This window comes from Cibotium barometz, chromosome 27, assembly GCF_041138505.1.
Source record: "Cibotium barometz isolate CiBa-2024 chromosome 27, ASM4113850v1, whole genome shotgun sequence".
In the NCBI taxonomy this organism is placed as follows: Eukaryota; Viridiplantae; Streptophyta; class Polypodiopsida; order Cyatheales; family Cibotiaceae; genus Cibotium; species Cibotium barometz.
The window spans coordinates 50,481,472-50,553,560 of record NC_141072.1 but is presented as its reverse complement, the minus strand read 5'-3'; the positions used below and the strand labels follow the sequence as shown (position 1 = coordinate 50,553,560).

Genomic DNA, 72,089 nt, shown 5'->3' with positions numbered 1-72,089 from the left:
AATGCTACCTTGACCTCTGAATCTGAGTTGGGCCTATATGAACCTCTCAGCCAAGTATGATAAGCCTTGAGCCATGTTAGTGTTGGTGAGCCTTTGAACCTGTTGAGGCCAAGCCCACCAGCTGTTGAGGTAAGTTTACCAGCCTCTGAGAAAAGTTACAAAAGCCTCTAAGCCTGCACAACTAGAACCTACCAAGTGTAGACCAAAGTTGGAGCATGTGTATTCCTACCTACTGAAAGTTCCCCATCACACTTCACCTTCGCTTCTCCGAAGGGGTTGTGCGCTTTTGCCGCAGCTGGGGACTTGCCAAACACCGTATGCGAGCCACGAATGGCTACAAGCATACAACCAGGAAGGCAAGCTCAAACAAAATGCAAAAGGTGTGTCACTCATCGCTCAACCGCCGCCTTGAAGGATTCCCACGTCGCAGTGAAGAAGGAGCCGCCGTCACCGCTCTACCGCCTCTCTGCCGCCGCCGTGCCGCTACACAGTGCTCGATCGCTCTCTCACTCTCTCTCTCTCTCTCTCTCTCTCTCACGCAGGAGAAGGAAACCAAGGAGATAAGGCAAGAGCACTCTTGTATTCACAACACATGAGAATGAGGGTTTTAGGGTTACATTTGACTCTTATAGGTGACTTGGCCGTTCACACATGGGTGCCCATACATGGCCGGCCGATCCTAACCCTTACCTTGCAGATATTCAAGGTGCGCCTCTCATCGGCGATCACCCAATCCTTTTATCCTTAACATATGGTGCCGACAAGCTCGGCCCATGACTCAGAATATTTAAATTAATGACGTAAAACATAGTACGTCTCAATGTCCGTCATAGGTTAACATGCCCCCCTTCCTGATGTAGATTCCGTCCTCGGAAGCTATGGTATGGTAAGCTCGATAGGGTGGTTGTGGTGGACCGTCTGTAAAACAGGGAAGTAGAGTGAAAGTATGCTGGAATTCAAAAGATATAAAGTATATAAATTCAAGTATGTTAGACCACAATGGATGTTGCCCTATGAGAACTTAGTTTAAGGGTCACATGAATGAGCTAGTGTAGCAAATTAACAGGAGTTTAAAATTATTGAAAGTAAATCAAGAGTTAGCAAGGTGTCAAAGGTTAATCAAGGTTTATAACTGGCCTAAGTCAAGGAAAATAACCAAGCTTAATAAATAAACAGATGACCACACTGTGTCTACTCTAAGAACAAGTTAATACCACGAGCCTAGGGACACAAGAAACATCAGAGTTACAGGAACCTTTTGCCATTATTTCTTTATGCATGTGACAATTTTTACACACAATGGCGACCTTCCTAAGGCAAAACTAACATCGATCCTGGTACCATGTTTAACCCTATCCAGAAATTGCTAGATTTTTCCTTACCCTTTGAGGTAGTGAGACAGATTCCAGTGGTTTTGCCCTAGGAGGTGCAGTTATGCAGCAGGAAGGTCATGCAGTAGCCTATGAATCCAGAAAACTTAGAACGTATGAGAGGAATTATGGTGTCCATGACTTGGAGTTACTCTCAGTAGTTTATGCTCTAAAGTTGTGGAGACATTATCTCTTGGGACAGAGATTCACCTTGATGACCGATCATCAAAGTCTGAAGTGGATCTTCACCCAAAGGGATCTCAACATGCATCAAAGAAGGTGGATGCAGATCCTGCACGAATTTGACTTTGAGATAAAGTACCAACCAGGGAAGAAAATGTGGTAGCCGATGTGCTCAGTAGGAAAGCCTCCTTGCTTGCAATAACATTAGTGTCAAATCTATTAATTAGTGAAGCAAGAGAGAAGATCATGTAGGATAGATTCTTTGCCCCTATTGCTACCCTACTGATGCAGGAAAGTAAGACTCCTTAGGAAATGAGTGGAGTTTTTGGGTACAAATTGGACGAAGGACGCATGTATTACAATAATCGAATATGCATTCCTAAATGATGAGAAAACAAAGAAAAAAATTCTGAAAGAAATCCATGATAGCCCGATAGCTAGACATCCAAGGTTCATAAAGACCTACATGTCTGTAAAGAAGAGCTTCTTCTGGCCAGGACTCAAAAGGGATGTACTCAATCATGTACGTCAGTGCTTAACATGTCAAAGAGTCTAAGGCAGAAAGGGTGAAGATACCAGGAAAGCTGCATCCCTTAGACATTCCACACATGAAGTGGGAATGTATCAGTATGGATTACCATCAGTGCAATCAAGTTACAACTCCATTTTTGTGGTAGTTGACTGATTAACCAAGGTTGCCCATTTGACTCCAGTAAAAGAAACCTACTCTGTAGTGGATGCTGCCATAGTCTTCCTTAAGGAGATTTTTAAGCTGCATGGCTTACCCAGAAGAATAGTGAGCGACAGAGATTCTAAGTTCACATCAAGGTTCTGGACTTCATTCTTCGAAGCAGTGGGAACTTTCTTAGATCTCAGTACAGTTTATCATCCCGAGACAGATGGCCAGACTGAAAGAGTAAACCAAGAAATTCAAGATATTCTTTAGTCATGCTGACAGAGAACCCAAGAAATGTCTAAGCTACTTACATCTAGTGGAGTTTTCTTATAATGCCTCTTATCACCAAAGTATTGGAATGAGCCCATTCAAAGCTCTATACGGACAAGATTGCCTCACACTATTAACTTGGTCTGACCCATTGATCAGGATCGAGATGTCCAGACAGACGCTTGATGATATGGAGCAGCAAATTAAGGCAATCCACAAAGATATTAATGTTGCCTAGGACAGAAAAAAGTAGTATGCAGACAAGAAAAGAACGGAGAGAGTGGTCGAAGAATCAGATATGGTATTCATTCGTGTACGACCCAAGAGAAGTTCTTTATCTCTAGGGAAGTACAAAAAGCTGTCTCTAAGATATTGCGAGCCGTACGCCATTACTAAGAAAGTAGGAGATCTAGCTTATGAACTTCTTCTGCCTCCCCATCTCAAAGTACATAATGTATTCCATGTCAGCTTACTTAAAAGGTATGTACCTAGCCCGAGTCATGTGCTGGATAATGAACAGTTGACTTCTCAGACTCAAGGCTAGATGGAACTTCAACCCGAAGAAATCCTTGATGTTCGGGAGAAGGCTCTCAGGAGTAGAGTCCTTAGAGAGTATCTGGTCAAGTGTATTTCTAACCGTTAGAGGACACCACTTGGGAGAAAGAAGAAGAACTGATAAAGGACTACTCCCACTTTGTGAGATGAGGACATCTCGCACTTTTCAAGTGGGAGAGGATGTAAGGTTCCTATGTATAAGGTTCCTCCTCAGCCCTAAAATATGTATAGGCTCTCCTCTCAGTCCCCTGTAATCATCCCCTACTTCAGAATGCAAGAAAACATTATTTTTCCTTGTTTTTTTACCTAGAGAGAGAAAATGTTCTAGAGAGAGGTAATTCAATTTTGAGATATTTTTTGATACAAAGTTTCTCCTTATATTTAAGATGAATTCCTCTAAAACAGAAGCTCAAAATAAATTTTTCAATGTGCATTAAAAATTAATTGAATATGTGTATTAGAGACCTTAGCCTAAGGGTCCACGTTTTCAAAAAAAATTGATTAAGGTCCAAAGAGTGTTCTAAAGGGACAATAGGATTAATCCAAGTGTTTCAATAAGAAAAATGCAAAGAATAAAAGACAATCCCCCAAAAATGAGTAAATTCTCACATAAGATGAAGAGTTGACTAAGTACTGGGTTTATTAGTAAAAATAAATAAGGTTTATTAGTAAAAAAATAAATCTCTGACACCTCAATAAGGAGGGAGGGTTCTCATGAAGGAGGTGACTAAGTACTGGGTTTATTAGTAAAAACAAATAAGATTTATTAGTAAAAAATAAATCTCTGACACCTCAATAAGGAGAGAGGGTTCTCATGAAGGAGGTGAGTATTTCACATCATTACTCCACATTTTTAATTCAAAAAAATCTAATATTTTATCTCTTCTTCTTCAATAAAAAAAGTGAGGTAAACTGGTCCAAAACTTATCCAAAATGGATCAAACTGAAGCTGGAAGCCTCTAGATCCTAGTTGGACTTGGTTGGTGGACTCCCTCACCTTTAAATAGACCCTCATTCCTTTGTATTTTCATCTTTGTGTATTTACATGCCATTATAATCTTCAAATTAGTGTAATTTTATTATCCCTCTATTTTGCCTCTTCTTGGGAAGCTTTGGAGCTTCACTAATCTTCATCCTCTCTTGGAGATTACCCTCTCCATCTTGGTGGCCAAGCTTTCTCTCGGGGGCTTCACTTCTTTCTAAAGAATCAAGCCAAAAACCAAGGGTAAGCCTAAATCAATGGTGTTTTTCTATCTTTTTCAATGGTAAGCTTCTTCCCGACCTCTCTAATGCTTGGGAAGCATTTTAATCAATGCTTTTTTCTTAAAACCAAGCTTCTAGTGATTCATATTGTTTAAATGGTTTCATGCTAATCTTTTATACTTAAATATAATATTTTTGATTAGTAAATCTCTCTTTTACAAAGATTACTCATCTTTATGGATGAATCCTTCTTGGAGGGATGGATCTTAGTATTAATCTCATTTTCTTAATCAAAACTCTAGGCTGGACAAGCTCGAGATAGAGATTAAGCATTTTTATGATTTTTATTCTAATTAAAATGAGGATTAATTCCTTGAAGCTTGTTTATGATTAAGAAAATTCATATTAATTCATTTTAAGTTGAAAGAGAGTTATGCTAACATTTTTGTAAGTATTTTCATATAGGAATTATAAATGAGTATTTTTTTTAAAAAATAAACAAGAGGTTTAAACGTAATTATGCTTATATTTATACTTATGTATGCATAATAAATTTTTAGTTTAAAAAGAGGAAGTCTCACCATATTTCATAATTATGTATAAATATTTAGAAGTAGAAATTTTGAGAATTCTCAGAAAATGCAATGAAGCTATGGTAAAAAAATAAATAAATTTAATTATATGCATAAAATTGATAATGCAAAAAGAGGAATTCTCATCATATTCTATGCATAAGCATTTTAATGCTAAAAGAAGGATTTTGTTATAATTTTTAAAAATTCTTTTATAATATTTATGTATAAATGTTTAAATAGAGAAAATAAAAATTTTTGTTATATTTATTTTTAGTATGTGCATGCATAAAATTTTAGATACAAAAAGATAAATTTTTACGATATTCTATGCACAAACATTTTAATTATCAAACGAGGAATAATGGTCATATTGCAAAATAAGTATATTCATGGTATGTATATAATGAGTATTTCTATTTATTTATCAAAAAGAGAATTTTTTATCGTACATTTAATTAGAAAAATACATAAATTAAAATTGGTAACAAAATAGAAGGTTTCACCATATTTTACGTAAATAATTTAGGGTATGTCAATGCCGAGGTTCAAATAGAGAAAAGAAAATTTTAGTATAATTCTATATGAACATTTTAAATAAATGATATATATATATATATTCACGAAAAAGATTATTGAAAAAAGAAATATTCTTGTTAAATTCCATTATTTACAAATAGAATTATTTATAAGTCTATTATGTCAAAGAAAGAATGAATTTTCATAATTTTGGATTTTTACCATTATAATTAGAAATCATAGTTATTTTATCAAGTAAATAGGATAAAATAAGGACTATCTTACGCCAGAATGTTGGAGGAAGCATTTGGCTTATGGATTAATCTAAGGAGAGTTATGTTGCAATAACTGGAGGGGGAGTCATCGAAGAACATCTTTCGCGACAAAGTCTGCCAAAGTCTTGACCAGCCTTGGTATGGTTGAAAATGGTGCACTTCCGGTAGTACGGTGGGCGAGGGCCGATGAAGTGGTCCCTGAGTGAAGTACTAGGATACCTAAGGAGGATCCTAGAGGGTTCTGACCAGGCGATGCACGGGCGCGCGGCTGCTACTAGGACACCCATACGTATGTTGAGGAAGATATCATGGATGGCAAGAGAATTATTTAAGTGAACTACAAAACTATGAAATTGGATCTCGTTGGTTGACTAGCTATGGTCTTCAACAGAGAGTCCAGATGAGACTTGCTTGTAAAACAATGAAACTGGAACTTTGAGAATCATGATGGAAACACTATGGTTTTATTGCAATTCTATCTTGAAGATAGTTGAATATGAGAAAAGGCAATTTCATTACGTAAGTGGTGTGTTTGTTTAATGAAACTGCATGACTGCCGACTAGGGGACCTCGGAACTCTTTTCCCTGGTACCCAGGACAAACATAACCTAATTTTTATAAAAAGAGATCCCACCAATACAATGGTTGGGCGGTTGGCTAACTCATGGGCCAATTGGGTGGTTAGGTTGGATCGGTGGATTCCTATAACAAAATTCAGTTCGGTTTAAGTTACGATAGTTAAAGTAAGTCCCAGGAAGATTCTTGTTCTATGGGAAAGAATCAACGGGCGGCTGTGCCTCGCTTAAGGGAAAAAAAGCGATGATTTCTATGAACCAACTGTAAGTTCCTCCTTGATTCGGCCATGTAACCCACCACGGGTTCAGTTGGAATACAAAGGAGAGATAAGGCCCTTGACTACGTTAGAAGATTTTCTTGGAGGAATTGTCTATGCTTTTTGGGCGAGGGAAGTTTTTTCCGGGTTCGGTTTTGGAAGAACTGCTGGATTAGTCTCTTGTCCGGATTAGTCTCTTGTCCGGACATTCGTGGGGAGAAGGCCCTGAGTGGGAAGCTCTGCCTCTGCGCAAGGTTGCTACTTCCGTTGCCAGCACTCAAGAGTTTGATGCACAGAGGGGGTAGGGGTCTCACAAAGAAGAAGAAGAACAGGAGGAGGAGGAACACATTCTCCTTTTTCTTTATCATCTTAACATGTATGTGAACAATAATAAGATGATGATGAATTTTTCACTTTCTCTTTCTTTTATTTCTTCTTCTGATTAGTAAAATGCTCCTTATAGCTACATATAACTCAAACAAAGAGATAAAGAATTAGGGACCATTTACTTTGTTTTTTAAATTTGTAAAAAATTATCTTCATGCTTTGGATATAAATATTCTCTCCTAATGGATTAATCCATGAATCTAATTATTACCAATTTTGAAAAACCAATGTGATACAATAGGTATGCTGCCCAGAAGTTGACAACCTCTCAGAAACTAAAAACATCAACAAATATTATACTGCCCCAAGAAAACTAAGACCTTAAGTTAAATATAAGGTGATATTATATTGATGTTCTACCATTCTATAGTGTAGCATATTCAAACGGCACATTATGGTGACCCTTTTATTTCATACCAGTGTATCTCTTATTTTTCCCATACTTGTAAAGTGAGAAAATTAGTGTATGTAGAAATATGATAAATGTATAGATATGATGGAAATTTATGATATAGATGTATAGATTAATACACATGGTTTGGGTTATTGTGTAAATCCATGAACAATGTGTGTGTGTGTGTGTGTGTGTGAGAGAGAGAGAGAGAGAGAGAGAGAGAGAGAGAGAGAGAGAGAGTAATATCCATCTTTTATTCTTCAAAGTAATTTTGAGGTGCATTATCATATACAAGTTTACACAAACAAGTATTTTGTTAAAACAATTATGTTGGAAATGAGTGGTAAAATAAGTGTTGATTGGTTATCAAATGGACAAACAATTATGTTGGAAATGAGTGGTAAAAGGACCCTTGATTTGGAAACTACAATAAAGTAGCCATTTTAATAGGTTTTGATGCTTCAAATTCCATGGATGTCATAAATTAATAACCATTGAGTGTTGTCTAGATGGTAATATAATAATGGCTATGAGACAATGCTTTATACACATGCATTATTGTGGGTCTTTTGTGATATCACCAAGGCGTAGACAATAAGTGGATCTATGTGAACAAATGAGACAAAGTGTCTTATATTCAAAGGACAAAAATCTATGTAGCAATCTTAGTTAAGATTTTGTGATAATCGAGTCAATGTTTGTGATACACATGTTAGTTTTACTACCCTAAGTTATTAAACATCAACAAATAAGTCTATAAAATTTATCACAATGGAGAACTTTCTATTTGAAAAATTCAGACATGCATTGTTACAAAGCATACAATATATGAAAAGAAAATGTTTATTGCATATAGCCGCAAACTGAAAAAAAACCTATTTGTAAAGGTCATATTAATTGTTATAATATAGTATATCCCTTTTAGGTGGATTTTTATGTATTCCTCCTAATATTTTCTTAGGATCAGAGCTTTTGCGTACAAAGTGCTTACATATTAATAGTCGCACACTCACCTTTTGTTCCCACTTTTTTTTGCATGTTGCTTTCTAGCATTAGGATATAGGGCAATCTAGGAGATCATAGCACTTGAAACTAAGAAAATCAAAGTATATCTTACTGAAGAGGATGCTGATATTTAATGGGTGCACATTTCTGTAGAAGGTCCTCTTGTGATTTTTTAGTTTGTATGTGGTGGCCAAAGGAGGCATTATTACATCACTACACAAGAGCAATCAAGTGTTCCAATACTGGAGTACTATAAGGACTCATATTGTTTGAAATGAAAGTTGCCAGAGACACAAGACTACCTTGTTGGGAGTAGGTTGTCATGTGGAAATTGATTGCAAATGAGAGTTTCTTTAGAATGGTTTTGGTTACTCCATGTAATGAAATTATTTCATTGCTATACTAACACTAGCATGTCTTGAATACATGAAGATCAAATCATAAAACATGCATTGAAATAACGAGAGCTATTTTTCATTGCATACATGGATGATTTGTGACCGGCTAGATTACCCTTCAAAATGGCAAGTTTAAAATATGGTATGAAAACTAACAAACGACAATCGTTCTTGCATACATGTGAACATTACAAATCATGTAGAGGCATATCTTTTATAGGTCCAGAGAAGGTGTTGGTGGGGATGATCTAAATTTGAAAATCAAAGAAGAAATTTTTCAAATTTATTAAGTATGACTGGAATAAGCACTTGTCCGTTACATGCACTAGTGGGCTTACCCGTGCTTCACACGTAGGTAATTCCCAGCTTCATATTTTTCAAATTCCTAGAGTAATAGGAGCGTGCCCCTCCTCGAACCTCCAAACTATACCCGAACCTCCAAATTCTTGCCACGTGGACGTAGCTTCATGAAACTTTTCCTTTATATAATATATATAGAGATGTATAAATAGAATCCCGAAACACTAGTTGTGCGTGAAACAGAAATACATTGACATCCTTTTGCTAACTCGTAGGGGCCTCAAAGTAAAAGATTAATATTACCTATAGTGCCAACATGCCCTTGTGTTTGGGAAAGGGTTGCCTCAGCTTATATGTAAGCTAGATAAAAATTCAAAATGGCAGGATAAGAATTTATCCAACATCGATTCGGAGGATTTAAAAAAGTATCCATGGTGTCTGCGTTTTTTTTTGGGGCAAAATGTCAATCTTTTTTTTTTCTCTGAGTTGCCCAGTTTGGTCAAATGAAGAAGGTGTCTAACATTAAGTATTAAGGTCATGATTGATAAGATCCAATGTTTTTTTTTTCACGAGTAAAGAAGGAGCACACCTTTCTGAAGTGGCCAGAATCGAACCCGGGAGGGAAAAAGGGCCCCAGTTATTGTCACCACCCCTTTTCCAGAGGCACTGGTGTGCATCTTCGGTTGCGCAATAGGTTAATAATTTTTTGCAGTTAATTTAATCGCCGAGACGCGAGCCCCTAGGGCACCGTCGATCAATAGAAGGAGGACCAACACTTCTTTCTGAAGATTCCAAATCGGGGGTGGTTCTGAGTTGTGCTTCTCGACCAGATCGTTCACTGACGAGAGAGCGAGAGAGAGAGAGAGAGCTCTAGAGACTCGAGAGGGAGAGATTGATCATGGGTCAAATCCTGAAATCGTATCTCGTGCCGCGAGCTCTCTCCTTCCCGAGGTGAGCGTGTCCCTCCATCCCAGGAGTGATTAAGAAGAAAAGAAATGTAACCTTAGTTAGTGCCTTCACAAAATCTAGTGTGAGGAGGAGGGAAGACGAGGAGACGCGCAGGGGGGAAGGTGGAGAGGCGGGGGAGAGAAATGATGGGGTTGGGTGGTGCCAGGCGGTCACGGGTGCAACTTGCGAGACATAATATAAAATCATTTTTGCCCAGACGCCGATACGAAAAGGATGGGACCTTAGGTACGGGAAAAATGAACGTCCTGAGAAACGTACAAACCCACACAAGCTCCGCGGAGTGGTCGTCCGGAATGCCATGGAGCCATGTGCACTCTTAAACATGAGTATTTACTCGCTTATCCGCAATTAAGGTCTTACATACCTCCAGTCTACGACTCTGACGACATACCCTTAGGTATTCACTCACTAAAGAAAGAAAGAAAATAAAAGGGGAAAAAAAGCTGAGAAGGAGGAGCTCTCTCCCCCCCATTCTCATGCTCAGGAAGGGCTTAGGATGCATTTCAGCCGTGTACATTTGTCTTATTGACACATGTAGGGGTGAGATCGCTTTAAAAAATGCCCCCTACATATGCCCCCTACTACATGTGGCTTGATCTCACCCTGACACACAACTACATGTGGCTTGATCTCACCCTGACACACATGTCAGGGTGAGATCAAGCCACATGTAGTAGGGGACATGTAGGGGGCATTTTTTAAAGCGATCTCACCCCTACATGTGTGAAAAAAAGACAAAATGAGCCCATTGAAATGTAAATGCTTGGGAAGTCTTGCCCTCCCTCCCCAAAATCTTCGTGTCTATCAAGGAAAAGAGTGAGATCTCTTCCTGCCATTCTCATGGACATGGAGTCTCCGCAAGACAATACGGAGATCTCTTCCTGCCCATTCTCATGGACATGGATCTCCTTGCCCATCCGAGACAAGATGGTGAGCTTGTAAACACCCTTAGTCTACATTGCCGGGAAGGGTGGTGGGCACCTCCTTGGTTGACATGCATGTTGCTAAAGCCACAAATTTCTATCACCTTCTTGATATTTGGGACGGCCAATGTAAAAAGATAGATAGCTCTAGTACATGCCCGAGTCCTCGGCTTGATTATTGCCATAAGAAAGGAGCGAAATCATCTCTAAGAGTGGAGATGACGAAGCTAATGACAAAAGCGTTTCCCTGTTTGAGTCTCAAAACAAGCTTGCTCATTTCTGACCCCAACTCGAAAAAAAAACAAAAAGGTTGCCTTGCTTGTCAAATATGGATTTTTTAAAAGAAAAGAAATGTAAATTTTAGCGTATTATTTTTGTGTGTTTAAAAAACTTGCTTGTACAAAATGTTGGAATTGGGTAAGCATGGGAAAAACAATCTAAAAAACCAACCTTATGTCTGATGCATATCATTCTTTTCACATCTTTGTAGAAAATTACTTTTTAGCTTGCTACGTGGAAATTTTTTTTGAGTGCACCCTTTTGTGAATGTTCCTTACAAGCAAGGTTGCTTTTTTAGAGGCATCATACCTTTTTTTGGGCATTTTGCTAGTAGAATACAGCCTATAGTTTTTGGTCACTGTAAAAAAAAAAAAGCAAAATATGAAAACATAAGCATTGTTGATACCCAACACATCATTATGAAAGGCGATCTAGCCCGTCCTTGCTTTTGCAAGAAGTTGCAACCAAGGTCTACTTTTGACGTATGAGATACCCTAAATTTTGAAAACCTTAAAAAATATTTTTAGATTTGAAAACCTTGAAAAAAAAAATAGGGGCTTTACACACTTCTCTTAGTCACGGTCCACGGAGTTCTCCTTGAAAAGTGCTTTTTGGGGGGACATTTTCTCTGGCCAAGCTCGTGGATGGATCATGGGAGTCTGAGTCATCCATCTCCTAGAATACACGTGAATTTAGGAGTATTGCTGGCCCATTTCGTTTTTTTTGTGCGTACCCAAAAAACGGGCATGATGGCTTCAAAGTTCAAACTTGCTTGCAACGAAAGAAGCCCATCCACCTTGGTCCTTTATCCGCCTCCTACCTATCATCTATGCCGGCAGTGGCGGTGGGCGGACTTCGCGAACCTTAGCATTTACATAGCCAAGTAAATAGTCTGCAGAGTAGTTTCTGGCACTATTATAAGTTTACCTAGCCTTGAATTTAAAGATTCATTTTTTTAAATTTTAGTTACAAAACCGGTTAATTTATAATTTTTCCAAACTGGTTTTTAAAAAAGAAAAAAAGAAAAAAAAATGTTTATTTCCAACACTGGCCCAGACTCCACTACCCAAAAGTCACAAAGGGGCCCACAAAACCCTAATCAGCAAAGCATTGAGAGTTGAAAAACCAGCGGTCTAGCAGCATTCAAAGTTTCAATCCAGCTGCATTTGATAGGCCCAGTCGGTTGGCTTGCTCTCCAATCCCGAGGTCCTCAGTGGCAAGACGAGAGTTACACACACAGAGCGAGCGAGATCACTCACTGAATGCGACCCGCCTAGCCGCCCGCTCCACGCATTCCCCATTCATTGTCTGCTGAGGGCTTGCTCGGTGAGTCGGTGACCTTTCTAGTTGGACTATTTCTCTTAAACTTCTTCATTTACGGTGGTTAATTCAATCTATAGCCAGTCAAACCGCCCTACATGCGCAATTACTCGTATCAGCTGTCCTTTGTACCCGAACCTCTTGGCTGTGTGTGTATACGTGCGATGGTGCGGGTGTGTGTCATCATATTACAAGGCCTTGCGTTGGTAGGGCCATCCCGGCCATGCCATGGCAAGAGAGAGAGAGAGAGAGAGAGATGTGGCAGTGTAGCACATGTTTTAGCATTGGCAGGGCATGGCAAGAGGGAGAGAACCGTACACGTTTATGCAACCTCCACTCAAAGCTTGCTCTGTCAGTGCTTAATCAACCAACGCCACCACCTTAGAGCCTTGCGAATCCCAGTTTATTAGCGCTAGTAACTGCTTCACTCTTCCCCACCACTGCCTGCTGGCCTTCTCGACTTTTTCGTAGAAGTCACACCCTCCCACTATCTGCACGCTATCCATACCCGTTGTCCTCTTACTTTCAAGCACCTGCTGCTCCTTTGTTTGCGACCTTGAGAAATTATACTCTTAGCTTGTCCACTCATGATGGCTTTCCTGCCCACGGCTGCTACTGCACCGAAACCCTACTTTCCTATCGTCTGCCATAGATGCGTTAGATAAACCCTTCTGCCCAGACTTTCTTCAATGCAGTGTTTATCCCCTTCGGTTTATGCAGTGTACACTCTCAGCAACTGCAGCAACCACTTGGCAAATTCAGCGGCTAATGATGATCTACCTCTTAATTGGGCGACGTTAGACGGCAATATTTCGGGTTCACCCTAGGTCATAAAGGTGCAGAGAAAACCTGCATAGTTCATCATCATCCTGTAGTTCCATCATCGCCGACCCATATTGCTTCTGTACATGTTCTGTAAGTAATCTCTCTTGTTTAACTTGACAATAAGCATCCATTTTGTTGTCTGAGTTCTTTGCCAGGCAAATCATTCAAAAATCGGGGCTTGCCCACTGCGAGACGCCAAAGCCCAGTCTAGAAGCATACTAATAACATCGTACTGGTTGTTAGTTGTGAGGCTGCAAAGGGCCACAACTTCGTGAATGATCGACCACGAGCAAGGGGGTGCGATATCTCATGATCGTTCCAGAAGTACATGGAGCTGGGCAAACATCAAGTTCTAGTTAGAATGCAATCAAACTACATGGGCGAGGCTACTGCTCCCTTCGGTTCGATGATGGCACTCATGACTGAAGAGCAAGAAGAAGCAGAGGGAGGAAAGGATCATCAGCAAGGACCAGCCAATTTCATGTATTACAACACACCGCCTTTGCAGGAGTACGTCAATTCAGCCTCTCTTTTCCAAGTTGCTTTTCACGACCATTCACGCATGGCACAGGAACAGTCCTACGATCTAGTGATCCCAGTGCAAGGCCAACAGTACAGACAGCTCGCTCAAGAGATATCTGACCAGGCAGCTTCAATTGCTGACCATGAGGGAAAATGTGAGCTGCACAGCAGCACTATTAAGCCAGAAGTACAGCTCGATCACGTTAGCAGTACTCGAACATACTCGCAACCCTCTTCGTTAACGCACGAAACCAGGGCATCTCCAACCTCCTTAGATATGGAGAGCTCATGTGGGAAGACGGCCTCGGAGAATGAACTCATTAAGGATAAGATAATCGCGCATCCGAATTATCATAGACTTGTTATCGCCTACATGAATTGCCGCAAGGTAATATAAGCTTTCTCCTTATCACACGAATTTACTCACTTCGTGCTTATAATCAAGCAAATACCAATTGATTTCTTGCTTTTCTGTTGCAGGTCGGTGCACCCCCGGATGTTGCCAGAAAGTTGGACGAGCTAAGCAAGGACTATGAAAATCTCCAGCCTCTAAGAGCATCCAGTGCCAACGAAGCAGATCCGGAGCTGGATCAATTTATGGTAAAGTAATCGTTTTGCTATTGCTATGTCGGCAAGGCGTAACTGTCGCTGGATTGTCATTTGAGGAGTCAGAGTTTTGGAATACAGGACACCTATTGCCATGTGCTGCAGCAGTACCATGAGGAGCTTACGAGGCCGTTCAATGAAGCCATGGAGTTCCTACAAAAGGTTGAGCTGCAAATTAACAATATGAGCAAAGGCAACGTACGATTATCTCAGCTAGGTTCTCCTTCTCTCTCTCTCTCTCTCTCTCTCTCTCTCTCTCGCTCGCTCGCTCTCGTTCTTTGTTGCTGTTAAATGTTGAGTGTCGACTACCGAAATCGCACTATCATCAGTTGCTCAGAGAAGACGTCATGGTCGACTCTAAGCAAGAAAACAAATATATAGCTTTCATCGTCATCATATCGCTACGAAACGCATCGATTGTGTAGCAACTTCTCGAGACTTATTTGCTTGTTTTCAAAGTCGTGGTATGCTAGGAAGATTTGGGTCGAGCAGATCGACAATGTCTCCTCCCACACATTATAGGGTGGAAAGCGTTAGCTTTCACATCGAGGTAAGATGTGATCAACTAGTACTTGCAGCCTCTAGATGGCGCTCACACATATTCACCACATCAGTTTGCCGTGCAGAAGTCGCAAGCTTGAACCCTTTTCCCAACTTCCAAGTTTGTTTCTTTAAGCGAGATGGTGTTCATAGAGGCAGGTTTTAGAGGCGGTTAACGTATATTGAAGGCAACGAAGTATCGTGATTTGCAAACCTTAACACTGTAATTACCTTATTCTTGGGATATTAAAAGTTTATGGCTTTCCTTTTCGATGGACCTGGGGATTAAGGCTTTCTGTTGAGGCTTCACTTAATTGCAAATTTAGAAGGAAAAAGCTGATAGTTAATCAGATTTCCACTGCCTATCCCATTATTACTAGTCGAAATCCCTCTTGGCCCTAGATTGTCATTGGAGTTGCTTTGTGGCCTCAAATGTACCACATTTGGGTAGGAGGAGATCATGCCAACTCTTAAGTGGGTTACCAAGATCCTCCTCATCGGATAAAAAGCAATGAAGCCATCTTGAAAAAGTACATTATGCTCTGTGTGTGTCTCCAAATCGCTCTACCAATTATGCCTACCTTTGCATAAGGTGACTTCATTTGCTGTTAGCTAGAAGCAATTCTTAGCAACGTGTTTTTTAACTTTTAATACTGTTTAAATAGTTAATTAAAAAAACCACTTTGATCTCTTCACTCTCTTTTCTTGCTCGTGTTGTTGCTCTCCATATCTCCGTCCAGAGTAAATCAATTTAAATATTTTGTTGCTCTCCATATCTCCGTCCAGAGTAAATCAATTTAAATATATTCTCCTCCAAGAAGGAAGGTCTTTTGAAAAGATTATTCTCTTGTTTTATAGAAAAGAATAAGTATAATTTAAAATAACTAGTAGCTTTTAAGAATTTGATCACGAGACCACATGTGCGGTAGAGTTCTGAAGCTCCTTCAAACACCTTTGATGATCCAATTTAAGCTTCCCTCTTCATGCTAATAATCTTATACAATCACGCAACAATGATTGTATAATTAATTAGAAGCCTATAACTATCAAAAACCTAATATAATCGTAATTATCCAAACGCCCACAGAGGTAAAAATCACCAAAATGAGGTGTTTAAATCCAAGTCTATGACCTTTACGTACATATCGAAAGTATAATATAGTCATCCAAAGTCACCCATCAATACATATCATAATCATCTAATATTAAATATAGATCACAACAATTAACCGAACCATAGTTCATATCATACGTTTCGTTTGAGTTTGGGGCTATATATGCATGTGGGAGTAGGGAATTAAAAAAATATTTTGATAATTTGATACTTGTAGATAAAATTTGGAGGTCAAAACTTGAGGCTGAAAGTTGAAGGCTGAAAACTTGAATGGTCCTAGTACATACTATGTACTATATGGACTAATAAGTATGTGCAATACATTGGTACAACGTAGGGCTTTTTCATAGTGTAGTGTCCACTGTCCAACTTGAGGTCTAGGTTCTTTTGTAGTGCAAGCCTAGTATCTACTCAGTGCAGAAAAGCCATGGTGTCACTTCAACAAAAAAAGTCTCAAATTTTATAATTAAGAAAAAAGAGCAAGAATGATAAGTCAGTTTCATACAGTGTTTTACCATATGTTAGCAAACATTTGCTTCACCAATCATACTAGTATGATATAAACTATGATCGAAAGCATTGGATAGTTAGAGTAAAAGTAAAAAGTATGAATATAGAGTTCAATTTTAAATAAGGGCTCATGTTGATTGCTCATCGCACAGTTCCACCTTTACTTTGGACATGGCTTGTCCAAGTTTGTCGTTCACAAGCATGGCCAAAACAATTGGGTTTTACAAGAAGGGTATATCCAAAGTTATATTGAAATTGGACGACTCAAGGATTTTTGCTCGATGAGCTTTGTGTGAAGCTTGTTGGTTTGAATCACAATCCAAAATCTAAATAAACTTTCAAACCAAGTATCTACATTATAAGATCAAGCGTTTGACAAGCAATTAGAGACATGAATGAGCATGTATGTACTTTGACTTTTTCTCCAAAGATGCATAAAATTCAAAAGAATAAGTACCTTAAAATAAATCAATATATTATGTTTTCATATAATGCTCTTGGCTCTCTTTGTATTGTTTCCACTTGTAAGTTGCATTGGACATAATTCTCATAGATCACATTAGAACATAGTTGAAGTGTTACTTGAAATTCTTCGAACAATCATAGGTCATTTTTTAATAACACATTGTGCTTAATAGTCGATCTTATTTTAAGATATTTTTAGTGAATATGTATTCTTTTTTCAATATGATTAATTTGTGGATATCCAATTATTATAACTTGATAAAAGTTTAAATAATAATAATAATTTAAAACATTTTATAAGAAACTTTGAATGCTCACAACATTATCAATTTTATGAGAATCTCAGTAAGTTTAGTTTAGTAATCTTTGTATAATTTATGTTTCTTTGAAGTAAGATCTGTTTCTTGTCTCACTTCTCTTCATGTATTTAGTTGCAATATTAGAGATATTATCATCAAAGCTAGTATTACTCTTTCAATATCTTGAGCTTTAAATCACAAAACTCATTAAGGATCTAAAAAGCTCTTATTAGTGTAATCTCTTTCAAATCTCATTAAACTAGATAATTAAATGAACCCGTGTAATGGCAACAAAAGCATAAATTATGTCTTTTATAGATCAAGGCTAGCTTAGTAGGTTTTTTAAACTCTAGCAAAGAAAATATAAAAACTTATTTAACTTAATTTAGACAACTCAATCTAAAAGAAAGTTTCAGCCTTGTAGTTTTTCTATAGATATTGATTTAGAGAAGACTACAATGTGAATAAATTCTCAAGAAGACATCTTAATTAGACTAGACATCTTAATTAGACTTACCTAGCTTGAATCTTCAAGCATTTTTCATCAATAATTGAGTTTTCTAAAGATCTTATAATTTGATTTATGAGGTTGATCGAATAAACCTTGCTTTGATACCAATCAAAATGTTCTTCTAGATATATATGATCTAATTAAAATATCTCTTATATTTCTTGCTAAAATTTTAAGCGCACAAAAAATTGAATCACATATCATATCATTAATTAAAAGTCTATGATTAAGCCAATGAGGTGATTGTTCATGTGGTGAAGATATTTGTCTAGGACCAAGAGGTCTTAGGTTTAAAACTCCTCTTGGTGCTTTCTCGACGGTATTTTCTACGGGCGGATAATCAGATAGGTGTCTATAGGCAATAAAAAATGAATAATTACGAGAGAACCTTGTGCATAAGGTTAATTTAAAAAAGATTCCATAACTAATACTTGCATGAAAATGTTCATCATTATCTTGGTTTGAAACTTCTCATTTGCATTTTGTAAGGTTAAAAAAAGGGATCACGATCAACCCATCTAAGCTTTTATCAAAACCCTCTCATGTGACATGTCATTGGAAAGCTCTTGAAGAGTACAATCTAAATTCATGATCTTCAATAAATTTGTGGTTGGGATGCTTAAGATGCAGTAAAGATTATATTGACAAGATTTTCAAAGTATGGGAGTTTTAAAAAATTCTCTAACATTGACTTATTTGGTGAGAGGAAATAGTATTATTGGTTGCATGGTATCTCTTTATTTGATGAGAGGAAATAGTATGTTTTATATTGAGTTTTCATTTTTCTTTCAATATTTTTTTTGTTCTTATGAAACAAGTACATAGCGAAAAGACATTTTTATAATTCATAAATATTTTATAATTTTTAAACATGACACTCGTTTATCTTGTTAGATTACCAAACTAGTGTTAAAAGGTGAGATCAAAGGTGAGATCCATAGACGAGAATAATGTGTCTTGCCTTGTGTAGATAGCCAGTAGCTTTACAGATAGCAGTTTAGCGGATGGTAGAGTGCAACCAAAACTAGCAACAATCTATCCATGGTAGCTTAAAAAGTCGTAACCTCTTGTCAACTTGATTGTGCATAGCGGAGAAGAAGAGAAGAGAAGATCATAGCTCAGAATTGTGTAGAAGTCTTTTATATATAAACGTAGTCGCTTTGCTCATTAATAGGGTGTTAAGTCATACAATGGTGATTCGATGTAGTATTAATGCTTCTCTTTATCTCCTTGCTTAACAAGGAGTAATAGTAGCAGCGAGGGAGAGAGAGACTCTCCACAAGGTGTTCCGTTATTTTTAAATGGCAAGCTTTGATCAACGTACCAAGCTCGTAAACATAAGCTCCATAATTTGAAAACAATTTAGGTGTCATGAATTTATTCTATATCCATGTATGTTATGTATTTATATGGTGTATTGTCCTCATCATATAGAGTATATTAAATTATGTATCGGCCTTGAACTATGTGGGTGCACGGGTCACATGAGTTCATTGTGATGAGTTGACATGACCACCAAATTGTGAGGGTGATAAGAGTTTGTCATTTCTTGATTGTGCCAGGGATCATGTGTGTCTTATTAACTTTTAGAGTGGATATTGAAAATAAAATCTTAATATGAGTGTATTCATTTGTATATATCGTGTATGTGTGCAAAGTTAGAATGCTATGAGTGGATGAATGCTTTGAGAGCAACCAAGGTGTATAAGTGATTGGTGAGTTTGAGAGTGTGACTAGGATAGATAAGAGTAACATGAGGGATGAGATTGAATGATTGTAAGTTGTGATATGGGGATAACTCTTTTTTATTATGTTTTACATAGTCTTATCTTTTGTGAGTGAGTATTTTTATTATGATTAAGATTAGTTATATCATATTGTATGTACTGAATAGTACGATAGCAACTATGCATACTATACAACTAGATTATATCTAAAAGTTGATATTCAACATTTTAAATTTGAAATCTACTTACTATTAATAAATTTATCTAGAGTATTGATATCCTTTCTAATATTAAACTTTATCCAAATAAAAGCATACAAGAATGATATTTGTACAAATCTAAGGTCTTTTCATATAGGCATTTGATAGTGTTAGCACATAACTTTGAAAAGGAGTTTGGATGATTATGGAAAAAGAAAAAAAACAAGGTTGACTTATGTTTTTAATGATTTATTAGAAAATTGTACTAGAGTTGAAGTTTTACTTTGATCTTTTTTAAGCTATTAATAAAGAATTTTAACTAAACTTCATTTGATTAAAAGAATACAAGAATTAGTATAAATCTAAAATCGTTTTATATAGACATTTGATAGTGTCAACACAAAACTTTCTACAAAGAAGTTTGGGTGATGATGGAAAAAGAAAATAAAGCAAGATCGACTCGTATGTTTTCAATGCTTAGTTAGAAAATTTTATTAAAGTTTGAGATTTACTTTAATTTTTTTAAAGATATCAATTAAGAATTTTAATCAAACTATCTCAGTTCAATAGTTTTATTTTCTCAATTATTATAATAGTTAAAGTGAGCTTGAAATATATAATATTACACTTTTTGAATCAAGGTTAACAATAGATTCTTTGTTTTAATATTTAATAATAAGTATTAATTAGATTATTCTTGAGCCTTGATCTTAGCATGTGCATGTCTTTTAGATTCTTGATAGGTTTTTTTGCATTTTGTTTGTGGCAATCCAAGTTGGTGAAATGCTTACACAATGATATGTTCAAATCAAATAGCTTTTTTAAATAAATTTATTATTTTATCTAATTTCTCTCATGAGTAAAAAGTTAAAAATAAAGAGATGTGATTAGCTCTATATAAATTCATTGATATATATTTAGATTGTATTTGGATGGTTTACTTTTGTTTAATGTATCATGTGAATTCTTATAATGTTCATTTGACATGACATATATGATGTGATATAGTGGAAGTCTTCATGTCTTAATTACACTCTCTAAACATCATGTAGGAACTTTAACACAAAACGCATGAAAGAGATTGGTTTTTTAGTACATGCATTATGCACTTAAAAAGATAACATACATTCTTAGCCAATGGTCTTTCAAAATATGACTAATATATGATCAATCTCCAAAAGGGAGAGATCATTATGAATGAATGTTAGCCTAGCTATATATAGATTCTTGCATAAGTCGATCAGTCTTACTAGTATGAGTCACCATCTTGAACAAATAAAATGCTAGTCGATTATATCAAATGTTGGTCGGTCTATTGTAAAAGCTAAAAAAATTTATGTCTAAATCAAGGATTAACTATGAGATTAGATATAACTATGTGTGTGTACGTGACATTTCCTCTTGGTAAACTTGATGATGGGTTGAAAACCTGTTATTTATCTTTGTGTACTTTTGATTTTTAACTTGAATTGCTTTTTCTTTTGATACTTTGATTGAAAACTCTATTTCTCAGATCCAGTGGAAGTTCGGTATATGTTCATTTGACATGACATATATGATGTGATATAGTGGAAGCCTTCATGTCTTAATTACACTCTCTAAACATCATGTAGAAACTTTAACACAAAACGCATGAAAGAGATTGGTTTTTTAGTATATACATTATGCACTTAAAAAAGATTACATTCTTAGTCAATGGTCTTTTAAAATATGATTAATATATGATCAATCTCCAAAAGGGAGAGATCATTATGAATGAATGTTAGCCTAGCTATATATAGATTCTTGCACAAGTCGATCAGTCTTACTAGTTTGGGTCACCATCTTGAACAAATAAAATGCTAGTCGATTATATCAAATGTTGGTCGGTCTATTGTAAAAGCTAAAAAAATTTATGTCTAAATCAAGGATTAACTATGAGATTAGATATAACTATGTGTGTGTACGTGACATTTCCTAGTCGATTATATCAAATGTTGGTCGGTCTATTGTAAAAGCTAAAAAAATTTATGTCTAAATCAAGGATTAACTATGAGATTAGATATAACTATGTGTGTGTACGTGACATTTCCTCTTGTTAAACTTGATGATGGGTTGGAAACCTATTATCTATCTTCTTATACTTTTGATTTTTAACTTGGATTGCTTTTTCTTTTGATACTTTGATTGAAATCTCTACTTCTCAGATTCAGTGGAAGTTTGGTTAAGAACATTGAATCTCATTTCAATGTTGTTTTTCTTTTCTTGCAAATGATTGACTTTTGATTGAGGTTGATTAAGGCACCTAATTGAGGTTGTATCTCTTGTTCTTCGAAAGACATTGAGGCACTGCTTTGAGGACCTAACTTTCATGGGCTAAATGTTGAGGATTAGTCTAATGTATGCATGATCTTTTTGATGCTTCTTAATTGCATGCATCTACGTTACTTGGACTTGTATATTCCTTATGACAATGTCCTTGAAAACTACGACAATGTCTTTGTGGTATAAGTATAGAGATTATGGGTTTAGAAATGTACTTGTTACGCTTGTCAAGAAGGGTCTTCAGAAAGAATAAGCAATGCTGTTCTTGTACCCTTTCAAAGAGAGTTTCTAAACTCTGTTGTAACGTGAAATCATATTTATCTTGCATAGAGGAACGGTCCATTGCTTTAAGCTACAATCGTATAAACAAATAAACATTGATTTTATGTTGTGATAAGGTAACCTTTTTTCTTCAAAAGATAAGATATAATTTAAGGTAACATACTTATAAAGATTGCTAGGATATCTACTCCTCCTTAATATGCCATCTATCGGTGCATAAACATAAATATTAAAAACTCTGTGACGTGCATCTCGCACTTAGATGCCACGTAGACATATCTGTACAGAAGGTGCAGGACTTGGGATGGTAAACTGGTCCCATGTGAGCCCAATCCGAGACGAGTCAGCCAGGGATCCATCCTAGTCGTTTGAGGTTAGGTGTGCATTGTCTTGCACAAGAGTCCAAGGTCAGGTGTGCACTGTCATGCACATGAAACAGTGCCAGTCTACGTTGCGTCTCCCTTTGGAATGATGTCAGTGATTTTGTGTATCTAGTATGGTACCGGATGCTAGATCATTGTGTAGATAGTAAGGGTTTGCTTTTAGGAATAGGGGCCAGTCCATAGAGCTACCCCAAGTCTTAGTGTGGACATGGGGATAGTGTGAAAACACCCCCATGAGGGATAGGAAGGCATTGGCTGAATCCACCAGCCATGAAAGGGTTGTAGGACAGCCCTAGGGGCATGCCAGGGACAGCCAACAACACATCTAGTGTTATGAGGGTTGCAGGGCAAAGTTGGGGCAGCCCATACAGGCTGCCTAGTCCCCAAAAACAGCATATATTCAGTGTTCAGTATCTTGGGATTCAGGCGCATGATGCCCAACCTACAAGGGAAAAAGGTGTAGACTTTTATGTGTTTTTTTAGAATTTAATGTTGATTTAATAGTCATGGACAAGGACTGATGCTGGCCGCTTGATTATCTACTAGCCGACTGCTATTGGAAGGAGAAAGGTCAAGTTTTTGTAATTTCTTTTTTAGATTTGTATCATTCTAATAAAGCAAATACATCATCCGTGGTGGGGGTTCTATTTAGGGTATTTGGGACCCAATCTTGTGTCCTCTCCTTTCTTTCTCTCTATTTTTTTGCACATTTTTATTCAGTTTCGTTAATTTTATCGCGAAAAGTGTGCTAATTTTGAGCATTGAAGTTACCGATCTCCCCTGAAGCTTCTGCATGTTACAAACTCCTATGCATGAGGCTAAACATCATAGACTATATGTATACTTTCTATGAATAAAATCATAGAGCTGTATACTTTGCATAAAGTCTATGAGCAACATGCATGGACTATGCATACTCTATGAATAAAATAATAGAGCATAGTGTATGCATACATAGACTATGCATACTCTATGCATGTATGTATAGAGCATGCTTTATGTGTGCATAGAGATTGTTCACATAACTAATCTTAAATCCTAGCACCCAAGGGTGTAAATAAGAAAAGCCTAAATTCTAGGCAAGCATAGAGCATGGAGCATGCATGGACTATGCATACTATACACATGCATGCATAGAGTACATAGATGCTTTGAGTTTGTTTACATAACTAATCCTAAACCCTAGCACCCAATGGTGCAACTGATCCTAAATTCCAGTATCCAAGGATGCAAGCAAGGAAAGCCTAAACTTTAAGCATGCATAGAGTATGCATACTCTATGCATGCATGTATGGAGCATAGAGTATACTTTTTGCATGCATAGAGTACATGTATGTTTTATGCATACATATACATACATGGAGCATGTATAGAATATTCATGTACTCTATACATGTATGCATATAATATGATTTTTTGCATGCAAAGAGATTGCATGTCTTATGCTGTATGTATATCTACAATATACATAGAGCATTGAGCATAGCCTGCATAGAGTATTGAGCATGAAGCATATTGTTCTCTTTATGTATAGATCATAGGGTATGCTTTATGAATGCATAGATTATGCTATATATCCTATGCTTTATGAATGTCTTGTGTATTAAGTTCTTATGCTTAAAGATCTTATGAATTAAGCTCTAGTACATTGTGTCTAAATCTCTCTTGATTTTATAAGCAGTAAGACTAATGCTTTCTTTTTATTGTATAGGTATTAAAGCTTAGTGGTTATGTATAAAGGCATTAAGTATAAAGCCTATGCGTAAAGTCTTTATTACTAGGATTTTTACATAACTCTGCATAAAGTGTAAGTGTTATGTTTATGAATGATGGACGTATGTATAAAGGTTTTATATATAGCTTTATTTATTCATATAAGAGAGCACATGTATACTCTATGCTCTCATACATGTAGTATTTGTACATATAGAGCATACATACAGTCTATATGGTCATAAATAGAGCTTGCAACCTTTATTCATAGATACAAAAAGCATACATATGTTTTATGTATGCACACATAGATCACGTATTATATATAAAACAGTAGTAGAGCATAAATAGACTTAAAGCAACAAAAAAGATTCTTTACACTCTACGGTGTAAAAAATAAATAATCCTTTGTACTATAGGCCATGATCCTTTGTACTCTAGGCAAAGTGTAAAACTCAAATTAACAAGTTGAGTGGATTGGAGAGGAGTTGTGCAACGATAGTGGGGTTCTCAAAATACTTACAAAAGAAACACTTAGAGATTGATTTGAAAAAGCAAAGAGTAAAAAGAATTAGAGAATCGGAATAAAATAATCTTTTGTGCAAGATAGATTTACAGTAGTTATGTGAATATCTTATAAAAATAAAAAAACTAGAATATTATGTGAGATAAAATAAGCCAAGTCACACATGTCACACATGTTTTACTTATTATTAAGAGGAGACTAAGTAAAATCGATTTAAGAGAATCAAGTGTAGAAAAAGAAAATGTCGTGTATATTCGTGCCATGGTTAATTTTCTACATGAATAGTCTTAATCCTTGATTAAGCTTTAGTTAGTATGACATTTAGATTACCAACATCATTTTCATTAGTACAACTAGGCTTTCATGCGTGGAATGTTGATATCAGAGCATTCAAGCTCAGTACACTAAGCATGGTCTGAAGAAAGATATACAGTTCGAGCAGAGAATGCAGTAGGGTAGTAGATAGAGTGGATTGCAATAGGTGAAGCTAGAGGAAGCATTCCTTGAGTATGTATGCATAACTAGTATATAATTAAGCTCTTAGATGAATTTCAAAGACCTAGAAACATGCATGATCAGTTTTGAAAGTTGACTCACCATTAATGGTAAGGGAAAAGCAAACATGGGGATAGTAGTGGAATAGATGCTTAGCTCTTTAGTAAGACTTGAAAGTGAAGATCGAGTGAAGGTGTTTAAATAAAAATATCAATTAAATTTAAAATTAGTTAAAGTAGCAGGTAAGTAGTAGTACAAGGAGAAAGGATAATAGAGTGTCCATCTCGTCATGGAGTTTAGTAGGAGGGAATGTCACGTGTACATCCATGTTATTGTTAATTCTTTGCTTGAACAATCTTAACTCTTGATTAAGCTTCAATTAGGATATTATTTATGTCACCAATATCATCTTCATCAATACAATGAAGCTATAGCAAGGCAATATCATACACAAATATCAGTGAATGACATTAATCTTACTCGTATATAATATTAATATTAATTCTTCATCATATGAATACTTTCATGTAAACATACGTTCTTGTTGTATGCTTGAGGGAGAGGAGGGCTTATGTATGAGTTTGTGGGAGAGGAGAGCTTGTGTATGAGTTTGTATTTAGGTCACCAATATCATCTTCATCAGTACAATGAAGCTATAGCAAGGCAATATCATACACAAATAGCAGTGAATGACATTAATCTTACTCGTACATATTATTAATATTAATTCTTCATCTTATGAATACTTTCAGGTAAACATACATTCTTGTTGTATGCTTGAGGGAGAGGAGGGCTTACGTATGATTTTGTGGGAGATGAGAGCTTATACGTTCTTGTTTGTGGGAGAGGAGAGCTTATGTAAACAGACGTTCTTATGTTTGGATAAATAAAATACTAGTTGGTTATATTAAATGTTGGTCAATCTATTGTAAATGTTTAAAAATTGGTGCTTAAATTAGATATTAGTCATGAGATTATTGATGACCATGTCATATGTGTACATGACATGACATATAATAGATCTAGAGTGTATTCTTTATTTAAATCGTTATGGGACACATATGCAATGTATAATTTAAATAACTAAGATAATAGAACTTTTAGGTAAATATCTTAAAGTATATTTAAAAAAATCCTAAGGTTATTTGTGTATTTTAAACATGTATATGGATTTAGATTTATAATTTATATACGGTTATATCACATGTATAAAGAATTTCTACATTACTTGTTGAAAACTTTTCATAGCATATGCATTCAAAGTTTCTTTATAGGATAATGTTTGATATGTTAATTACTAAAGAGTATATAAAGTACTACTTCACTTGTCAGCTTTACGAGTCTAGTTATAGCACTTGCATTTAGAGATGTAGCCATTTATATGATAGTGAAGTGTGGATGTAGACTACTAATAGATTGGAATATTTTTTCTTTGGGAGGTTTTTTTTTCGGAGTCTTAGGTACTCTTGTGAGTGTAAGTAATCTTATTACGGCACTTCACTTGTACTTACACGTTCTCATTGGTCTATTTTGAGCGCTGTGCTTCTATCTTTCTTCTTTCTTATTGTATCCATGTGTGTTGCTACTTGGGTCATCACTTCAATCATTGATATTAGAGTTAAGTTCTCTTTGTTTACTTCCTTGTCATCTTTTTCTCAAGTTGATCTTTTAATTCTCATATTGATCTGATCTATCTTCTTAGGTGGAAAAGGTGTATGTAGCTATACTATATGATTAACTATGTTAAACAACATTTGTGTGCATTTTAGATTATTTTGGACGTGTTTTGAGGCTTATTTACAAGTTATAATATTTTTGTAGGCATTCAAGGGATTTGAGTTCTTGTCTTTATTCAATTTCAGATTTTTTTTACACAATAGAAGTAGCATTTGATGTCTAGATAGGATCGTCGTTATCTTTGATATCATATCTTTAAGATATTTATTTTGAGTGTTGTGCTTTTATCTTTCCTCTTTCTTATTGTATCCATGTGTGTTGCTACTTGGATCATCACTTCAGTAATTGATATCAGAGTTAAGTTCTCTTTGTTCACTTTCTTGTCATCTTTTCTTCAAGTTGGTCTTTTAATTCTCATATTGATTTGATCTATCTTCTTAGGTGGAGAAGGTGTATGTAGCTATAGTGTATGATTAACTATGTTAACAACATTTGGGTTGTTGCAAGATTAGGGTGTTCAGTTTTGTCCAGTTTATGTTGGACTGGGACAAAGCTTGGAGAGAAAATTTGGGGAGGCAAGGTACTTAAAATGAGAACAATCAACTAAAATAAAATACACATGCACTCAAATTAACCTAATATAACTTAAATTAATATAAATTAGTCTTATTAATCAAAATTAATCATAAAAAATATGATGAAATGATAAAAATTTGATCTTTCTATACTTAGAGTGATTCAATTTTTTTTCTATAGATATACCATTATAAGTACACTAGTCACTATAGAATTTAGATGATTTACATCAAAAATGTAATTTTACTAATTAAATTATTAATATTTGCAAGCCTTCTAATAACCTAGAAGAATTTTGAAAAAGAGATCATTAAAAATCCAACCATTGGATTTGAAATTTTGACTAACCACTACATTCTAATAATGTCTCACTATCTATCACTCCTTTGATCTACAAGATTGAGCATTTTAAGTGGTAGTTATTATGGGTACAAAAAGTAGCATATTTTATAACACTTTAAAGATTTTGAAATATTTAAAGAAAATAGAAAAATATCTTAAAGTTTTCTCAAAAAATCAAGTTAAGCTCTATATTATGTGAATATCTAAGGTCCAAAGTGGTAATCTCATATGAGTTTCTATGTAAAAGATATTAGCATTTTATGGAATCAGTCCAAATTTGGGACACGGTGTATACATTTACTTTGCACCTTAGGAAATAGGGACTTTAGACTATCTAATGCTTAATCAGATTATGCAACTTTATTTCCAAATTTGTATGTAATGTTTCAACAAAAGAACTTGAAAGGAAATTCCTTCGTTAGCTAGGAGAGATTAGCCACTAAAGGTAAACAAATACTTGTTTTTTAACTGTTTAGAGGGTTCTTGAGTGGACAAAACTGGGCACCCTGATCTTGCAACCACCTATTTGTGTGCATTTTAGATTGTTTTGGACATGTTTTGAGGCTTATTTACAAGTTATAATATTTTCGTAGGCATTTGGGTGGTCTTAGTTCAAACTATCTTTGTTTAATTTCGGAATTTTTTACAACAAAAGTAGAATTTGGTGTCTAGATAGGATTGTCGTTATCTGTGATATGATATCTTTAAGATTATCTTTAACAGTTTCAATATCATCGTCTCAATATTATTGTCGATTTTTGTAATGTTAAGTATTATTTTTACTCCACTTTATGAATTTTCATACACTTGGTAGATTTTCTTCGTCATTAGTGATCGATTGACAAGCATATTACTTGCATTTAGTGGACATTGATAGTACTTGTTGTTGTTGAGATACTTGCGTTCTATGTTAGAGATTAGCCATTTGTAGAATCAAATGGCAGGTAATGATGTACTTGGGATGCTTTGTCTTGAGGAGAAGATTGATAAGACTAATTACTTAGGATTTTCTATGATACATCATATATTGATCACTAAAGGACTTTGGAATGTTGTTATTGTCAAAGAGACATGTCCGGTCTTATCAATACAATAGTATAGGTACTTTGAATGATTATATAAATTTTGAGGTGATTTTGACATTCATCAGGAGCATTATTCTTTATAGTTGATATAAAACTATGAAGCATTCTTGGGATATACTTGTTGCACTTTGTTAGATGCGTAACGAGACACGAGTGGCTTACTTGTGCAAGGTGTTAGAGTTCGAGTATATGAATGAGAGATTTAATAATAAGTTTCTCACAAGGATTAAAGATCTCAAGAAGTAGCTTGTATGTATTGATGAGGTCTATCTTGATAACATTTTGGTTGCTATTATTCTCTCATAAGTCTATTGGATTTATATCGGGGTTTTATATCTACACTTAATCTCGTGATGAAGGGTAATCTCAATTTGCTTTGTTTTTGAAGAGTTGGTTGTAGTACTCGTAGTACTCTTGTACGAAAGCAACTCATGATGAAGGGTAATCTCAATTTGCTTTTTTATTTTTTTAAAGAGTTGGTTGTAGTACTCGTACTCTTATACAAAAGCAATCTTGATAAAATTGATCTAGTATGTATGAGGGAGATAGGGATTTATTGTCCGTTAAAAAAGTCTTTTTTCAAGGTGGCTATAAGACTAAGAGAACCAATTCAATATTTAAGAGAATGTCGAGAAGAGTGATAAGTCAAAGAATAAAGGAAAATGTAACTGATGTGAGAAGCTAAGCCAATACATCGATGAACACAAAAAAAAGGTGAGAAGGAGAAGAAGAAAGTCAAGAATGTTTATGGTTAATATATCAATATCAAGTGTTGAAAAGAAGTCAACGAACTATGCATACAATGATTGGGTATTTATTGTGTAATGTAGTGATGATAGTTATGTCCATAATGTATGCATATGTCAGTGATAGATTAATGTGTTTGGTTTGATACGTTGATAGTGGTGTTAGCAAGCACATTACTTCTTAATGTGATTTATTTTTCTCACTTGATTCTCTTTAAGGAGATACTTACGTGCAAATAACTCCACATATCCAAGAAAAAGGAGTTGGTGATCAGGATGTTCTCACTATTATAAATGGTGGAATAATCATTTTCTTAAAATTCTTGTTTGTGTAGGGCATTAGAAATAAATTGATCTTAGTCTTTGTCATCGTTAGGACAGGCTTAGTGGTTAGAATATTGATGATAGATGTACAGCTTATGATAAGAGTGATGGATACATCATTGTGGTATCTCGTACTCTAAGCTATGGACTTTATTGGATAGATATGAGAGTTTAGCATATAATGCTTATTTATGGTATTCTCATCTTGTTAACTTGAATTATAGCAGTTGTCAAAGCTTGAGGTTCTTATAAAATTTATGTGGGGTGTATTGGGTACATTCTAGGTAAGATGTAGTAGGCATCATTATCAATGATAAAAGATGAATTAGTTAGGGCTATCTCGAAATTGAAGCTTCTATACATAGTGATGTATGTGGTTACATAAGGATACTATCGATCGAGTATATTCTAGGTAAGATGTAGTAGGCATCGTTATCAAAAGATGGATTAGTTAGGGCTATCTAGAAATTAAAGCTTATATACATAGTGATGTATGTGGTCATATAAGGATACTATTGATCAAGGGATACCTCTATTTTGTGACTTTTATTGATGACTAATCTAAGATTTATGCATACAAACATACATAGAGCTTATGCATAAATCTTAGATCAAGGGATGCCTCTATTTTGTGACTTTTATTGATGACTAATCTAAGATTTATGCATACAAACATACATAGAGCTTATGCATAAGCTTAATGCACAAATCCTATGCATTAAGCTTGTGCATAGGGTATGAATAAGCATAATGTACAAGATTTTTGAATAAGCTTTATACATACATGCATGTATAGAGTTTATGCATAAGATTAATGCATATGTCTATGTATGCATAAGCTTTACATGCTTGCTTTTTGAAATCATGCATGCATAAAGCTTATGCATAGGCTTGTGTATTAAGCTTATGTCTAAGCTATATGCAAAAACAAGTAAAGAATAAATCTGTGGTACTCGGAGGTGCAAAAATATGAAAGATCTAAGTCAAGGGCTTATCTCTACGCTTTCTTATGTATGTAAGTGATCTTATCATGTTACTTCACTTTTACTTAACTCATTCTTATCAATCTACTTCTAGTTTTGTGCTTCTTGATCTATCTTTCCTTGCTTAATTTATCTATATGTTTATTGTTACTTTAATCACCACTCTAGCAAAAAGGGTATTTATAAAATTTATGCTTAAAAGAATCATTACTTATAGCAAACCTTATAGATTTTTTTTCATGTATGTATTATAATATTTTAAATATAAGATTACTTTTATTAATTTTAGTAGAGTATTTTTTTTATTTTAAACCGCTTTGTTTAAGTCCATGCACCATGTGTAGTTTAAAAAACAATCTTTCTTTTCTTATTTTACTCTGAAAATTAAATTAGTGTGTAATTCTCTTAATTTATGAAGTAGCAGTAAAAGATTGTAATTGTGTGATAAAATTCATAGAAATTGTTATTCAGACTGAAATTCATAAATTGGTAATCGGAACTTCAGATGGAAGTACCGTAATTATATGGAATCTCAGACTTGCTTGAGGCTTAGATATGATGGTATTTACCTTATAGTTTTAAGGACCGTGACTAATCTACACTCTACGTTCGATGTCTTGCTCTAGCTTCATGATCACTATACTATCAATCTCTTTCATCTTCCACTTTAGAAAATTCTCTGTTAATGTTCCCATCATGTTCTTCGAGTTTCTCAAGTAGTCAAGGATTTTCATTCACATAGACCAACTTATATAGTTGGCTTGTACTCAACTTATACCATCAAGCACACATAAGAAGATTAGAAGGTTAACTAGTTACTTCTTCACTCGTGAGTCTTACTAGTTACTAGTTCAACTTTAAATCTTAGAATAAAAAATATATACCTATTTCTCTTCTCTCTGTGAATGTCTACACATATGTTACAAATGCGAAAATATATACCTATTTCTCCTCTCTTTGTGAATGTCTACGCATATGTTACAAATGCGCTTGGCCACACAACTAGTGCATTCTTGAGAGAGTGTGCGAAGAGCCAAGGTCTGCAAAGTGGGAATCAACTGTCCATTGATTTTTCACCACATGTGAGACCGCTCGCCGTCTTTGCTCCTCTCTCATGGCAATCGCATGCAAACTGGTCACGATCTTGAGCAAAGAGTATGGACTCTGTCATGTGTTCTTTCTAAGGAGACCGTGTAGTAAAAGTCCTTTTTGTTCCCTCTCAAAGAGAGCTTCATCTAATTCTAGTATACCAAATTCAAAGAGAAATAGGAGACAAGATCGGAGCCAAGTATGAAAAGCGAGTGGGCACAGTGGACATGATTCTTTTCCTAGAATGCCTTTGGATTTGCAGTTTTAGCTCAGGAAGGAGTATGAAGTGTTTTAGATGCGAGTAGCTACTGGGACATTTGATGAATGGTTGTTCCAACGCACCGATTGATGTTACCATTCTAACTCTTTCTACTTCAGAATCGAGTCTAAATCAATTATCAAGGACCTCCACCATAGAACTTGCTTGACAAGTGGAGGGAAGTTCTAGTCCAGTCTTAGCAACTTCTAATGCCATTATAATAGCTAATCCTAGAGGAAGAAGGAAGAGGTAGAATTCGTTCAGTAGAGTGGAGCACCGGGGTCGGAACCAAAACGATTCTCACTAAGTTACACCTCATCCGGTTTCTGAGGTAAGAATTTTAAGCTTTTTGTTGATTCAAGAAACGCTCGTTCATTCATTCATTCATTCATTTCAATTGCATAAATTAGTAATCGACCAGAAGCAAGGCAAACTAATGCGAGTGGAATTGGTTAGTGGAAGTTACGTGTCAAAAGATGGATGTAATTCAGTTTTCCTTAAGTTGGGAACCTAGCCAAATGTTATCAATGTAAATGCTAATCTCAGGGCTAATCTTGGAGGCAACATGTTAAAGACTCATTAGAAACACAAATTTGGAGCATTGTTTCTTGTTCTCACAAGACGAGTTGACTAGTAGAGGATATGGGGGTTGTTGGTCAGTACACAAAAGAGAAAGATCCAATCAGATGCATCATATGCTTATTTATGTCCATGAGCTGGGCGACCAGCAGTCGGTCAGTTCACATGGTCACTTAAAGGTCTATAAATAAGCATGGTTGCTCATCAATTCATTCATTCAACTCCTTTGAGTTGGGTCATAGAATTAGGGCTTTGTTTAGGTGATGTACCTTTTCATGGAAGGCAGCCAAGGGTTGCAAGGATTTATTCATCTTTTTGTACCTTATGAAATACTTAATTTTCAGCTATCTGCCTCTCTGCTCTCCGTTCTGTTTGCGTTTTTGCATTAGCATGTTCTAGATGGTGTTTAGGGCTGAAAGAAGTATCTTAGAGCTTTTGCACATAACATTGGTATCAGAGCATCAAGCTCAGCAAGGCTAAACACTGATTCAGTTCCATATGAAGGTGTATATGTCGAAGATACATGAAAGATCACAAGTATGAGGTCCAAGGCAAGGAACACAAGATTGGGAAGAACTCCCAGGAGGTTGTTTGGTGGTGTTCCACAAAACCCAAAGAGAATGGCAGTTCTATGAGTCAAGAAAGGCTTTCAGGCAACCTTTCCGAGGGAGGACGATCCTCCAAGGGGTGAAGTGAGAGTGGCACTCATTTCTCAAGCATCAAGGGAGGATGATCCTCCAAGGGGTGAAGTGAGTGCTAGACTCATTTCAAGAATGAAGAGCAAGACAATGTTTAGAGACATGGTAGGAATCGAATGGGGAATGGATGGAACAGATGCATAAATCTTCTCTAGAGTTAGAGTGGATTTGGAGACCGAGCAAGGCATTCAGTGAAAAGGTTGCCAGAGTAGGAAGGTTGACAGAGGGACTTCGAGAATGGAATGGGATGATGACAGTCATCCAAGAAGTAGATTGGAATCTTGTCATCAGGTTTAGTAGAGAGGGATGTTATTTGCACAAACATGTACATGCTAATCTCGGGGCATCATCTTAGATGCAACATGATAAAGACTCGCTAGAAACACAGATTCCGAGCATTGTTTGCTATTTTGGCAAGGTGAGTTGACCAGGACGTGGGGATTGTCGGCCAATACATATAAGAGGAGGATCCAATCGGTTGTAGCATATGTTTATTTATGTCCAGGAGTTGGCCGACCAACAGTCGGTCAGTTCACATGATCACTTGACGGCCTATAAATAGGCATGGTTGCTCATCAATTCATTCATTCAACTCCTTTGAGTTTGGTCATAGAATTAGGGCTTTGTTTAGGTGATCTATCTTTTCATGAAAGGTAGGCAAGTGCTCCAAGGATTTATGTATCTTTTTTACCATATGAAATACTGACTTTTCAGTTATCTCTGTCTCTCTCTACTCTCCGTTCTTTTGCTTTTTTGGATCAGCATATTCTAGATGGTGTTTAGGGTTGAAAGAAGCATCTCAGAGTTTCGCATGTAACACTCTTCCTCAATCCTATCAAGGGTGTAAAAATTAAATGCATAGGTTAATAGCATACTTAAAACCACGATCCATGATCCATGGACCGGGTTAATAGAAAATCCATGGTTCATGATTCATGAATCTAAATAGCAAGGACTAACAACGATTTATTACATGGCCTGTTTCTCGAGAGAATATTGTATCCAAGTAGGAAGTCCAGTCACAATTCAACTTGCGATCTTGCCAATGGCTTGGATCCTTGTGTAAAGGGTGAAGCATGTATGAAATAATGTGGATTGGTTTATGATGCCAAATATATCTTAATGTGGATTGGTTTATGATGCCAAATATATCTTTTGTTCCAAATTTGAGAGGTCGAAAATCTTGCACATGTAAAGTATACTCATTGTCATGAGACATAAATGGTCATTACTTACGAGACTTAAAACTTTTGAGAGTCAGGATTGTATGCCTATCAAGTGATAAAACTGCTAGAATTTTGTGGTACTCATGCTAGATCAAATATGTGGAGGAGAGAGACTCACAAAATACAAGAAAAGATCTTGCTTATTAAGTTGATCAAAATACAACTAAGCTTCTTGCTCATAAAATGCCTTGTAGCTCCACCTTTAAATAGGTGAGCTAGTGGACCATAAGTCTATTCACACACACATCCTTCTCCTTTCCTTTTACATAACTTTAGTCTGTTAATACTCCCCCTCAATACCAACTATGAAAGAAAAATTGGAATAGGTGGTATTGGACATAGGATGCTTCCATAACATTAGGTGAACAAGGTTAGGAATATAGGTGTGGTTACATTGAGATTTAAAACAATTTTTCAGTGGAGTTAGAGGCTGATACAAAGTTAGCCTCTGACTCTTTGTTAGGACATTTGGAAGTGATATGTCCCGTTTGTTTACACTTGTTACATTTCATTTGTTGTTGGGATATTTGATCCAACAATTATTTGTGAAATGATCCACCTTTTTGTAATGGACACTTGATGAGACAAAGCTTTTTCAATATTCGATGAAGTTGTTGCATTTAAAGATTCAGCTCCTCCCTTTGGTCTCTTTTCTTCATCAAGACAAGAGTGAATGACTCCTTTAAGGGTAGGTATGTTTTTCAGGGTGGTAACTAAGGTGGGGTACACCTTCTTGACTGCTTTTAGCAAAACAACCATTGCATCATCTTCATCCATTCTCGCATTCACTGATGCAAGTTGAGCCATAAGGCCCTTCAAGTGAGAGATGAAGGCTCCAATGTCGTCTCTCTTTGAGTTCCAAGTTGAAAAATTCAATTTTAAGTGAGATCTTGGAATTCTTACCACGAGCTCCATAGAGCTTGTCAAGCTTATCCCATTTCTCCTTTGCAGTCGAAAGCTGGTCCACATGGTGAATGAGAGCCTCATCAAGATGAAGCATGATGATGGCGTGTGTTCTCTCATCATCTTCAATATCTTCAGTCTTAGTTCGATCAATAATCTTAGCACCGGAGATGAATGGCCAAAACCTTTGGACATTATCTTGTACTTGACAAGGACTTGCCAAGTGTGGAAGCCCTCTCCTGAGAACTTCTTACTTTGGGTGTTGTCCTTTGACATTGGATATTGAAGGAGATTATAAGAGAGTAATGGGCTGATTTATGAAGAAGAAAAAACCAAAAATTTGTGATGTTTTGGCTTAAGTGGAAAGAGTAAGGTTTATGAGAGTGCAACAACTCTTAATCAAGTAAAGGATGTTGCATAAAAAAGGAGATTAAGATGATGAAGCTTATGGTTTAGCACTTAGGGTTTGTGTCCAACCACTAATTCTGATGGATATTATCTTTATTAGTGTCAAAGAACACTTTGTTCGGTGATTAAGATCACTATTAGTGTTTAGCAATACTATTAGTGATTAAGAGCATTTTTCTAGCGTCTAATGACACTTGCATTGGTGATTAGATTTACCATTAGTGTTTAAGAACACTCTTAGTGTTTAGAAACACTTTGGAATGGCTCCTCTTTGTTGGATTAGTAATCTCATTACTGTTAATCAACACTATTAGTGTTTATGAACACTATTAACAAGCTTGAGCAAGCTTTCATGGAGAAAAGAAACAGTAGGCGTTAGGTTTACCTCCTCAATAGCTTGCCGAATGTGCCCATATATTCACTCACGTGATGCGCAAAACCAGGGGAGGAATTGGATGAAGGAGAATAAGGGAGTAGGGAGAAGAAGAGGAGGAGAAGAAGAAAAGAGAAGAAAAGAGGAGCAAGGGCACTTGGGCGGCGACCTGACGAGCAGATTGTGAGCAGGCAATCAGGCGGCGACCTAGAGAGAAGATCGTGAGCAGGCGATCAGTCGGCTACCAGGAAAGCATGCGGCGAGCAAATCGTGGGTGAGGCGAGTGAACGCGTGGCGAGCAGTGGGCGAGCCAGATCGAAAACATTAGGGGGGGAAAAAAAGGAAAAAAATGAGAGATCAAATTTGGGCAAAATGTCCCTGATGGAGGAGTTTCGCCGTTTCCTAGAAACATTTCGTCTCAAAACGTTTTGCAGGTTTTGAAATCGTGAAACATGTTTTTTACGAAGGGTAACATGAAAATCTTTTGTAATGCACGTATGTAAGTAGATCTCTTCGAAATAGCAGTATAAAGAAGAATCAGAAAAGCATGAGGTGAAGGAATTAAAATCTAAAATAAAAATCCATTTGATATGGTGTAGAGAAGTAACTCTCTTTTATTATATATAACATGTATTGAATGGTTGAAGCACAAAAGATTGATTTGGGGCTTTTTACTCGTCACACAAGGGAGGGTAAAAATTACCGTTTAAACAAGAGCTCTGTTGTGAAAAATCTTGCAAGTATGCATTGGGATTCACCATTCAAATAATGAAAGCATGTGCCTCCCTTCAAACTCGAAAACTCAGTCTTGCACCAAGGAAGCGGCCACCGTTTAAACTTCAAAAGTCGAGCTTGTACCAAAGATTGGTTAGGTTGTTTTGATTATCTAAGTGGATGTGGTATTTGGATATGCTTGTGAATGGAGAATGGCATGGCAAATACAATCTAGCGGTACCTGGATTTCAAAAGTTAAGGCTTTTGCAAGGTATTTTTGACCTTAAAATGAAACCCATTGCTTAAAATTTATTTAGGATGGCCTTATATTCAAACCCTATATATTTTCAAAGGGGAATTTCTCTCAGAAGCCAGAGTTTGAAAGGTGGCTTTTTTTAGAAAGCTCAAGTAGGCTATATATATTTTCAAAGGTGGGGTCTCTCATAAGCCAAAGTGGGCTAGCCTATTTTCAAAGGTGGCTTTCTTTCGAAAGCTGACGAAGGCCATATGACCCTTTCAAATTTTAAGCACTCAAATTTACGATAGTGGTTTGAAAAGAGTGCGGCCTAATTGGGTCGGACATTAAGAGGGTAAAGTAAGGCTGTTTTTTTTTTTGTGGGCTTGAAAGTGTGCTCACTATTGACTTTTAAGGGATTGGATTAAAGTGTAGCTGTGTAGTGGGACAGTTGTATTGAATACTTGGATCCGTAGTATTTTCTCCTTCGCTGTCGGAGTAAAAGCTAGAAGGACGGGGGGGGTACGCGGCACGCACTCTCATGACATTCTTGTGTGGGTGGCTACGGTGGACCTATCCAGTGAGCAGCACGAGAAAAGCAAGGCAAGTCACGAATCTCGTGCTTGGCCTACACAAGCTACCCTACACAAAAGCCTTGGACTCTCTTTTGTCCAAGCCAGGCGCCCCCCCCCCCCCTTTTTTGTCCATATCCATCATTCCATGTGACAAAAGCTTTAAGCAAGTAGAGCAACTGTCACCTGCGTCAATTAGATTCTGCTGCGTTGTATTGTGATCTTCGCTGTAGCAGCAGGGACTGCCATCCATAACACCTTCTTGCCATATTGAGTTAACTATGGAATTAATACTGTAAGCAAGAATATATGTGGAATGTTCACCCTCTAACCTGCCTGCTCTTGGGCGTTTTCTGTTGGTTTTGTGAAGCTGATGGAGCAGCCGGGCCTACGGACGAGCGAGAGGAGGAAGACGAGGAGGAGGAGGAGGAAGGCGGTAGTTGCGGTGAGGTCGACTATGAGATGGACGCAGGAACGGACCCGCACGCTGAAGACAAGCAGCTGAGAGATCAACTGCTCAGAAAATATAGGGGCTACATCTGCACCCTCAAGCAGGAGTTCATGAAGAAGAAGAAGAAGGGGAAGCTGCCCAAGGACGCCAGGCAACTGCTTCTCGACTGGTGGAACGAGCACTACAAGTGGCCTTATCCATCGGTAAGCCCACTCTCTTCTTTTTTTTTTCTCTCCTCCCCTGCTTTTGAGAAAAGCATCTGCATTAAACCCTTGCTGCATTACTACACGCATTACACACGCTGGCTTCAATATTTGTTTGCCTCATCATCCCTCAACCCAAAGAAACAGCATCAGCTACATGTTTTAAAATGAATCATTCTTAAGGTACCCCCTCTCGCGAAAGCCCCGAGGAAAATGAATTTCAATGATAGTCTCACCTCGTGAGATCATCTCACCTTTATTATAAAAAAAAAAACCCTAGTGAGGCTTTAGTCATTCGTTAGAGGGTGTTTACTATCGTTTTCTTGGCTATGCTAGAGATAATTGTGTTGAGCACTCTTAGCGCGTGATAATTCTTGGGTTGCTCAAACTCTAGCACTCTTAGCATAAAAAGACTTTTTGTCGTTGAGCATCAAACAAATCTAGCACACATCATGCAAGTAGCAACTCCTTGTTGGAGTGCAAAAGCGGAAGTATAAACATGAAAAGACACATTACAGATAAGATCACCTTGATATTAGCAAGAGGTTTACAATGGGCAATACTCGCCAGAAGATAGGCGTTACCAATATGCATTGGACATAATTACAATAAAAGGGAAGAGGGGCCTTTATATAGGACAGCCTTAAAGCACCACGACCTACATGAGCATCATCACTAACATAAATAAAGAACAAGTTAATAAAGTGGCCAACCCTTATATAAGATAAGTTGCACCAGTTCTTGTATAACACATGAGATACCAGTTCTTGCATGACACATGAGATATACATTTTAACACCCCCTCTATAGCTCATAGTGTGCAAATGTCTAAAGAAGAGATGTTGATGAAGATGCGACCGTGGACACTATTTTTGTAGTGATCGGATACATTGTGAAAGATGCACTTGAAAATCATCAAAACATAATGCCATCGATGGCTAAACATCAAAAAAAATATTGGCTCTAAATTTCCACAGCAGTGTGCAGTGAACTCCAAGTATAGAATGATGAGCTGAAGGACGTACCATGTCCATAGTCTCCCAAGAACGGAATGTCAACATTTCTCGTGTCAAAACCTCGAACAATGAACTTGAAACACATGTAGTCTATAGTCTTTGCTACACTAAATTTAATTCATAACTACCAAAGTTGACTTTGCTTAACAGGTTTTTTAAAGGAAAATATATATAGCAATATTAAGATCTACTGGTAGTCTCCTCTTCCATCCACAAGTCTTTATTGGCTGGCTACAGGTGGGAAAAAACCTATACATATGGCTAGAGGATCACACCTTCTAGGTCCTTGAGTCAGGAGGCCCTTGGGAGCACTGAAAGTGCCAATAGAAGGATCGGAATCACTTTGTTCTTTGTTCTTGCCCCCCTTCTTTGATGAAGACTTGTCCTTGACTTTGGCTTTGTTGTTTTTGGAGAAACAATCCTTTATCAAATGACCTTTCTTATCACAAGAGTAGCACCTTCTCTGAACTCACTTTTGCACTATAGCAAGTGAGACACCTTGACCATACCTTGTGAGATGAGGTCAGAGTCTAGCATGCTTTCTGTTACTTGTCACCGTAAAGATCGAGAAAGCACATCATATTCCAGAGAAAGCTTCATGAGGATTAGTGGAGCCAAGTGAGTAGAGGACAAGGCAGCATCCATTTCTAGTAAAATGGTCATGGATGACCTTGATCTTGGCTTTCATGAGAAACGATAGCATAGAACTACTCATTTGAAACACTAGATTGTAGAGTTGACCTTGCAAAGTAGCTACTCGTATCGAGAAATCTCGAGCATAGAAATCTGTCAACTTCGATGAAATTTCATGGGCACTGCCTAGGGGTTGCACGACTGGTGAGATGTCTGTCGTAATGTTCTGCACAAACGTCGAGTGCATCTTGAACTGTGATTCTCCCAGTCTTCAAGCTTTGTAAGAAACTCATTATCTTACGCTTGGAGTTTTTGAGATGCCCAAGCTTCTTTCTTTTCACTGCCTTGAACAATATCCCACAAACCTTATAAATGAATCAGACCCGCATGTTGAGCTTTCAATGAGCAAAGCTAGTTCTGTATTGATGAAACTTGAGCATAGAGAAATTTACCAACTTGAACCAAACTTCATGGCCACGGCCTAGGGTTTGCAGGAATGGTGAGGTGTTTGTCGTAATGTTCCATAAAAACGTCTTCGAACAATGGTTCTCCTAGTCTTCCTGCTCTACAAGAAATTCATCCTCTTAAACTTGGGCCCAATGCTTGGAGTTTGAGATGCTCGAGATTCTTTTCATTGCTCTAAACAATATCCCAAAAATCCTTGTGAATGAACATGATTTGCTTATTGAGCTTCTAATGAGCAAAGTTAGTTCCATTGAGCTTATCCTCCTTGTTCGTAAGGAGGGACCCATATGAATAGCAAAAGAACTTTGCTGCAAAGAACGCTAAAGTACTATCTCAAATCTTAGCACTTAAAGACTTCTCTCTAGCACTTTCTAATGGAATCAACCACGAGAAACGATCAATCTCCTTTGAAAATTGAGGTAGATAAGGGATATATAGCAAACACGTCCAAAAAACTCATTGTGAACACCCAACCGAAAGGTAGGAAAGGGAGGGCTTTCAAAGTCATGTGTCGGGCGGCACCACACATGAACAAAACTAACCTCCACTTAGCTGTTTTTGCACAAAATATATCCCACTCACAACTAGACAAAAAATGCTTAAAGTGGTCCACTAGTAAGCATGTTATCGCCTTGTTGGTGAGTGCAGGGGTAAGAGCACGACTAGAGAATAGAAGCGTTGATGAGGAGAGGCTCTCCAAGAAAAAGAAATGTTGATGAGAAGGGACTCTTAGAGAAAAAAAACCTAGCCACCAAAAAGAGTTGCCACCTTTTGGAAGAACAGAGTCTCACAAAAAACGTAGGAGGAGGAGGAGGAGGAGGAGGAAGGAGAAGGTTGCTTGTGAAGCTGTCGGGACCTAGAGTGATGATACCATGTTGGAGTGCACGTGTGGAAGCATGAACATGGGGGGGGGGGAGAGAGAGAGAGAGAGAGAGAGAGAGAGAGAGAGATCACCTTGATATTAGCAAGGTGATCTTGGTAATATCACCTTGATTGTAAAAAAGATTACGTTGATATTAGCAAGAGGTTTACAATGGGCAACTCACCAAGAAGATAGGCATCAGTAATATGCACTAGACAATGGAAAATTACAACAAGAGGTGAGAGGGGCCGTTGCATAGGGTAGCCTTAAAGTATCACAACCTACATGAAGTGAGAATGAAGCATCATGACTAGCATAAATAGAGAGCAGCTTAATAAAGTGGCTGACCCTTATATAAGACCTAGTTCTTGCACAACACCACATGAGGTACATGTTTATCACACCCTTCAATGCTGAAATTTCAAGCCTTCGTAGGGCTTTGCTTCTAGAGAAGGCTTCTTAGAAAATAGGGGTGCAGAAGAAGGCCATTGAAAATTTATGGCCATAAAATAAAACATATGTATAGTGTAGTATGATTGTACATTGTTATCATCTTTCTTTGATCTGAGTGACAATTTTGAGAAAAGATGAAATGATAATTTTGAAAAATAACATACTATATACATGGAAAGAAGAGTAAAGATGTTAGGCAAAATAACATACATGGAAAGAAGATTAAAGATTTTAGTTACAAGAGGTTTGGTATTGTCTTTTTTATCATTTGATACACACTACATCCAAGATTCTAAGTTACATATTTTTAATAAGAAAAAAGAAACTAATATTTTTCATTTAGTTTTGAAGTATAGCCTTGAGAAAATATGTGTTGTTATTTGTATGTCAGATAGTTATAGGTTGCTCTAGTTCCTTATTTCTATTAGAAGAAAGAAACTAATAATTTTCATTTAGTTTCGAAGTATAACCTTGAGCAAATGTTTTGTACTTTGAGCAAATCTTTCATGAAAACAATCTTATATTTGTATTAGATTCAAAGAATATTTATAGAGGTACATACAGGTTGATTTGCTCTTAACACCCCTCACAATTATATTATTGGAAAAATAGTGTAGCATAGTCATATGTTGCTCTCATGATTATAATGTCATATACTAGATTTAAGGTTATTTTGGATGAGTATAGGTTTAAAGCGTAAGTAAGTATGGGGAAGCTCGATCTATATTTTCCCTCTTTAGTGGCACTTTTCTATAGTCAACCTTTCTTTTTGGCTTTGGATGACTTTTAAGTCTTATGGTCTCATGTGCATATGTATATCTATAGTATATGCTTATATGTATGTACACGTGTGAATGCCTCCAACTATAGATATGTGCATGCATATTTGTATGTACATGGTTACTATGTATATCTATAGATAGTATATGCTTATATGTATGTACACGTGTGAATGCCTCCAACTATAGATGTGTACATGCATATTTGTTGTAACATGCTAACTATGTGGAAGTGTGATGAATGATGATAATGCTAAGCTAAGGAGATTAATGTTAATTGCATGCAACATAGAAATAGAGAGAAAAAAGACTTTCAAACATTTCTATTAATGTATATTATAGAATGAATGAGAATTTGCAATAATTGGTAAGGATTCAAATGGAATTTTACAATTTAATGAAGTAGATCCATTGATCTTTACAATGGAATCTTAGCCGTGAATGAAGTGGATGAGTTGATGCTTACTACTCTCTTATGTCGATAGAAAATGTTGCTCGTGTAGATTATTGATTGAGATGTGGTGGTTGCATGACCTTCCCTTGGCTCTCTTGTGCTTAGTCTTGGCTATACAACCTCTACTATCGTATGAATGAAGAATGAACCTAGATCTCCTTTAAGTAGGTCACATGTATTGTTGCCATCCATTTTCACATCCCAAAACATCATAACAATGCCATAAAATGTGGTTGTATTGTGTCCAATACTTGTCTCTACCATGGGTGCATGTCTTGGGAATTTTTGAAATCATATACGATTGTCAAAGCTTTCTAAGAGGGTTGCAATGTATAATCTCATCTACGTGCCATCAGGTTAAGGTATCCAAGTCACAATCTATTTAAGAATGAGAATTATAAGTTCACATTCCTCCATATGCAAGAAATCTAAGATGAAGTAAGAAACATGCTTTACAATGGGATCATGAATGTTGAAGATCTCAGGTATGTGTTGGTAGATCGCTATGATACACAAACAAAGAATTACACGGAAATTGAACAAGAGAAATAGCTCATGTCTAGCGTAACTTTCAATATTTCTCTTCACACTAGCTTTGTAAACAAAGTCACTTTTGTGTATTTTCTAGACTTTCATAAAATATTTCACTTTAAAATATATTCTTTCAAAGAGATTCTATTGGTGAAATACTCAAGATAAGATTTTTGTTGGAAAAAAAATAGTGTCAAAATAGTCTTCCATGATGATGATCATTTAGGTGCTTTTGCAAGAAAAGATCAAACATATCATTTTATGTTAAAAGTACATTGATTTTTTTGAAACACCACAAATGCAATACATACACGTTTGTGTATTTAGTTTGGTTGTATGTATCTTGTATGAATTAAAGGCACATTTTTATACCCCTCCTTGATAAGGCTCAAGAAGTTTCATTGACCTCTAAGTTGATTTGCCTTTTGTTATTTTAAAATTTATTATTCAATCTTAGGCCACTTTGGTGGCTCAATGACATACTAGTGTTACAAAAAGCCTTCACTTGAGTTAAATTATTGAGCTTGAAGGTCTACTTCAAATTGAAAATCTAAGGGATGTGGTTTGTTTAAAATTCCTTAATTCTCAATATTCTAGATCTTTGAAAGGATTTAGTATCGTAGTAAGGAGAAAATTAGATCACTCTTTAATAAGATGTAGTTGACATTCCTAGTAGTCACTATATCCATCATATTTGACATTGCCATTAAGAGAAATAAAATTAAGGAGTGTATCGAAAGAAATTGCTTAGTGACATGTAAAAAAGGCGAATAGTGGTAAGAAAGCGATAAGATGCTTTTCTTTAAGAAGTCTTATCTACCATTATATATATATATTTTTCTTTTTGTCTCCATTCTTTCTATTCTCACTATCTTCTCGATTGTTTTTCCTTTGTACTTGCTTGATGTCTCACTACCTAGGTTTTTTCAAATCCTTGTTTTTTTTCTATAATTCTCTTTTTTCTTATTAGCTTTTGACACATATTTAGTTTTTGGCAAATAATAACCAAGAAACTTCAATTTCGTAAGTCTTCCATAGCAGTTATCGGTGTTTCTACCTTCCTATTGCCTTTTTGAATGGCCTCCTTGGCTCATGTTTTATCTCTCCTTTACATTCATATTATTCTCTTCTCTCCTCACTAAAATTTCTTATATTGTGACATTTCTTATGTAACTTGAGAGAATTGATTGAAGACTTGAAAACAATTCATAGAAGATGAAAATGTATATGTCGTTTTATACAACCAAAGGGACTGGTTGTTGGATACGATGGAAAGTCAATGATTTCTACTATGTGCAAAGATGGAATTTTTAAATTTCTCTTTTGAAATCTCTATAGGATGCCAACTATTGAACACTTGAGCTTGCATTATAAACTTTTCAAGTAGTATTTGGTGTCGAGTTCATTGAGGATTTATTAGCTTAGATATTGTATATATCCATGAGCTTAGTTAGACCATTATCTTTGTTTGAGTTAGATATCATTCACATGAGCTGGGGATAGTCTTTCCTAGTAGCTTTTCTTATTAGTGAAACACTTAAATCTGAAAATAGGGATTTTTTTCATGCGTCTTATTAGTAAAATCCTTGGATCTAGAATGGTCTCCTTGGCTCATGTTTTCTCTCTTCTTTACATTCATATTATTCTCTTATCTCCTCACTAAAATTTGTTATATTTTGACATTTCTTATGTAACTTGAGAGCATTGACATTTCTTATGTAACTTGAGAGCATTGATTGAAGACTTGAAAACAATGCATAGAAGATGAAAATGTATATGTTGTTTTATACAACCGAAGGGAGTGGTTGTTGGTTACGATGGAAAGTCAATGATTACTACTCTGTGCAAAGATGGAATTTTTAAATTTCTCTTTTGAAAGCTCTATAGGATGCCAACTATTGAACACTTGAGGTTGCATTATAAACTTTTCAAGTAGTATTTGGTGTCGAGTTCATTGAGGATTTATTAGCTTAGATATTGTATATATCCATGAGCTTAGTTAGAGCATTATCTTTGTTTGAGTTAGATATCATTCACATGAGGTGGGGATAGTTTTTCGTAGTAGCCTTTCTTATTAGTGAAACACTTAAATCTGAAAATAGGGATTTATGTGTCTTATTAGTAAAAAAAACTTGGATCTACAAAGATTTCTTGTACTCGTGCATAAGTAATAACTCTTAATCAATCAAGGGTTCGCAAAAAAATTGATCTAAATCAATGTTAGCCATGCTATAGTAAAACTTAAGTAATGCTTACAATTGCCACAATGATGCTAGCATACTAAGTATGTAGCTCCAAAAGTGTTAACATGTCCTATCTTCACCCAAAAGTGTTTCACTAGAACTCCTTTGTCTTCATCCAAAAGTGTGACTGTAACTTCTTTGTATTCCTCCGCAGCTTTCTAACCGATCCTCTTTTATTTTATATTTGGTCAATGACAATGGTGTTTAAGAAAATAATCTAGAAATCTTATCTTTTCATACTAAATTAGATTACATGTCTTCCTTCAAATCATAAGTATTAGACAATAACTTTCTACCAATCAAACACAAAAACCAAATATTTCAATTACCTTCCTTTCAAAAATGTGCATATCTTGGCATGCTAAATCTTAGCTTCTATATTTGGCAACATTGAGTGACATTGTTGTGAAGGAGGTTTTGGAAATTTTTGCACATAATAGGATGATGTTGTAGGTTATGTAGAAGGGAAAGTGCTAAGTGTTGGGCTCTAGAGAATCCATTTTTAAATGCATGTGTAGAGTTTTTTTCTTTCGCCAAAAATGACACTTGTTCTTTCTCTTCATCACATCTTATAATAAAGGTTACAACATAGTTTTTGTTCATAGGAAAAAATGGAGGGAGGCTTAAAGTCCAACATAAAACAATGATGAAGAATTCAATGATGCATGAGTCAATCTCGATCCACAAATTGATATGGATGCACTTGATGACGTCTCTACCAAAGTCAATGAGATCAAATTGTTTAATGAAAATTTGAGCTATCTTTAAGTCCATTCAAACCTTTTCTTACAAGAGTCTTAACAATTTTAAGGTTAAAGAGTCTTAGCATTTTACCTTATGATAGACACTTAGTGTTCATTGCATCTCTTGATTTTGATCTTGATTGTAGAAGTTGTTTCTTGTTTTCTTTACAAGATCACTAGAAGACTAAATCAGAGGTTGATGTATAGTAGGAGGGTTTGTTTTTCTTAGATGTTGTTACTACCTTGGAAGTTAGTTCGAGAGGCCCAATAGAGTTTTAGAGGGTTGCAATTATTGTTATATGTTATCAACTAAGGACAAAATTATAGTTATTGTTGAAAATTTATGTTGGCTATGTGTTGCTTACTTGTAGCTATAAAGTTCTTCTTAGAGATATGCTCCTTGAGTGAGTTATTTTGATTTCTTTGTTGTAGATGGTGTGAGCTTGCTAGGGGTGGTGTGTATAGATCTGGTTTGGGGTGTTTGCTTTACATGGTGGACACGTGCTATTGTGTTGTGGAAGATAGCAGAGCAGATATGAGAGTGATCGAGATCTATGTTATTCTGATTTCTTTGTTGTAGTTGGTGCGATCTTGCTAGGGGTGGTGTGTGTAGATCTGGTTTGGGGTGTTTTCTTTACATGGTGGACATGTGCTATTGTGTTGTGCAAGATAGCGTAACAAATATGAGAGTGAGCTAGATCTATGGTGATTATAGAGAAAGAAGGATGTTCGCACATTGAGATCTGAAATGTAACAACCCTCCTTCGTATCAAAGGTAGAGATGCTTAAAAAACTTTCAATTGTCATCGTGGTTTGGATCGCAGACTACACCATGTGCTCAATGGAAACAACACTTGAACTCTCATGTCCAGTTTGATACAAGAGTTTGATCACAAACGACATCTTGCCTCAGTCTCCTCAATCGAAACAAGGATATACAAAGAAAAATGGTGTCTTTTATAAGATTCAAGGTTTATTAGGCACATAGAAGGAAAGACTTGCACAACATTTATTATGATCAATTTTGGGAGATGAGGTTGATATAATAGCAATAGCTGAAGCAATATATGGGAGAGAGGGAGAGGTAGAGGGAGATAATTTAATAATGAACATCATACTATGTAGCAAGGGGCTTTACAATGGCAATAGTAGCGAGCAGATAGGTTTTAAGAAATGTCTATGAATGGACGATTACAAGCGAGGGGCCTTTATATGGGCACTAGAAAAGTTACCTTACGCAATGAATAAATATCCCACAACTTATAAATCAGTGACAACTAGTAAAACATGAGAAAAATACATGTGTTAATAATGGGCTAGATCGCACACTAAAATGCATAGAATTCTAACACCCCCCTTCGCGGTACGTAGTGTGCAAAAGCTTGAAGAAGATAAGATGAAGATGAAACCATGGACACTTTGATACTGTAGAACTGGATACACCTTGGAAGAGCACTTGCCAACTTGTCTCTTGAAAGACAAAATGTCACCATGAACAACTAAGAAATAATGCTTAACTCTAGGTATAAAATGATGAGTTTGAAAAAAAGAAACATTGCATCCATCGTCCTTGAACATTAGATGTGAACATCACATTTCAAAAGAGCTCGAACGATGAACTTGGAACTCATCCAGTCCATAATCTTTGCAATAGACTTGGAACACATCTAGTCCATAGCTCTGGATATGAAAATGAACTTGTTACAGCAAATATTTTACTTGCTTGGAACTTTCATACATTGGTCCCATGCACGAAAAAGTTGGGGCTAGTGACAGTCCCCCGCCTATAAGTCTCCTTTGGTAGGAAGCACAGAAGGGATAACTATGTATAATTATAGAAGAAAACCATGCAGGTCCTCCTTGGCTACTATACAAACTTAGGGACACTGGATGCATCACTGGAATTACAAGGTCATCATCTTGTATATGATAATTTCGCTTCTTTGAGATCTTGGTCTTGGCCTTGGCTTTATCTTTGGTTTTGCAATCATCGGCCAAGTGACCCTTCTTTCCCCAAGAGTAGTAGCGACTCCATCTTGTCTTTTGCATTGTAAGAAGCGCTTGATCCTATCTAGTAGGAGGGAACCTTACTTCCCTTGAGAAACAAGGATAGATTTTTCCTCCAAATTTCTCCTCCAAGGGGGGACCCATATTCATTGCAATAGCAAACCTTCTGAAGCAAGCCTTTGTGCCAATGATGATCTCAACACTCCAGTAATCTCCAACACTTCACCAACGGAACAAGGCACGAGGATCAATCAGTCCCCTCTTAGAGTTGAGAGAGAAAAGGGTTTGATAGCAGCAAACAATCCACGAAATTGCACCAAAAAGCATCCTCTGGAAGAGGAAGGAAGTCTAGAAGAGGAAGGATGTCGGGGAAGAAAAGGATGTGTTGAAGCCACTTGTTGGGCTGCATAACATGCAGACACACCACCCTCCACTATTGCCTTTGCTGCAAAAAAACACCAAATGCAGCCAATTAGAGTTGTACCTAGATACCTTGGAGATAAGACAAGGGTAGGAGCACCGCTAGAATCAAAACGTTGATGAAGAGGAGGCTCTAAATGAAGAAAATGCAACTAGTAAAAGAACACATCACATCAACGCAGTCTACCTCTAGGTTGTGCCTTGACGTTTTGAGAAAAATGCAAGGCAAGAGCACTAGGATGAAATTTCCGATGAAGAAGACAATGCATGAGAAGGAAAAGCAGCCATTGATGAAAATGTAGCAATGTCTTCTTTCTCAAATAAATGCAAAAGAGGGAGAAAAATGCACATGGGCAACCAGGTACCTAGGCAATTGATACCATGATAGAATAGCAATAGTGGAAACAACACATAGGAGAGAGGGAGAGAGGTAGAGAGAGAGCAAGAGTATTTACAATGGCAATACTAGCCAACAAATAGGCGTTAAGCAATATGCCTATCAATGGATGGTTACAAGTGAGGGGAGAGAGGCCTCTTTATATAGGCACTAGGCAAAGGTGCCCTACTTACATGAATAAAAATCCCATGACGTATAATTACGATTAGTAATACATGAGAAAAATACATGTGCCAATAAAAGCGCAAGATCCCATACATAGGGCACCCACGAAGAGAATCCAGGACACATGCATTAGCTTTTAAAAAAAACCCAATCGTAATTTTCCTCTTTTATCCTTGACGGTAGTTGTATTTTTTATTAATGAGGGTGCTTTTGCTTCATCATTTGCCACCAGGTTTGCATGCACCATGTATTGGTCTTTTTCCATCTTCTTGAATTATCGGTTCTTTGTGTGCGAGCTTTTGGTAGAAGTTGTATCTATAGTTGTTTTTGCTTTTCTCCTTTTGAACTTGGCCACATTTGAAAGAAATCTCAAATCATTGTTCATGATGAGCTTTGCCTATAAGAACTATAGTCACTTCATCATATGTCATTTTCCAAACAACTCTTAATATAGTAAATTCAAGGTTTTTTGAGTTTGTTGATTGGTTTGGTGTTCGTGTCGTTAAGCATAGTCTAGATGCCATCTCATCATTAGGAGATGTATCTTTTTCTCCCATGATGGGGAAGTTTCTTCGATTAAAATTTCAATTTTCATATTGGTTGTGTTGGTCTCCATGATGCCCCACTTGAAAAAGCCCAAATATTACAAATCTTTAGAGGCGATGACAATAGGTAGAGGTGGCAATAAATGGCATCTCATTGTGGTAAAGAACAGGTCAAGCATGGGACATGATTAGAGCATGTGTTTAGTAAAGGCAAGTAAACAAATGTCTAGTCATGATTGGGCTAACATGAGGGGCACAATTGATGGAAGTGGTTTGTCTTGCACTAGAGTTATCATTGCCCTTGGGACGAGACATAGAAGGTGGAGGCTAAGTAAGTGGAGGTGGTCACCTATACCGCGCTTTGTTTAGCTTGCCATAAAGTATTGCGTGTCATTATTTGGCTTTTAAACATAAATTAGTAGTCCTATTAAATTTTCATGTAGAATCACTCCTTTCTTGTGGTGGTATTTCTCTCCCTATTTAAATTACACAAAAACCACTCATTTCATTAGAATATGAGAGACTTTCCATTAGTCCTAAGCTTATTAATAGTTGAGTCACCTCCTAGCAAGACAAGATAGGTTATAATATTTTATTACATGCTTTTGCTTGTGCCATGATGTAAGACAAGATAGGTTATATTTTTCAACATTTTTATATAAAAGTCTCTTTTATCTTTGGCTTTTAAACTTTATGACCTAAAAGAATCCATCATGATTTGCTCAAGTAATCAAAATCATGAAAAAATCACAATGGGTTCTTTTAGGTCATGAAGTTTAGAAGCCAAGGATAAAAGAGACTTTCATCGTGATTTTCATTTTTCCATATCGGAGAGGTAAAAAGAAATATACGTCATGGTTACACCATTGCTTTTATTTCTCTTTAGCATCGATAGCAAAGTTGAAACTATGATCTCATAATTTGCATTGAAATGCATATTGGAGAGCTATTACTTAATGCTCAGAACTTGAAAAAAATAAGATGGATGTAATAGTCAAATTTGGTGGTTAAGTATGTATGAATTTTTTTAATTGATAGGACACGATACTATTTTTTAAGTACACTTTTATGTCCTAATTTCAAACTAGTACTAATTGGATCTTTCAAAAATGACTAACTATTAGACGCATGGTAAAATTGTGTCAAGAAGAAGCATCTCTTTATGTTGATCATCGTCTATGGTAGCTTATGAGTTCTTATGTTTCCATGCATCTTGTATCAATGTCTTGTCCATATTTTTATTTGAAGAAATCCTCCACGAGTACATATCCTTCTTGTGTACTTTCTTTTTCATTCCAACTCTCTCGAAAGAAGTTTCAATCTTTTTATTTGGATATTTGCACAAATGTATATACTATACTCTTGTGGGTTTGTAAGGATACAAAATTAATTATTCAAATTGGCGCAATTCAACTAGATTTTTAGACCTTAACAAGTTTGAAATCATTACTTGCAAAGCATGTACATACTAATTATCAAGGATTGGTTGTTTGAGATTTGTTGATAAAATGATATGATAAATTTAGGCTTTTAGCAAATCTTATTGACTATATCTATGCAATTCTATGTAGATAGGTGTGCATATAGAATAGTGTCCTTAAAAAAGTAATGAAGAGGATTTGTAAGATAAAAATAACTCAGTTATAAGTATATGGGAGGTTTAAACTTCAAGTACGATTAAAATGTTTAAATAAGAATTATTCTATCTTGGAAACGATCAAAAGATACGTAAGGGATGATGACAAAAACTAAAGAGTTTAATCCTACATTAGAAAACAAAATGGAAAGATACTTATAACTAAAAAGTTCTGTTCTTGGTGGTTTTTAAACCATGTGTATTTGAATATGAGTTATATAACAACTTAAGAATTTGGCGATCTAAGAATCTCTCAAGTAGCATCTTAAACATGACATAGGAAAACACTACAAGAGGATCCGTGCATAGTCGTGTCCACAGTCGTGTTACAAGCACATGTATTTGAATATAAGTTATATAATAACTTATGAATTGGGCGATATAATTCATCTTTTCTTCAAACTCCTATTTTGTGGTATCATACTTCTCCAATTTTGAACGATGCATGGTCTTCTGTTGTGGGTATTGCATATCCTCCTTGATGTGTTGCATTGTTTTCTTCCACTCTTTCAGTGAGCATTGATCTTGCATGCCTCTTCTTTCCTTCTGGTATCTCTTTATGTGTGACATTTGTTGTTCAATATCCTTATTATGTGTTCTTTAGCCCAAAGGTCAATAAAATCCATGCCAAGGAATTAGGAAAATGCTCATGCGTGCATTTGAAAACATAGGCAAAGTTTGTCTTTTGTTCCTCTCATGGTTTATAATTCACCACTTTTTAAAAGCTATAGTAAAACCTCCTTCCCATGTCATCCATAAAAGAGTCACCATTATCATCCAAGGAATAAAAAATGTTACCATCCTAGGGCTCCTCACCATCATGTCTAAGGTGAAGGGGACTGCTCACCTAATCCCTTCCATATCCACTAGAACTCTTCATCCTCTCGACTACTCGTATGCTACGACTTGAGTGGTGAAAAGTTGAGTTATTGTTGAGTTTGAGCTTAAGGTTGGTATAAAATCTACAAGCATAAGCCAGCTTGTGGGAAATCTTCAAACTTCTTCGTAGAAAGGGCCTTGGTAAGACCATCTGCCACATTGGCATGTGTTAGCACGTAGGTCAATGCTATCTCTTCAGCATGGAGTCGTTCCTTCACATAGTGATAATGTACCTCAATGTGTTTTGTCCATGCATGGAATATTGGATTCCCTGCAACTGGTAATGCACTCTTATTGTTAGCGTAAAGAGTGGTAGCAGATTGCTATTCAATTCGAAGATCAACCAAAAGACGGTGAAGCCACACATTCCATAGTAGCAATGAATGTTGCCTTGTATTTAGCTTCAGAAATGGATGTGGCTACTTCTTGCTGAGCCATGAGATGCATGAGTTGCCAAGAAGGAAATAGTATCCACTAATTGATACTCTTGTCGGAACATCTTGCCTTGTCATCACTGTCTGTTTATGTAAGACAAGCATAAAGAAGACTAATTGCTATAGAACAATGCATAGTGCTAAGTGCCTTGGAGGTACTGAAAGACACGTTTCATTGGTTGCTTATGTTGAGTGTTGAGACTGCATAAACTTGCTCAATTTTGACACTGCATATTGAACATCTAGATGGGTATTTCACAGATATATAAGCTATCTGATAGGTTGCTAAAAGGTGCCTCCATCAAAAGTCTTAGTAGAATCTTTAATTGATAGGCGGACATTAGGTCTCACAGGAGGAGAAACAAGTTTGCAATCTGTCATTCAAAAGCGTTCAAAGAGTTGTTGAATGTTTCTTCAATGAGATAACATGATGTTCCCCTCAGTCGGAACAAATTGGATACCCAAACAATAATGCAAAAGATCCATGTCAAAAACGTCAAATGTATTTTGCAGGTTGGCGATGTGTAAATCGTCAGGGCTTGTCACAAGCAGATTGTCCACATAAATATTGAGGATAAGGAGATGGTCTCTTTCTGTGCGGACATAAAGAGTGCTTTCAGTGGGGCTATTTAAATCAGACAAGAGTAAGTATGCATGTATTTTCTGATACCAAGCACGAGAAGCCTTTTTAAGACCATATAGTGGTTTGTGCAAGCTACATATCTGAAGCTATATACCCTCTTAAACAAAGCCAAGAGGTTGTGTGACATAAACCTCTTCTTGTAGAGATAACCATTCAGAAATGCAGTTTTGACATCCAACTAATGCACATTCCAACCTTTATGTGCAAGTAGTGCACCCAAAATCTGAATGGTTGTCATACGTGATGTAGGTTGAAAAGTCTCATTATAGTTAATGCCTTCTCTCTCGACATATAGTCCTTGGTGACTAATTAAGTCTTATACTGATCAACTGAGCTGTACGGCTTTCATTTCATCTTAAACACCCACTTGGTGCCTATAGCATGTTTGCCAGTAGGCCAATGACATAACTCCCATGTATCATTTTTGGCAATGGAATTCAATTCTGAATGCATGGTTGAAACCCAATTGGCATCCTCCAAAGCATCAAAGTGAGAAATCGGTTTCTTATTTAGTGCAGTAGTAACAACGGTGGTGTCGACGAATTGAGATGCATGTCTGGAGGCAACTCATGTCCTCCTTGGCAAAGGTTTAGGCAGCTTGGTGTCACGCAAAGTGGCCTGGAGCTAGTGTGGAATCCGATGAGAATCACGAATAGCTGCAGCCTCTTCAATTAATGCATCACCCAAGGCATCCGAATTAAATAAAGGGTTGTTGATTTGGAGGAATAGGAATATATTGGAACCATTGAATTTGTTGATGAGATACAACATAAGGTGGTTGAGTTGGAGCTAAGGTGGGCTCAGAGGAGTCAGGACTAGTATTAAAGAAAGGCAATAATGTATCAAATTCATCCGGAGCATCAATTGATGGTTGTAATCGACAGGAAAGCATGGAATGAGATGCAAATCCATCAAAGATACCTCTAGATACAATCAACGTTTGATTGGAGGGAACATATAGTCTATACCCTTCGCTTTCGTTGTTATATCCCACGAAAATACATTTCAAAGCGTTTGCTATGTGTTGTGCTTGTACATGCACGTATGCCATTCCAAGATTCTTGTGGATTTTGGGTAACACACAAGGTGTTAGCGAGAGTATAAGGATTCCCAGAGCATGAAGTCAATTCCACATTGCCAATGCCTTTGATGGCATAGGATGCATTGTTAGCACACAAAACTGTTTCACGTGATGAAGCATCGCACAAACTAGAAAACAGCTTCTTGCATAAAGTAATGTGCTTAGTGGCACTAGAATCAAAGTACCAGTTAGTGTCTAACAAGGACATACAAGAGGCAAGCAGATCACTGCATGTTACTATCGGTGTATGCAAAATCGTCCTCCTTTGCATTATCACTTGTAGTGGCAGCAAGTCTTTGTTGATTCTTCTTTTTCTCTCCTTTTGCCTTCGAGAGTCTCCTAAAGCATGACCAAGTTTTCAACAGTAATTGTATCTCTTTTTCTTCTCAGCTAGCTCCTCTTTGGGCTTTTGAGTTATCTAACTGGGTTTGTGATGGCCCCTTAGGCTTAACATGAGATGGAGCCTTAGAAACACTACAAGGCTCTTGAAACGATCTCCACTCACAAGTGTAAACCAACCTTGACAAAATTATTTGCTTTTTTTAAGAGAAAACCTAAATTTTTTTGAAAAAAATGAGCAAGTTTGATAATGCAATCCCATTGCATTACGTGCCCCATCAAGGACGGGGAAGATGTATCATCTCAGCCTTCAAATCAGCTCACATTAACTAGAGTGTCCACACGATGATGATAGGCATAGAAGTGTCGATGCTCGATATGCTTGCTACCATCTCTACCCTCGAGATCATGCCCACATAATCTGACTCACAGACAGCACTATCACATACATCATCATCATGTGCTTGTGTCAGTGGCATCATGTGTATGTATATCACTATGATCATGTGCATGTGTATGCAATACATCAATATCATCACATCTTAGCAACAAAGAATCAAATCAAAAACAAGTAATCATGGGATTTAAAAAGATCGCAATTGTTATTCAAAGGCTTGGATAGAAAGTGGTTAGATCAGGAAACGTGTTCACAAGTTGGATGGAGGACCAAGACTTATCTCTTTGGAACTTCTGTGATGGTTGAATATGTTTCATGCATGCATGCTGTATGGTTGCTTGAGCATGTCTAATATTTGTCTAATCTTTAGTGGAACTTGTGAAGGTAAATGCTCCCACCTCTCAATGGGATAAAGTGGCTCAACTTAACACCATTGACTATCCAGTCTATTGTGGCCTCCTCTTCAGAAGCCATCATACATTTGAGGAAAGCCTAGATGAGCACAGTGAGGCTACTGAGTCCTAATATTATTGGAGGCTATTGAGCAAGCAATAAGATTGTGGAAAATAAGAGCACTATAGAAACAACGCTATTATTGACCTAGAAAAAGTTCTGCAAGGTGGTTGTGAAGAGATGTCATGGCCATATTCACATGATGCTCCCATAAGGTCGTGGCCATATTTACCATGTGCATTTATTACTTGTAATGGGTAACCGGGCCAGTTTGTCTACTAAATGTAGTTGGTATAATGGCCAATGTGTATACAACGATGGGAGGCAACAAATGCTTAATCAGAAGTTAGCATATTGTTCAGATTGAAAAGAGATTGCTCTTCTTAAAGCAAGAGAGTCACCAACTCATCAAAAGTATACAAATTTTGAAATTCTTTTCATTAGAAGACGGAGTGGTAGCAAATCCCTGATATGATTCAAGCAGGCCATTAAGAACGGTAGAGACAAGAGAACTATTCGGAATAACCTCATCAATATTGATGAGCTATTCTTGTAGCTCCTTGTCACGGGTCATATTTTCATGCATAGATTCACCCTTTGTCAGATGCCCTAAGTGAAGTTTCTTTCAAAGATGAGAAACTCAAGCTTCATTGCGGATTTGATATAGAGAGGCAAGGACATCCCATCATAGTCACAAGGGACGGAGGGGACGGTGGGTTGAGAAGCGAAAATGCCATCTTGAGATGTGAATTCGATACGAAATGGGTGGAAATGTTCTAGAGTTATTCACGATAAGGGGATGACTCTCGAGAATGATGGAACGGATGGAGCTTGTCGAGGACGGGACAACGATGGGACGTTGCAATGGGTCTTTTTTTTCTTGTTCATATCATTTTTTTCGCCATTTAAGATCGTCATTTTTGTGGTTTTTTTTATCTTGCTTTTTTCCAATGCTGGTTGTTTGGGTGATGTGCTCGTTGGTCTCATGAAGTGGATTGTGTTCTAGGTTATTATCTATATATATTGACTCTCTCTATCTCTCTATCTCTCTATCTATCTATCAAGTGGCTTAAGCTCCTCTCTCTCTCTCTCTCTCTCTCTCTCTCTCTCTCTCTCCGCTTTCATCCTCTCTCATGGCATCTTGTTCACAAGCACCCCCTGCACATCATGGTAGTGCTAGAAGAACCAGCGGTTGGCCATGGTGGGAAGAGTTTAATGCCAACCGCCCTGGAAGTGGAGGAGGTTCACACCTGTGGTCTGGAAAGCTTTTTCTCTATGAGAAGACGAGTGGGTTAGACAAAGTTAGATCCCATCTTATGCACAAGTCCAGGCATGAGGTTTGATTTTGCACGAAAATCATGTCAGAGAAGAGAAGGGATCTTGTTGAGCACATTGTGGGACATGAGACTTTGAGGGTTGCAAGGTCGGAACGTGTGGCTATGGATGCTACAACATTTGTGACACCGCTCGAGGGCCTGTCTCGGTGTCACGGGGTGTATCTACCTCATCCATACCACGGTCACATGCCTGAGGTTTCTTTACGATGCCCACACCCAATGACAACAAAGTACACTTGAAGGGAGTTGGGATCCTAAGAAGGAAGAGGTTGATACTTATGTGGCTCCCTTCTTCTTTCATGACCATATTGCTTTCCATATTGCTAGTAGGTAAGCCCTCGTCCATGCCAAGACACATGATTTTTTTGAGTTTCATTCTTGAAAGTTGAGACTTGTTTGTTTTTGTGATCAGATCCGAGTACTTTAAGACTATGGTGAAGAGGATTGGGGAGTATGGTCCACGCTACACTATCCCATCATCGGAGTCTGCGCGCACCACATCGCTCAACAAGGAGAAGCGTCTCGAGCAAGCTGCAGAGAACACAAAGCGGCTATGGGAAAATAATGGATTGTCACTCATTGTGGATGGATGGAGTGACACGAAAGCTGTCCATCGATAGCCTCGTTGCATATTTCCATGGTGAGATGTACTTTATTTCTTCACATGATGCTTTAGGGACAAGAAAGAGTGCGGACGTTCTTGCAACAAAGTGGGCAATTGGCATTGAGCTCATTGTCCGAAATGTGGTGGGTTTTGTTGTAGCTGGCGAGGCTGCAAATAGGGCAGTTGGAGCTATCATTGCGCGCATGTATTTGCACATGATTGTCTCATTATTATTGTATGGCACATTGTTTGAACAATCTATTAAAGGATATTGGAAAGATTTCATGAATCAAGATTATCACTCAAGAGGCTAATCAAATGGTAACTTTTGTCTTGAACCATGAGTTCTTGCATCACAAGTTCTCCAAGAAATCAAGGTTCACTCTTCTCAAATAATCGGAAACCCCATTTGCCTTTAACTTTTTGATGTTGGGCCGATTGAGGGAGTTTAGTGGTGCATTGAGGCAGCTCTTCATCAGCAACGATCTCACCACTTCCACATTGGCTGCAACGGCCATAGGCAGATTAGGGAGATTATGTAAGAAGAATGCAGAGGGTACTTCCTTTTGGGAGGATGTGAAACGCATTGATGCTGTGGTGAAGCCAATCATCCACTTGTTGAGGCTTCTAGATGCTACGCAGCCATGCATCAGGAAGGTGTATGAGGCGATGGATAGAATGATAGAAGTTGCAAGAGTTAGAGTGTAATGAGGATAGATATGAGGAGATTCTTTCCCTTTGTGTGACGATGTGGAACTTCTGTTCCTCTCCCATGCATGAATCCTCACATATGGTGGACCCCAAGCTTCAAGGTAATGGAAAAGAGAGTGACGGAGAGGTGAGTGATGGATGGAGTCGCATCTTGGATTGTCTAATTTCGGGTGGATGCATTAGGCACAAAATTAGAGACTAGTTTGGTACATAAAGATCCTTGCGTCGTGCTTTTGGTTGTGCGGATGCACAGGATGATAGGTTAAATGTTGGGGTGCTTTGTGGTGGGAGGCCGCACTCTAAACCAAGTTGTAAGGTCCTCTTGTTTGGAGAATCTTTGGAGTTCTTATAGTCATATTGCATGAAAGAAGAGAAACCCCACTTTGGTGTAGAAAAGGCCAATGATCTTGTCTTTGTAAGCTCAAACTTGTGAATGCTTTGCAAGGGTGTGATTGCAAAGGTAGATCCCTTTACGCAGTGGGAAGATGGAGCAAGAGGAGGGAAATGAGCAGGTGGTGACAACATAGTCCAAAGGATGATGCGACTACCTTTGAGACTGTTCATGTAGGTAGCCATGATCATGAGGCCAACACTTGTCAGGCTCCAGGCTCCGATTGAGCATTCCAGGCTCTTAGATTTATCATTTAGTAGCCTAGGGTCTAGGTCCTTGGGCCTTGGGTCTCTGCTCTAACCTATGTTTCATTGTTTTGACTTTTGAGTCTTGACTCGACATTTTCGTTTCCCATTCTTGTCTCCCGTCCTATGTGACTATGCATCCCATTCACTCGTTAGCAGAGGAACGTGATCGGATGTGAGGAATAACTTGTTGTTTGCACAAGAGGGCAATGGAAAAGAGAGTGGCAGAGAGGTGAGTGATGGATGGAGTCGCATCTTGGATTGTCTAATTTCGGGTGGATACATTAGGCACAAAATTAGAGACTAGTTTGGTACATAAAGATACTTCCATCGTGCTTTTGGTTGTGCGGATGCGCAGGATGATATGTTAAATGTTGGGGTGCTTTGTGGTGGGAGACCGCATTCTAAACCAAGTTGTAAGCTCCTCTTGTTTGGAGAATCTTTGGAGTTCTTATAGTCATATTGCATGAAAGAAGAGAAACCCCACTTTGGTGTAGAAAAGGCCAATGATCTTGTCTTTGTAAGCTCAAACTTGTGAATGCTTTGCAAGGGTGCGATTGCAAAGGTAGATCCCTTTACGCAGTGGGAAGATGGAGCAAGAGGAGGAAAATGAGTAGGTGGCGACAACATAGTCCAAAGGATGATGCCACTACCTTTGAGACTGTTCATGTAGGTAGCCATGATCATGAGGCCAACACTTGTCAGGCTCCAGGCTCCAATTGAGCATTCCAGTCTCTTAGATTTATCATTTAGTAGCCTAGGGTCTAGGTCCTTGGGTCTTGGGTCTCAACTCTAACCTATGTTTCATTGTTTTGACTTTTGAGTCTTGACTCGACACTTTCTGTGTAGTAGACACTAGTCATTTGTTATTTGATAGTGATCGTCATTCCATGCTTATATATTGGTTTGTCAGTGTACTTATTAGTACATGTTCGGTGTTTTTTGTTGGTGTTTGCATTGTGTAATGCACATTTATGAAATAACTCAAAACTTTAAACTTTAAAGTGACGCCTTCAAAGTTCAAGGTGTTAAATCATAAATATTTTTTTATTTAGTGTGCTTTGTAGTCTATGTAAGGATACTTCAATAAATTGCATACTCCATATGCCATTCCTTTTCCCTTATCTCCGGTCCTTACCTTTTGTCGTTCCGCATTCTTGTTTCCCGTCCTATGTGACTATGCATCCCATGCACTCGTAGCAGAGGAACATGATCGGATGTGAGGAATAACTTGTTGTTTGCACAAGAGGGCAATAAGTGCATGTGCATGTGCAAAGGTCTTTGGTATCCCATTTGAGTTCTTCCAATGCAGGAGGAACAAGTGGGGGTTGTACATTGCCGAAGGAACCAGATTTACTAGTTCCAACAGTGGATCTAGAGGACGTGTTGATAATAGTTGAGGGCCCAACAAGTTGAGCGTCAGCATTAGATACATATACCCACATGTTCTTGGCTACCAGAACATGACACATCATATATATCGACATGGGATAGTTGGTTCCATCCAAGTTCTCCTCAGCAGACAACATGTAGAACAATTCATTGGTGTTTTCGGGCGTGTTGCACATCAAAGGAATATATAGATTGAAGTGTATCTCACACTGGGATTAGCTCCAAGGGAGTCAAGGTACTTAAAATGTCGGTAGAGGGATGTGTACACTTACCACAAGCAGATTGTTGAATCGATAGTTGTGGAGTTAGATGGTGGGGTAGCAGGTCGGAATCAGTTGACTGGAAGTCAACGTTGAATCAGCAGGTTTGATGTTGTTGTGGTGTCAGCGGCTCCAAATTTGATGTAAATTCAGCAGTTCAGAGTCAATAGACGTATTATCAGATTTGATGAAAGTAAATCCTAGCCAAAAAAGTAAACATGGCTAGTTGCAGAATTCGGAATGCGAAGCACTAACTGCTAAAGATAGGATATCGTAGACAAAAAAAATAGACTTCTGAATGTTGAGAAAAGTGATGAATGCTGAAGGCCAAGAGCCAAGCGTTGAAAGTGCAGAGCGGAGCGTTGAATGCTGAAGATTGAAATCCATACACTGATTGCAGAAAGCGAAGGGCTAAGCTACAACTAAGGCAATACTAGCTGATGCAGTTTTAAGATAAGATGACAAAGCAAAATCAATTTAATGCAAGAGTCAAATACTCAAGAAGCTGACGGACGCTAAAGTCCCATGCCAAAAAAAAAAACTGAGTGACTGAACAATAGCAGCAAGGGTAGTATCGATTGAAAACCTCTGTGGAAAGTTGAGTTAAGGGCTAGTGTAGTGGTGAGCCATGAATGTATGACAGGATTAACAAAAATACCACCAATGTACAAAAGAAGGCCAAACCCTAGATCTGATTGAAAGTGTGTAGAGCAAGATCTTAACCAGAATGCACAACGGCGCTAATAGGACGTTGATGATACTGAAGCGGTATAGCTATATATGCCTTTATAGAGTGTCACACTTCCACACACTGATACAAATACACCCAGAACACCAGACCCAAGAGTATGAATAAACTTTATTTCAATACAAGTCTTCGTCTTTACAGAGTTGAACATCCATCACATCGTCAAAACCATCTTCATCTAGCACCCATTCACAATCCGCCCACTCCCCTTCATCGATATGAACTATGACTGACCAGTACCCTGCATCACTATCAGAGTATACAATCTCAAACATAGAAGCATCTTCAAAGTACAGTTCCTCGATATCTGGACCAAGCTCCAGGACAAGATACATATTTGAGGTGGAGTATCCTCAAAACTTTTCTTCAAAGTTTACAAGATTGTACTTTTCAGGACAGAGACTATTACAAGCATGCATACAAGAGTTCAGTTCCAGCTTTGACTCTTCACACAAAACTTTCGAGAAGACTCCAAGCTTAGAGAAGAACATCAACACCTCATACAGCCGACCCTTTCACCATTTTAGTGCAGCAATGAGCACGTCCCAAAGCTCCTTAGCTCTAACTTTAAGAAGGGTGTTTCCTAGCCAACTCAGCAGTAGACGACCACCTCACCAAAAGGCATCTTTTTGGTCTTCAATTCCCTTTGCTTCCATACACATTGCCTCATAGCCACATAGCTCCAAGAGAACCAGACTGTCGCCCTCCAGCCCGTAGGCTTCAAAGTAATAACACAGTCGTGCTCTGTAGAACCCAAGGCTCTAACCTCCAGAACATGTCGCCTCCCATGCCTAGTGCTATGGCCACCCTCACATCACACTCACTTTCCTGGGTCTTCACTGTGTTGCGTCTCCTTTGGCTAACATTCGCTGACCAGCCCTCAGTTGTGCTCTATCTTTGCAGTCTGCAGTGCGCACATGTTTCCCTTTGTATTGGTTGCTCTTCACCATGCGTCCAACCTTTGACTCATGTGCAGCATGCCACCTAGTCGACAGTAGCAACCTCGCAGTTGTCTCCAACGTTTGCCTTCATCACCTACCTTTTTCTTTCTCTCTCGCATGCTAGCCCATCGACATGCTCCTCAGTCACTTGGCCTGCACAGTCGACGCTCTCTATCTCTCCTTCACTGTTTCCCTGTAGTCGACGCCCTCTATCTCTCCTTCACTATTTCCCTATAGTCGACGCCCTCTATCTCTCCTTCTTTGCAACTCTTTACTCAACTCTCTCAGGGATTCCCCTACTCCCAATACAGCAAACTCATTTTCTTGAGGCAACGTGGTCCCTTTCATCCTTCTTGCGCACGCGGTGAAGGTTAATCTGCCAAGATGCTGTTGGCCGCGGCCACCCTCACTTTTTGGAAGCTTGAAGCTTCTATTTTCTTATTAATTTTTTATTGTTTAAGGCTGTTCATACTGCATATCCCCTTAAACCATACCACTTAAACCTTCCCATCCTTTGCTCACATGTCATTAACTCCACCCTTTTTTTTTGCCTCCTCATTGGCCTTAGGTCACACGCCACCTACATCCATGCCATATATTTACAAAGGGTATGCCCAAATGCAAACGGTCAGCACTCATGCAGGCCTTGACACACACACACCCGAAGGCTCGTCAACAAAAGCAACAAGATCACCACATCATGAGGATGCAAGCCCTGATGGTTATGCCTCTACTCCTCCTGTTCAGCAAATTGAATCTCAACCAAAACTCAAAACTGATCCAAACTAATTACATATTTCTTGAAACTCTTAGTACTCTGCACAGTATGTACACATCATCAGTCTCTTTTTTTGTCCACACAACCTATGTCAGTAGCAACACAACAAAATGAGAGCTCTAAAATGCTTGCTCTGAAACTTGAGTTGGGACAGTGTTTCACGATGATGAGCTATTTGTTGAGGAGACAATTTCTAACTTGTAGGCACTGTCTTCAAGACAACACTGCTCTGGTACCAATGTTGGATGTGAAAGGAGGTTCTCTTCACAGAATCAGAGACAAGACGCACACAAGCTCAAAGAGTAATAGAGATGATAGTGATAGCTAGAATGTACTCAATTGTAATCCAAGCGTGTGGAGTACAACGTACAAGTAGCCCCTAGAGGGCTGACGTGGTTGACAACACGCTAAGGGCATGTTGGAAAATCCCCTTGCCAACACAAGCTAAAAAGTGCTCGTGATCAGTTCTCTTCACACTTGACTTCTTGGAGGCAAAAGGCTAACAATGGTTAGTGAAAGCAATGAAAGGATTAATTGGGGAGAGAAATCTAGGACATTTATTCTTGGATTGATTGATTTAAGTTGAATTCATTAGGAAATGTTGAGGCAAGGGATATCATAATTTGAGTCATTTTTGTGTAATGAGAGTGCACCCTTGAGCTTGCTTTGAGTAAGTTGGAAGTGCATGTGTCCGACCTTTGTTCGTGCATGTCGTGTCTCCCCTTTTATAAAGTCTAAGATACTTTCATTATCATGTGGTGGATAAGGTTTGGAGGAAGGTATGGAGCTCTAGTCAACTCCCCTAGAGTTCAAAAGGATACACAGCAAAATCATAATATGCAAAGCATGACTAGTAGCAAAAACAATTAGATAATATCAATTAAGGCATTTTCTCATGTGGCATCCATCACCATTCTCAGAAAACTATTGGGTCTGCAATCATCCTAGGACACATGCATAATCCACCAAATGGATGTTCGAACTGCTCTTCTTCATGGCAAAATACAAGAAGAGATGTACGTGGACCAATGTGCAAGCTTTGCATCATCCTTGAAATTTAGTTTATTGGTTAAATATAAGTCCATTTATGGGTTGAAGGAGGCATCCTAAGTTTTGTACTTAATGAAGATTACATTGATTCTTCATACAAAGTGGTCTTATATGTTGTGTACATGACATAAAAGCGTATGTCGAGAAGGATGAAAATCAAAACACTAATTGTGGTCATATCTATATATAGATAAGCTCTCATAACAACACTATGGAGTTTTAAATAAAGCCTTAGGATCCTCAATTCCCATGATTAGCCTAGAATCCATAGCTAATTGGCTAGGCCTCAGAGTCACCTAACCTACATGACCACATGTGATAAGTCAGGGATGATAAATTCAACAATTAATCCACGAATTCAATATGGGCAATAACTGCCATTCTCCACATACTATTGGAGATAGGAAGACACCTAACACTCCAAATAATTAACCATCTACATCATTGATGTGTTGTTGAGAAGAAGAATGAGTCGGTCATCGGATGAGCAGATCAGGCTTCCTCATTTGTTTTCTCGTTCTTGAAAACTTATGGGTTAAGATTTGAAACCTTGAAGATTATGTAAAGTGACTAAGACTAGCCTTTGTTCACATGGTGTTTGGTTGTGAGCTTAGATATCACATCGTTGAGGGAGTGTCCTCCTTGCTCAACTACCACATCCATCAGGCATCTAAACCTTGTCAGGATGTTCTCATACAGGAGCTTTACCACTAAATTGGTTGAATTATCCATGAGAGGATTTATTCATCCATTGAGCTATATAGGGTCAACTTTGTTGATAAAATCTAATCCCTACTTCAAGAATCCTTCAAGTGGTGGAATCGAATTATGTGACATTGTCTGTTGCAGTCGGTTGTCCCATTCTCTGATGCACTCCACATTTTTTGGTAAAATCCCAAGCATCCTTCCTCACAATTACCCACCATATGTCACCTTGCATTTTTTGTTTTCATATGATCTCATCTCCAAAGTGACCAACACATTCTACTTTTTAGCACCAATTTCTTATGTCATCCTTTCAAGAAAAATGCCCATTGTAGAAAGGTTAAAATACCATTAAACTTGTTTTCTTCATATTGTTGTATCATTATTCCAAACAATTATGCATCCGTCGGATCATTTGATACTCGTATTTTACAAGTTTTCCACTGTCTAATCCAGACAAAAAGTATGTCATTGCATGCTCCCTTCTTGCGGTGTGCACTAAATGTTAAAGCAAACTTTTGTAGGATTAGCATTTACCTAGCAAACATTTCCATCAAATTTGTTTTATCGACAAGATACAAAAAAGCTTGATGATCCACATGAAGTAAAACTTTGTTTTCAAACAAAAGCTTATTTTCCAACGAGTTGTTTTTAAATACAAACTTATTTTCCAACAACTAGTTTTTGAACTTGTTTGATTATAAAAGGTCAAATGCATTTCTTTGAGTTGTATTATAGTTACATTTTGACTTAGAGAGTATTTTGTTTGCATAATAAATTGGTTGATACTTGTCTTTCTCTCATTCTTGCATTAATATATGGTCAATTTCCATATTGGACTCATCTACAAATACATGAAATGGTTTATTCTAGTCTATGGGGAGTCTAGGGTGATCAGTACACGTGCATTTGCTTTAGCTAGCCAGATGCTCTATTGCATTACCATTTTTTTTATTGTATGGTTTTTTGTCATTTGATACATCGGATATGCTACATGAGCGCCCACATATATATCTTAGAAACCTTGTGTGCCATTTTACCTTGTGTATGAATCTTTCTAGTTCTTTCAGATTTTTTGGTGGTAGCCTAGTATGATAACCTTAACCTTTGTGGATCTATGGCGAGTGCTTCTTTTGACACAGTGTGGTCTAATTGTGTTCCTTCGTCGGATACTCAAAAGGTGCACTTTGTGGGGATTTATTTTGAGCTTGGTTTCTGCATCTCTATAGGCACAACCTAAAGTCATCCAGTGGCGGAGTGTATTTCTTTTCTACCAAATACACTAAAGTCATCCATAAATACTTTTACAAAATCTGTCAAATATTCGTAAAATCTCTCTTGAACCATTGTTTGGAATGTTGCTGGTGTATTTTTTAGACTAAATGTCATTACATTGGAGGTGAGTATCTCCCATTCTCTGATGAATGTAGTCTTGTCCTTGTCTTTGGTGTCATGGAAATTTGATTGTAGCCACTAAAACCATTCATGGCCAGCAACCTCATCTAGCAATAAATCTCTGAAGGTCAAAGGAAAAAGATCTGATATTGTTGTGATATTTAGTATCCTATAATCTACAAACTTTGATCTTTCGTACAATCATTATTGGTGATATCCATGTGGCCTTTTCTATGGATAGGTGATTCTAGTTTGAGTAGCTTAACAATTCCTTCATAGTTGGTGTTCATCATCTATCATTGCTGACAGATCGATACTCTATCTTCCTTGAAGTTGAGCTCATGCTAATAAAAATTAGGATCAATGCATTGCATATCAATATAGCTCCATGCTGAAGTACTCCGAGTGATGGGAGACCTTGTAGCTTGTAGCAACCATGACTAAGTCTATCAAGAAGCACACGAGAGAAGTCCAAATGGGTCTGAATTCCGAGAGAGGGACTATACTATGGAAGATGTAGGCAAGAAGGACACCTCAAGGAGGAGGAGTGCACCTCTGAGTTGACGTGTCAAATCTGTCCGACATGGAAATTCCTGCACAGCCAATTGGGAAAATCTAAAGAGACAACCAACAAAGTGTTGATATGGTAAAACTGAAGGGAGAAAAGCCGGAGGTAATGGATGTGATGAGGTCACAAAAAGTGAAATTGGTAGTTCCAAAGAAGCCAGCAAGCAAGACAGGATGGTCCCATGGAAACATCAATCAAGAGTAAGGACTGAAGCCACAAGAGTGGTACAACAAGCCCAAGCTACAACAAGAAAAGCCGATAAAGGGGGTGACGTATAGACTCGAAGTGAGTTTGCTGGCAAGAATAAAGAAAAGACAAAGCTAGCTGAGGATAATCACCGGAGCCAACCAAGAGATGCTAAGTAGACCCAGAGTGAGGCTGTTATAGAACGAGAGTGAGACTGTTAGCAAAGATAAAGGGAAGAACAAAGTAGCCAAAGATAACCAAACGAGTCAAGCAAAATAGTATTCTGACAGTTAGATGAACATGGAGGATGTGAAAAATATCTGAGACTTCCCAACTGCAGCATCACTAAAAAATGAAGAATACACTCCAAAGAGTTCAAAAGGTTTTGTGCGAAGAAACAACCAAGGTGCAAAAGAATTAGAACAATATAGTGCGACTGCAGATAAAGGCAGTGAAGACACTAGCAAGGCCGGAGGAGAGTATGAAGTTCTCTGAAATGAACTGAAGAGCATGAAACTGAACATAACACTAAGCCAAGTACTAAACTTAGTTCCCAACTGTCAAAAGTAGCTCTTGGCTAGGTTTATGGCTCAAGCTAAAGAAAAGGAATCTACTTTAGCTAAGCTAACAGTAGAGTATAGGAAAAAAAAAATAGAAGAAGTCCAGAATGTAGACATGGCCCCAGAGGTGACAGTCATGCTCCAAGGAAATGATATAACCAAAGTCCTACTAGATGGAGGACCATGAGTAAACATCATCTCAGAACAGACAACTAATGAGCTAGGTCTACTAATCTAGTAAGCAACACAATCCAACATTCAAATGGCAGATCAACGAATAGTAGAAACACAATCAACACTTTGTTGGTTGTTGTCTCTTTAGATTTTCCCAATTGGCTGTGCAGGAATTTCCATGTCGGACAGATTTGACACGTCAACTCAGAGGTGCACTCCTCCTCCTTGAGGTGCCCTTCTTGCCTACATCTTCCATAGTATAGTCCCTCTCTCGGAATTCAGACCCATTTGGACTTCTCTCGTGTGCTTCTTGATAGACTTAGTCATGGTTGCTACAAGCTACAAGGTCTCCCATCACTCGGAGTACCGCCTTGCTCTTTGCACTCACCTTACACTTCTTACCTTTCTTTTTGCTAGGATATTGAGTTCGACTCCTTGAGTCGTCGGCATCCGATTCCTTTGCCTCCAGCATTGATTAATCTTTAACCACTGCTTTCTTCTTTTACTTGGGCTTTGCTTTTTTGTATAGGTTTTTCCCGACCTTCTTGGTTGCCCCTACTAGCTCGTCAAACCCTAGGTCTTACTAATCAAGTAAGGGGGTGTGTTGAAGTTGATGGTGATTAACTAGGCATTACATATAAAAACTTTAGTGAGTGGGGGTTGCGGGGGTGTGCGCTCGCGACAATTGTCGGCTATTCCCAACCTAGCTTTTCATGCACAGTAACGACAACGTGCAATCGAGCTCGTCAAAGCGTGAAGGCCCTGCAGGGCTTGAAGGAAGATGAATCCTGCAGTTGATCCTTCAAAACTTTCAGACAGGGAATGCACCTTGGCCAAATTTTGCTGTTATTCTCAATCTGCTGCAGGCCCTTGTGCGGAAGCGGAGCTGTCAACAGACAGCAATGATTTCTTTCTATTATCATGTCAACCAGCTTATTCTCCCAGAAAGCTGAGCTTGTACAATGTAGACCAAACCGATTTCTCCCATCACATCAACCAGCTCATTCTCCTCGAAAGCTGAGCTTGTCAGCCGTGAAGCGTTCGATCTCCTGTCATACAACTTGATAATAAACTGAGCTGCTCGCCAGTGTTGGAATCTGAAGGGCGCATCAAAGCCCTTGAAACCTTCTAGAGAAGGCCTCTCAGAAAACAGGGTTGTAAAGTAAGGCCACGATTTTGAAAATTAGAGACAAAACAGATACAACCATATATATTTTGAAAATCAGCCTAATCATATAGCCTTCAAATCGAAGGTTAGGGTAAGCCTTCAAATTTGAGCCATGCTGCTAGCCTTCACCTCGACGTCAGGGAATGCGCTTTGGTCGTACATTCCCATCAGGAAAGTGGTGCAAAGTAAGGCCACGATTTGGAAAATTTCTCTAAATTTTAGACACAAACAGATACAAACATATATATTTTGAAAATCAGCCTAATCTATAGCCTTTAAATTGAAGATTAGGTTAGGCCTTCAAATTTGAGCCATGCTGCTCGCCTTGACCTCTGCTGGTGGTGAAGGGACTTGGTCAGCTACCAGGGACATCGAAGGTCGCGACTCTGCTGTTTCTTTTTTAGTATATACCATGTTCTCGCGTTTCTAGTAGGGATGAAGAAATACATAGTTGAGAACTCCGGAAAAAAGGAAAAGAGAAAATGCGCACTTAATTCTAGGTTTTGGTGAATGGATTGCGATACATGACATACGTAAGGAACAGGGTTGAGGCGTGAGGGTAACGGTGAGAGTCAGTTTCTTAAAAATTTTGAACTGCAAAATGTGCACACAGGAGGCGGAGAAGGCATCGTTGGCGGAGTCGACGGGACTGGATCAGAAGCAAATAAACAACTGGTTCATCAACCAGCGGAAAAGGCACTGGAAGCCCTCGGAAGACATGCGCTACATGATGGCTAACGATCGAGACAACTCCATGCAGGACCTCCAAGATTTCAACTGATCACAGCAGCTGCTGCTCTACTGTGGCTGTGCCACGGTTGACGGTATTTTCATTACATGCCTTTTGCTGTGTATATTATTTATTGAAAACCCTCTGCAATACATTTATATAAATATATAATACACACACATGATAGGTCTATCATACCTTGTTAAAAAAAAAAAGGGGGGGGACTTATTTCAGCTCAAAATAACGGCAGACTGACAATGGCATTGCTCAGCCGACCTACTCTGTACTTAAATCTGCCCATCTGGAACCTGTAAAAGTGTCTATCTGATGCGGTTTCCTGCTGTGATGGATTTTGAGAAAATCGTGTGCCTTTTATTCCCTCTTACTGTGCAGACAATATTCAAATATTTCTTGTCGATTGATAAATATTCAAATATTTCTTGTCGATTGATAAATTCTACACACGATTCTTTAGGTTGCAACCAAATTAATTAGATTACAACAAACATGTGATCCAGGCTCTATGCCCACGTCAAAGTTTGGCACTCGTGATGTGTTTCCGAGGGCGAGCTTTTGCTTATGTAGAGCATGACAAGACATTGGCTTTGTTTTCATCTCTTGTCTAAACCGTGCTTAAAAAATCAACCGACCCCTAATTATTTTGCTTGTCTGCCTCGCAAACATGTGAAATAGATGGTGTTGGAAGGGTGCTTGAAATTAACTCCTGAGTCTCTAGTCACAAAGCTCACGTAAAGAAATGAGATTACAAATCGTAAACTGAAGGTTTTTGAACTCATAATGCACAGTTGATACACAGTGCGATGGAGAAAGGGATTCGCATGGAAGGAGAGAGGCTAATGATTGTTAATATATATAATATATATAGAGAGAGAGAGAGACAAGAAAAGGTGATTGTGCATGGAAGCAGAGGCTACTAACTATTGTACATTAATTATTGTTGATTGTTTACAATAAAAATGAGGGGTCGAGGATAAATTGGTGGCCGTGGTTTAAGGATGTACCTTTTGTTAATCATTTGATTGGTAGTGATTATGATTAATCAAATCTTTTATTATTAATTATAATCATGAATATTCTAGATTACTTATGATCATCTTCACAATCTCTTTAGGAAAAAATCATTGTTTTTGTTTTTATTATTAGTCTTTGTTTATGTTGATTTTTATATTATACTTGGTACTTTTTATTATTATTATGAAACTCTGGATTTAATCATGTTGTTTGTTTCATGTTTAATTTTTTTTTCTTTTTCTTTTTGGGACCAATGTATATATATATATATAACCAAAAAGCAGCCTTACATCTTTACATCAAATTTCACATCATTACATTCAGACCTTGTTTAGCAAATCACAAACCAAAGACCGACAATCATCTTCTAATGCAAAAGAATCTCCATGAAATCCCATACCCTAACTAAATACCAAGTCTCGATCAGGGCTTTCAATAGTGTGGCCTTTAGGAGATAGTTTCTCCAAAACGTCACCCTTTTGAGGCCAATTTTTTTTAAAGGTCTTATTCCAATCGTAGTCGCACATACGAATTTCACTAGGCTACACACCGTATTAATTACACACCCGAGTACCACAACGCGGTATTACCCTTTACAAATATTGGCCACTTTATAGGTAGCGGACAAACCCCACAAGTTAGTC

The 72,089-nt window shown here is 37.5% G+C and overlaps 1 protein-coding gene across 2 annotated transcripts; it reads left to right on the top strand.

Annotated features, from left to right (window-relative positions):
- Positions 1-12,670: 12,670 nt before the first annotated feature.
- On the top strand, positions 12,671-70,831 carry LOC147623493 (homeobox protein knotted-1-like 2). 2 transcript variants are annotated; one of them, XR_015269388.1, is made up of 7 exons: positions 12,671-13,345; positions 13,499-14,165; positions 14,258-14,377; positions 14,465-14,600; positions 38,612-38,895; positions 58,220-58,447; positions 70,297-70,432. XR_015269388.1 is itself a non-coding variant. In XM_086821658.1 (6 exons), exons 2-6 carry the CDS (start codon positions 13,584-13,586, stop codon positions 70,462-70,464), a joined length of 1,290 nt encoding a protein of 429 aa, XP_086677784.1. In that variant the 5' UTR covers positions 12,676-13,345; positions 13,499-13,583; the 3' UTR covers positions 70,465-70,831. The 2 variants fall into 2 exon arrangements, 1 of the variants encoding a protein (XP_086677784.1); XM_086821658.1 differs by lacking the exon at positions 58,220-58,447 and having other exon boundaries at positions 12,676-13,345; positions 70,297-70,831.
- The last annotated feature ends 1,258 nt before the right edge of the window (positions 70,832-72,089 follow it).

Excerpts from the sequence above, each read along its gene's own strand:
- LOC147623493 (XM_086821658.1), top strand. The coding sequence starts at position 13,584 with ATGGAGCTGGGCAAACATCAAGTTCTAGTTAGAATGCAATCAAACTAC. Across the intron at positions 14,166-14,257 it reads CCTACATGAATTGCCGCAAG|GTCGGTGCACCCCCGGATGT; the intron begins GTAATATAAGCT and ends TTTCTGTTGCAG. Across the intron at positions 14,601-38,611 it reads CGTACGATTATCTCAGCTAG|CTGATGGAGCAGCCGGGCCT; the intron begins GTTCTCCTTCTC and ends GGTTTTGTGAAG.